Source organism: Columba livia, chromosome W (genome assembly GCF_036013475.1).
Source record: "Columba livia isolate bColLiv1 breed racing homer chromosome W, bColLiv1.pat.W.v2, whole genome shotgun sequence".
Taxonomy (NCBI): Eukaryota; Metazoa; Chordata; class Aves; order Columbiformes; family Columbidae; genus Columba; species Columba livia.
In genome coordinates, this window is record NC_088641.1 from 9,386,315 (window position 1) to 9,458,403 (window position 72,089).

At 42.2% G+C, this 72,089-nt stretch overlaps 1 protein-coding gene and 1 long non-coding RNA gene across 5 annotated transcripts; one reads left to right on the forward strand and one right to left on the reverse strand.

The window, feature by feature from the left end:
- Window positions 1-2,789: 2,789 nt before the first annotated feature.
- On the forward strand, window positions 2,790-28,035 carry LOC135577099 (uncharacterized). 2 transcript variants are annotated; one of them, XR_010468693.1, is made up of 5 exons: window positions 2,790-2,982; window positions 23,835-23,902; window positions 24,612-24,724; window positions 25,164-25,325; window positions 27,521-28,035. It is a non-coding gene; the product is annotated as an uncharacterized LOC135577099 (long non-coding RNA). The 2 variants fall into 2 exon arrangements; XR_010468692.1 differs by having other exon boundaries at window positions 24,612-24,686.
- On the reverse strand, window positions 20,305-53,753 carry LOC135577098 (zinc finger protein 367-like). 3 transcript variants are annotated; one of them, XR_010468691.1, is made up of 7 exons: window positions 51,785-53,753; window positions 36,975-37,125; window positions 33,868-33,987; window positions 33,316-33,454; window positions 32,591-32,721; window positions 25,106-25,281; window positions 20,305-22,764 (listed from the first exon to the last, which is right to left on the reverse strand). XR_010468691.1 is itself a non-coding variant. In XM_065044793.1 (5 exons), exons 1-5 carry the CDS (start codon window positions 52,124-52,126, stop codon window positions 32,490-32,492), a joined length of 984 nt encoding a protein of 327 aa, XP_064900865.1. In that variant the 5' UTR covers window positions 52,127-53,753; the 3' UTR covers window positions 30,856-32,489. The 3 variants fall into 3 exon arrangements, 2 of the variants coding, with proteins under 2 accessions (XP_064900865.1, XP_064900866.1); XM_065044793.1 differs by lacking the exons at window positions 20,305-22,764; window positions 25,106-25,281 and having other exon boundaries at window positions 30,856-32,721; XM_065044794.1 differs by lacking the exons at window positions 20,305-22,764; window positions 25,106-25,281; window positions 33,868-33,987 and having other exon boundaries at window positions 30,856-32,721.
- Window positions 53,754-72,089: the final 18,336 nt, after the last annotated feature.

Sequence of the window (72,089 nt, forward strand, 5' to 3'; positions counted from 1 at the left end):
ACAGGATTTAGTAATTTCCACGTTGTAGGTACTTGGGTCTAGGGTGGTACTGTTGTAATTGCCGAGACTCTTTTGGCGACAACACAAAATGAGAGAATTTTGTTTATCACATTTCCACTCTGTAGTAGGACAGAGTTTCGCTGAGATGTAAGGATGAATTTGGGTTGTCAAATTCAGATCTAAAAGGTTTCCAGTAACCGTAATTGAGGAGACTTTTTCATGGTTAGATCCTTCTACTTTTCTGCATCCTACATTAATTTTTTCTCCAGTTGTACCATTCAGGACTCTAATCCAATCCTTCCTATCCCACTTCCATTCATTTAGGCGATACACTTTATCATCATGCATTACCACAGTGGCTATACTTGGAAAGCGGTCTTTGGGATACGGTTCTAGAGAAGTAGCATTTCTAACAATAGCTTCAGACCAAGGCCATTTAGCATATTTTTGGTTATGAGTAGGTGAAAGGATGCAGAAAAGTATTAGTAACCCAATTATACTTTTGGTCATCTTCACAAACTAGGCCTTCAGATTCGATTCTTAGATGATTCAGGTTATTCTCTGTGTCCCTCGGAGTTCTCCTGCAAAAAGGAAAACAAACAGGGCTTGCCTCTTCGAGGCAAAAATAATTAAAATGACAGAATTATCCAGCGGGTATTTATCTGATGTTCCTTACCCAGGGCATCGGAAGCTACCCATGACTTTGTGTTCAAAGGAGTTTTTAATACCAGTGGTACTCTTCCCACAGTGGGGAATTCCACCAGGACTGCCTCTCCTGGGTAATGGGCTGGATCCTTGGAATCATTTGGTCCCTTTAGAGAGGGAATCAAGGAAGGGGCTTTTGGACAGAAGGCGGTGATTTTGGGGCATCCATTTACCCCCCACCGGTCATTTACTCCTGTGACAGCTTGCCACAGACAGTGTCCCAATTACCCTCATGAGGTCTCAAAAGCCATTTTAGGAGGCCGTTTGTTCTTTCTACAATTCCATTAGCCTGTGGGTAATATGGGGTGTGAAAAGTCCATTTGATCCCTTCGCTTTGTGCCCAATCTTGTACTATTTTAGCAGTGAAATAGGAACCGTTGTCAAACTGTATTTCTTGTGGCTTTGGAAAAGTTCCAAACCATTCACGCAATACTTTCACAGTATTTCCACCTGTAGCCTTTTTAAAAGCTTCTGCTTGGACTAATCCTGATGTAATTTCTACTCCCACCAGTACGAAATGCTTGCCCCCTGATTTCTTAAAGAGGCCAATGTAATCCACCTGCCAGGCATCCCACAGACCTTTACCTTCCCTTAAATGCAGGGGGCTATCTTCTAAAGGGTGCCTTTCTAGCTGTCTCTGACATTGTTCGCAGGCTGATAAGCAGGTTTTGCACATTTCCCTGGTGACAGGCCAGCCTCCGGCCAGAGCTTCACGGTACAAGTCTTTGGCTCTGGTGTGTTTGCGCTTTACGTGTAACCATTCTAACAAGCGTTCCCAGTCTTCTGAAATTTGATCCTTTTGTACAGGGGCCAGTCTTGCTAATTCATCAGCCCAGTTATTCCATTCACCTGCAGATCCCCCATCTACCTGATGAGAAGCCACCCAGCCCACAGCAAAGTTTCCTTTCCTAGCAATACTTAAGATTTCTTGCCACTTGTCTTTTTGCCACACTGGAATCCTATTAACTTCCCATCCGCTCTGTTCCCAGAAAGGAAGCCACTCGGTACAGCCCTTAAACACAGCATAAGAGTCAGTATATATGTGTACCGGGGTAGTAGTTTGTGTTTCATGTTGGAAAACACTCCATACTGCAATTAATTCGCCTACTTGTGCACTACCCTCTCCCTCTGTTATAATCTGTTCTTCAGAAGAGGTATGGAGCGTGACTGCCCTGTATTTCCACACTTTTCCTTCTCTTTTAGCAGAAGCATCAGTAAACCAAGCACTAACTGACTGATCATGCAAAAAGGGAGGTGCAATTTGAATCACTGAATATCATCAATGTACTGATAAATAGCTATGCCTTCATGTTTGGGTATTTTTTCTAGCTCTTGAGCTAAAGCGTGATGAGCTAGTGTGGGAGAATGTTTGTACCCTTGGGGAAGTCGGGTGAAAGTGTGTTGTTGTCCCTCCCAGGTGAAAGCAAAACGATCTCTGTCTTCTGGCTGCATGGTATCATGAAAAACATGTCTTTGACATCTATTGTTGCCATGATTGGATGAGCTTTTTCCTGTATCATGGTTATTAGCTCAGCCAGACTGGGGACTGCAGCAGTTAGAGGTTCAGTGTTGGCATTCAGCCGCCGAAAATCTATTGTAAGTCGCCACGTCCCGTTGGGCTTTCTAACTAGCCACACTGGAGACTTAAAAGGAGAGTGTGTGTTAATTATGACTCCTTGTTCTCTCATTTCTTGTATGACCGGTTTTACGCCTTCTTTGGCACCAAGGGGCAACGGGCATTGTTTTACATTTGTAACCTGACTACATGGGAGTGCCAGTGCAACTTGCAATAGCCTTAGATGTAACAATGGCGGCATTCCAGAAGTCCACAACAATCCTTGTGAATCTTCCCACTGTCTGCCTTTGAGGATATCCATACCTAGCAAACTATTGGGAATATCACCAATCACCATCTTAATAGTGACTGTGTTCTCATTTCCTGGCAACAACAATTTTACCCAAGCAACTTTCATGACTTCTGCTGACCCTAAAGCGTTAAGGACACAGAAACGTCCCTTTGAGGGAAAAACTCCACACCTATCAACTTCACTTAGAGCAGAAATTTGTGCACCGGTGTCGATTAAAAAAGTTACAGGTGCACGCTTAGGGCCCACTAAAGCTGTGATTAACAAATCTCCCCCTTTGGTATGTCTGAGCTGTCGGATATAAATCCATCCTCCATTCCCCCGCCCACTGCTAAGGAATGGAGGTTCTAGTTTTCCTGATTCTGGGAGAGACTTTTATCCTCGGCGGGGGAGGGAGCTGAAGGCACAACAGGTAGGATTTCTTTTACATTCTGTGAAGGCTCTTTTGGATTTCGCCACCTTGATACTGGTTTACTAAGTTTATCAAGGGGTAAGTCTTCCATTATGTCTCTGGGAACTCCCTTTTTAATTCCCAAAACCCACCATTGTTGTCGGGCTCTAGGCTGTTCTCCCTTTGCTGTTTTATTGCATGGATGTTCTTTTCTTGGGATACCGGTAACAGCAGCAGGATTGGCGGAGAGGGGCAGCTTTTTGATTTCAATATTACAGATTCCTCTCGACCTCTCTTCTAGGATTTTTACTGGGCCATATTTTCTATTGTAATCTATCAATTCTTGTGCTACTTCCCCCCACGTCCACACCTTCTGAGTATTTGGTTGTTGGGGGGAAGCCAGGGGAGGGGTGAAAGAGGCATCCATGCTAGTATTAGTTCCTTCCCTCTGGCTCCTGCCATTGGGTAACCTCAGGACCCTTGGTGAGCTTCTGGGCATGCTCCTTTTCATTGGCCATTGTTTGGGTGAGCAGGTGAGGGACACATGTAACTGAGGCTGCACGTGAGAACACATTTTCTGGACGGCAGCTATTGTCCCTGGGTCGAAGAGACCCTCATAACAATCACTTTCAGGAGGCTGGGGCTCGTTTGGCTGAAGCGGCAGACAAAGTCCACACAGCAGCCATTCTTAGTAGCAGCCCCCCCGAATCAGAGAAACAGTGCAACACAATGCTTCTCCTCGGGCCTCTCTCCAATTCATTGTCCATCTGTTCTTTTGGTCTCAGCTTCAGTTCTCTAAGTTCTTGATGGCGATGTTCAGGCAAATACTGCTCCATCTTCGGACCAACTCTCACAAATTTAGACAGAAAAACTGCATGCATATAAGCCAGGTTATCAATAATTGTATCAGTTGATACCAATGCATAAAATGATTGGGCATGTTATGGGCCTTGCGATTAGCATGCTGTTTTCAACTGAATCCAGGTTTTTGTGGAGTAAGGAAGGTTGGATTCAGGAGCATCTTCATCCCACGGCTGTTATGCTAACATGTCAGGTGGTTGTGTGCTTGCCTGTCAAAATAAGCTCAGGAAACTAAAGGGACAATAATTTGTTCTGAAAAAAATCTGTATTCTGACACCAACAAAGTAGTATATATATACTGAGTCCAAGACCTTTCAGTTATCTGGCTTTTCACACAAGTCCAGCTGTTGAGCTTTTCAGAGACCTGTATCCAGCTATAAACCTTGGAAACAAGGGTACTGAACTAGTAAATGTTGTAATTTTCTTTGCCTGGACCTCTGTTTTGTAGGCTGTACCTAATGAGTCACCTATTGGGATTTACACAGAAAACACTGAACAGAGAAAGCTGTATCCCACTAGCTTTCCAAACCCCAAGAACTGCTATCTTTAGTCTACAATATCATATACTACCAACAAGAGTGAAGCCCCTAAATTAGTTTGTGAATTCTTATCAGCCCATGTCTGAGCTCAGGACATCAGAAAGAAAAACCCTCACTTGGTGTCAGAGCACAAACTGTAGAGGAACTGACATTGTGACCTTGTGGCCAACAAACAAGATGTGGGGAAGGTACACATCCCAGGGTCTGCCTTCACATCAGCCCATAGACACCAAAGGGACCTAGGCCAGAAAAACATCAGAGCATTTTGTACCCTGACATCAGACAAGCAACACTGGAGTTTCTGGCTCAGTACTGCTAGGGCACACAGACATTAAAACAGGAGGTTCAGATTTATTTATCCATGAGCTGCACACAAGTGTGTGCTTTGACCTCAACCAGCAAGATGAAGGTGCCAAGCTATGAACTCATGTGGCTTGGGATCTGCCCCACAGAGCAGTAGCTGCTTAAATCAAAGAGACCACCTGAGGAGGAAGGCACATCTCAGCATGGATAAAGATAGTTCTTAGTCATGCTGTAAAAGACAAGCATAATTAGAAAATGTTCCACAAAAACTTGCCAGATCCAGCCAAGTTTTATCAAGAAAACACAGTAGTTTTAGTCTTTCTCATGGTGTAGATCAGTCATTCACGTGCAATAACTGACCTTTCAAATGGGATTGAAAGTTGCGTTACCCATATCACCACAGATGCACCAACAGAGGCAGTCAACAGATGCATCTGTGTGCACAGCAGTTTGTAAAGAAGGAGGCAAAGTAAGGTGGCCTCAGTTGAAACTGTGTCACTACAATAGTCTCAGACATGTTAGTAACACTCCGCTATGAAAGTAAGCAAAACTTCTGAAGAAGGTAAAGGATGGAAGCTGGTGACTTCTGGCACCAAGAGGAAGGCTCCTGCCTCACCTAATGTCTTATTACTGCAAAATAGGTTCAACGTCCTCAAAGTTGAAGAGGAGACAGATGTGCCTGCAAGGAAAGAACCTGATCCACTGTGCTGGGTTAGCTGAAATTGAAGTAATCATCTTCCATGCAGATAGAATATTTTCTTCTTAGTAGCTAGTGCAGTCTTCTGGTTTAGATTTCCAATTCTCTCTCCCATCCCATCAGAGGGGGAGTGAGCAAGCAGCTGTATGGTGCTTAGCTGCCTACTGGTGTTAACCCACAACATAGAGGAAACAACTGTGATAAAATTAAAAGCATAACTCAGATTAGATCTATGTTTTGAAGTTCTGTTGAAAAACTTTGATTGCTAGAATTTGATATCTGTAATAGGTGTATTTTTTAGCAAGAAAGCATTTTTTTCTTCTTTTTTTTTTTTTTAAAATGAAACAAACATAATTGCTGCAAACTGATCTGCAGCCCTTGTTCATGGGATGATTCACAACCCAAGCTTCACTAATTTCAGTGGAACATTAGTGATTTACCCCTAAAGAGACACAGGCTCTATTTAGAGCAAATTAATTCAATTGTTTTTTAATTACTATAATCCTGAGATTAATAGTCATTGTAATATTTTGATTTAATTATTGAAATAATATTAACAGTAATAAAACAAGCGAGAGAACAGGTAGAATACAAGAATGAATAAAATATATCATTATGTTGTGCTTCTCTGGGTACTCCACATATATTATTAGGCTTCTAAGAGGCATCATTTTAAATCTACCTAATGAATTATGTTATGCGAGAGATTGGAAAGATAAGTGTTTAGGGCTAAATTAAACTTTACCATTTTGAGTTTCTAGCATAATGAGACTGACTCTTGTTGGGGAATTTGCATTGTACCCCTTGAGGTGAACTAAACTCACATTTTGTGCTTAAATATAAAAAGATGTAATGAACAACATATTGGACAGAGTCCTATCACCATAAGCGGTTCTACAAGGAGTTTGCAAAGGTGCAACAGGAGCAGACTCCTTATATACACTTGCACCTGCTCCAATTATGTGAGCGTCAGCATGGGGTGCCTTGGCCCAGCACTCGATTCATTCCCCAGAGCCAGTTCTGCTGCCCAAAGGTGACCCCTGAGCACTTGCATTCCAAAATTGCTACAAGACAGTGCTGTGGCTGTTTCTTATCTCATCACCAAGGGAAACTTCACTCCTTTAGACAGAGTCCTGCCTCTGGCATTCCTGCTTCCAGCCAGTTTAACTCCTTCTGCAGTTGGGCCTTCTTGCCTTCCATGTCAGATCATTCCTTGGTCACAAATTGCCACTGCTGATCAGTTACAGTTTTAATTTCCCCTTCATTCCTCCCTTTTGTGAGTAGTTATTACTCACACACATTCATCATTGCAAGTCTTTCAAATTCCTCCTTATCCTTCTTATCTATTTCAATTTCCAAAAACATTTGTTCCACCTCACTTCTGGGTTGCTCCCTTTGCTCCTTTCTTCATTTGTTTATAGCCTATTTTCAGGCACCTTCAGATAAGGAAGCTCTAGACAGTACATCCTCTTACAAATAATCCACTCCTTTTTTTAAGTACATTGTGCAGACTCATAAGACCATTAACTGCAAATGTTTCTTAACTAGTGAGGCCTGCAAAGACTTGTGAGACTTTCTGAGCCTCACACCATCTTTCTCTTAAAGATCAAGAAGGGCTGCAGACGCCCTGCTCACAAATCCAGGGAGCCCAGGACTGATCACTACATGAGCTATGCTGTCCCATCATCTGTTCTTGCCTCTGGATTTTATAATCATCCCTTTTCTTCTTCCTTATCTTCTAATACATTCAGCATAATTGTTCGGGCCTCTGCTTGAGTTATGCCTCATTCTATCCTTTTACATAACAATTTACTATGACAGAAGATGAACTGAACCAATACATACACAACCACCCAAGTCAAAAATTCAAACAAAATATACTTGAATGCTGTCTTAATCATTTTTTCCTAACCATCCTTCCATGTCTGGGAGCCATCTCTACCAGTCAAAATGGGTTATTTTTCCTAAAGGTATTGCATGCAGTATCTAAAATTTACCTAAAATTCTGTGTACATCCATTTCTATTCTCTGATGTTGGTCTGCATATGTACAAGTGTTGTTAAATAATACACATGTATCTTCCTTGAGCAACAAGCACATAATCTCATGCCATTCTGTTTTGCAGGGCTACCTGAGATGGTTTTTTTGCCTCTAACTGTAAGGCTGAAATAGTGTTAACAGTAGCATTACCCATATCTTCTGTTACAGCAGATATATTTGCAATAGCCCTTTCTAGTTTTGATACTCCTAGCCAGGGGAGGGATGTTCATGCAAACTGGTGGAAGCCAGTTTGTCGAATAACAAGTGTATTTTGCACAGAGCATTTTGTATTACATTTGGTACACTGGGATAAGTTGTGCCCATAATTCCAGAAGAGATGTGGGAGTATTGAGATGCTAGGAAAAATCCATCCTAATGTACAGGATCCCGATGTACTGGTATCCTAATGCCAGTCCAATTAACAGGCAAGAATCTTATGGGCCTTAGAGCTACATACCCCTCATAATCTTTCATTCCCTAAGGTCTTATCATGTATGATAACATAAATGCAAAATCCCAGAGCAAACAAAGGAAACAGTGCTGCAAACTGATCTGATGGCAACTCCCCATTCCCCATTCCCCTTGCATTGCTCAGGGTGTGGGGCAGGAGGCAGAGGAGTTGGGAAGTTGAGCCTGGGAAAAGGGAGGGTTAGGGGGAAGGTGGTGTTTTAATTTTTGTCTTTGTCTCTCATCATCCAACTCTATTTGCATTGGCAACAAATTAAATTAATTTTCCCCAAGTCAAGTCTATTTTGCCCCTGCTGGTAATTGCTAAGTGATATCCCTGCCTTTATCTTGACCAGTGAGCTTTTTAATCTTATTTTCTCTTCCTGTTTTGCTGTGAAAGGGGAGTAAGAAGGTGGCTGGGCGGGTGTTTGGCATCTGGCCAAAGTCAATCCACCTTATCTATCCAGCAAACACTCCTGCATGTTGTGCAAGAGTGACCAATGACTTCTTGCATGTGAGGAAACCTCATTGACTTCAGCAGCATTATTCATGCAATCCTAGGTGCTAGGAGGTGGACCTTGGTTGACCCCAGGAGTTCAGGCTATGTCAATTAGATCTGTGCTAGATTCAGTTGGGTTGTGGGCATAAAGAGTTTTTCCCAAAGCCTGCTGAAATTGGTGGCAAATCCCAGTGTGATTTTTCCATTGTTTTCAGTGGGTTTTGGCTGAAGCACAGAGTCACTCGTATTATTTATAGTGCCAGGTTGCGAATGAGTACATAAAAACGAGTAGATGGCACAAACTAAAGGAGAAGAGGAAGGAGAGGAAGATATAGTTATGAAAAGCACAGTGGATGATCTGGAGGCCACTAAAATAAACAGGAAGCTCTGGATCAGGCTTTAAAATATGTGGTTATGTAAAAGCTTGGGAACTGTTCCACTGATTTGAATTTGCACATTCCGACTTTGTTGTAGTTAAGCAGTCATTTAAAAAGGAGAAAGGTTAGACTTACTGTGATTTTATGTGAGTAAATAAACAATGGAAACCAAAACTGAAGCATAAATTTTGTATGCAGTTAATTTTCTCAACCCAAGAATTTTCTTGCTTTTGTTCTTCTTGTTCTCTCTTCCATCCTGATGGGGAGGGAATAAGTGAGTGACCGTGTGGTGCTTAGCTGCTGTCTGGGTTCAACCCACCATATCCTGTTATTTCGGAAATTGTATTGTTATATTTCTGAGGAGATACATTTCTCCAAAAACTTTTCAATTATACAGAGAACTTGTGCTTTATAATATTACAGGTCTTTTTACATTTCACCCCACTCTTAAATATTTTTAAGCTCTTTTGTTGTTAAAATAACTCACCCAGCTTCTCTTTTTACTCCCCTCTCTACAAATTTCATCTGAATATGAATGCAGTCTTAGTCTGATTGCTTCTCTCTTCATATTCAAATTCTGCTAGAATTACTTCAAAAGAGTCTTTTATTCTTACAAAGATCAGTTTCTGTGTCACTCAGGAATTCATTATTTTGCTTCCTCAGGTTTTCAAATGATTTTAACAACTCCCTGAGAAGAAAGAAAAAAGAAAGAAAGAAAGAAAGAAAGAAAGAAAGAAAGAAAGAAAGAAAGAAAGAAAGAAAGAAAGAAAGAAAGAAAGAAAGAAAGAAAGAAAGAAAGAAAGAAAGAAAGAAAGAAAGAAAGAAAGAAAGAAAGAAAGAAAGAAAGAAAGAAAGAAAGAAAGAAAGAAAGAAAGAAAGAAAGAAAGAAAGAAAGAAAGAAAGAAAGAAAGAAAGAAAGAAAGAAAGAAAGAAAGAAAGAAAGAAAGAAAGAAAGAAAGAAAGAAAGAAAGAGAAAGAAAGAGTGAGTTTCTGGCAGAGTGCATGTTCTAACCAACTTCATGCTTCTGCTTGATTTATTCTCTTAGTAAAATTCAAAAGGCAGCACATCAGCAGATTATCCTGTCCGATAAGTAGGATGCCCAAGTGGTCAGAGATAAGGAGTTAGATGTATCCTTCTTAATGATGCATTTTATAATACACCAGATTAAACACTTCAGTTCAAGTTTTAAATTTTCATTAAGTTTTCTCTTCATTTTTAAAAAAGGTATATGACCTGGACTCTTTGCTTCTGGAATACCTAGTACTTTTTAAAAAAGTTGGAATGGTTTGAGTCTTCAAAGACAGTCATAAATCTATGCCACAAAGAGGGAGAGACATGAGAAATATTGGAAAGGTTTTTTTTGCTTTCTCCTTTGCAGAATCATTATAACTTTCTAAAAAACTATCCCTGAATCCTTCATGTATCAGCACAATAGTTTTATTGTGTATTTAATATAGTGTTTCATTCTTAAACGAGAAAAAGTAAAACCGTCTGGCATACTTGTTTGTTGGCTGATGGCTCTGGTTGCAGCAGCACAGTACTTTACAAAGGGATGCAAAGAAAGGCCAAATGGTTTGAGCCTCATTTTTATGTTACTATAGTTTTGGCTGCCCTTCTGATTGCCCGCAAGAAAGATGGCCATGGCATCACCACGGTTTTTAAAACCATCTCACTGTCTGCTTGAAAACTTTAAAAGCAACTAGTAATCACAGAATATTTAAAAGAGCACAGTCTTGATAACCTTATGGAAGCAATGTGATTGACTAAGGGAAGTTCTGTTTCTGTCACACTGTCAAACTTTGGCCCTGAGAACAGAGACTGATAAAGCATCATGAGCATTCTGCTGCTGGATAATTTTCAGAGTAAGGATTAAAGGATACTCTATATTAGTACTGATAACAGACATATTTCAATGTCTTCCAGTAATTCAATAAAAGAAAACCACTACATATCTCTAGAGTAGTTTGCCATCTCATCCTTTCTTGGGGAAGATGCTATATGGCACAGTATCTGGTGTATTTTAAAAATATATACTTATTTTGAAATCAAACTGAAACTTTGCTCTTGGAGTGGAAAACGCTGAAGGTTATGGTATTCTTCAGTATGTCTACATGTCTGTCTTAAAAATACACTGCTTCTTATAACTGTAACCTCAAATACTGCTACAGCTGTCATGCTTCTGCACTCCTCATCTATGGAGAATTTGGTCATTCAGTCTGCTCCAGCTGTTGCTCTGTTCTTTCCCTTCATTGCACTTACAGTGTCCTTATTCTTTGTAGTTGTACCATTCTCCCAGTCTGGGACCACTAGGGGGACCTTTGCCAGCAGAGTTGCTTTTATAGGTTGAAGGTTCAAAGGGTGGGTTTTGTCCCTTTCACAAGCACAACCACAGCCCAGAAAGAGGGCCAGGAAAAGGGCAGTTCTTCCCCTCACCTGTCATGGAGAAAGATGTCCTCTAAAACTGCACACAAGGTGCAGTCCACTTTTCAGATCTGGAGTCAGACTCTGCTATTTCCTCAGATTGCTTGTGTTACTGGAGAACAGGTTGGGTTACTTGAGATGGTTGAGACTCACAGTATATCCACAGACAAGGAGGGAACAGTGTCTTCTCATCCTCTGACGCAGGTCCTGTTTCAGTGCAAATTGGCCTACCTGCTGGATCCAAAGCCACAACTGGCCTCATGTCAGCATTGCTGTCCTTCAGGAGTTGACACAAGGAATAACTGGCCTTTTCCTAAATCCAAATGTACACCAAGTAATAAAACAAAATTTCTGGGTAGAAATCAGTGCATCTGATTCACATTAGAGGTGATGTTCTCTGTTTCCTGTATAAATCAAGCTCCAAATAGAGTCATCTTCCTGAACAGGACTGAAAGTAGACTTTCCTCCATTCATGTGCATCTGAATTCTTGCCACTTGCAGCAAGCCTGCAATATCTTGTGTAAATGCTTTGCAGTTCATCTCATCCTTGGCTAATGTCTTTCTAAACATGGCATGAAAATTAGAATCATAGAATAGAATCACAGAACCATTTTGGTTGGAAGAAACCCTTAAGATCATCAAGTCCAACCATAATCGAACTCTAGTACTACACCATGTGCCTAAGAACCCAATCTATACATCTTTTAAACACCTCCAGGGATGATAATTCAACCACTTCCCTGAGCAGCCTATTTATGAAACAAGCCAGGATGCTGATGGCTTTTTTGGCCAAGTGGGCACACTGCTGGCTCATGTTCAGCTGGTTGTCAAGCGACACCCCCAGGTCCTTTTCCACCAAGCAGCTTTCTAGCCACTCTTCCCCAAGCCTGTAGCATTGCCTGGGGTTATGTGACCCAAATTCAGGACCTGGCACTTAGCCTTGTTGAACCACATACAATTGGCCTCAGCCCAATGATCCAGGCAGTCCAGATCCCTCTGTATGGCCTTCCCACCCTCCAGCAGATCAACACTCCCACCTAACTAGGTGTTGTCTAGAAACATACTAAGGGTGCACTCAATCCCCTTGTCCAGATCATTGATAAAGATATGAAACAGAACTTGTCTGAATACTGAGCCCTGTGGAACACCACTCGTGACCTGTCATCAACTGGATTTGACTCCATTCACCACAACTCTTTGGGCCCAGCCATCCAGCCAATTCTCTACCCAGTGAAGAGTATGCCCATCCAAGACATGAGCTGCCAGATTCTCCAGGAGAATACTGTGGGAAACAGTGTCAAAGACTTTACTGAAGTCTACACAACAGCCACAGCCTTCCCCTCATCCACTAAGCAGGTCACCTTGCCATAGAAGGAGATTAGGTTGGTCAAACAGGACCTGCCTCTCATAAACCCATGCTGATTGGGCCTGATTGCTTGGTTGTCTTGTATGTGCCACGTGATGGCACTCAAGATGATCTGTTCCATGACCTTCCCCAGCACCGAGGTCAGACTGACAGGCCTGTAATTGCCCAGATCCTCTTTTTGGCCCTTCTTGGAGATGGACGGCACATTTGCCAACTTCCGGTCAATTGGAACCTCCCTGTTTAGCCAGGACTGCTGAGAAATAATGGAAAGTGGCTTAGTGATCACCTCTGCCATCTCCCTCAATACCCTTGGATGGATCCCATCTGGCCCCATAGACTTGTGTGTGTCTAAGTAATGTAGCAGGTCACTAACCATTTCCCCTTGGATTATTCGGGCTTCAATTATCAACAGATATTCCTCTTTCCTTGGCTACTAAAGTTTACCTCCTAAATTTTTACGGCTGCTTAATGTCTTCACATAATAAATCATGGAACATACATAAATTACATTATTTTGTAAAGTATTTTGGTGAACTTTGTGCCTCCAGGTTTTATTCTACTTATATATCAAGAGAACAGAAATATCTGCAATACCTGGATACTAAACATGTCCCAAAAATCAGGGTTCTTTACCCAGTGTGCATAAAAATGAGCCAAATTAGCATACAGAGATGAGATACTGTGTTTATTACAGAGTTGCACAAGTCTGGATGCTGGAATAAAGCCAGCATCCCAGCAAGAAAAGTAAAAGGCATTATATACAAAATCTTATCACTACGTTCACACCCTCAGGACAAGTCCTAAGAGTCAATTGGTTACACATTTGCATATTGCATTACAGAATCCTTTTAGCATATAATGAGCAACATTCAGCTAAGGGACAATCTTGAGATATGTGTTAAAGCAATACTCAACTAATTGTGCGGCCTTCAAAATGTCTAAAGCTGCAAGGTCAGTAGTGTCTGTAGTTTGTGATTAGGTGTTTTGCAAGCCACTCTTTGTTATATGAGCAGACCGACCTAAAACTGAAAGGATTTCTATATCTTTAGGTTAGCAATTGCAGACAGGATTCATTATTTTAAGCGAGGATAACAAACATATACAAGCCTCACAGAAACAGGCCCATAACAAATACTTTTACCCACTCAGTCTGGATACAAAAGGGTTCTTCCTTTATTATTTCATACTTGACACATGCCACAAAATCAACCTCTGCCACTTCACAAGGGTCTGTGGCTTCCTTCCCCTCACTCTTACAACCACTTCCTTTTCACCTTTTCACAAATATTCACCTTCCTCCAAAATACAGAGAAGAAATCATGCTCCTAGTCAGCATTCCTCATGTTTAGGTCCAAATTAAATCTTGCTTTGGCTTTCTCTTCCTGGCTTGGTTCCTTTTAGGATCCTGCCCAGTGCTCCATGCTACATTTGGATACCTGAGCTCCAGGTATTCCTGGCTCCCACGGATGTCAGGCATTTTCAGCATTGAGGTCAGCAGAGGCAGGAGCTTTACCCATGTTTTTCACCATATTTGGAAATTCCCTTTCACCTAAGTTGATATGGCCCATTTCCATCCCCTCTTTTTTACAATCCTTTATGAAAATGAAGCTTGTGGATCCCACCCTGCTGATACTCACCCCTTGTGGACAATGACACTACTGAAAAAAAACAGAGAATTAACAGGAGTTGAATTAAGCTGCATGATTCCATTGCACTGCTTTTCATTACTGCTTTTTTACAAGCTAGGTCACAGTCTTATCCTGCGAAGATTTATACGTTATTTGTGTTTATAATGAGTCAATAGCCTGAGTATGAATTCCCTTTGAATTTGGATTTAATATCAAGAATACGTTTCAAATAACCACCAGCAGATTTCTTATCTAAAAAAATGATTTAATTACACTTAAAAAATTATAAACATGTTTAAGTCTATTGTTAAAATAAGAAAGACTGATTAAATAATTAGCATTAAAAATATTCTAAAGGTCTTTCGGTAGCAGAAAAAAAGTCTTTTCATGATGTCTTTTCCCTACATTTCCCGTAGCAGAGACTCTGGCATGGTTTCCAGAAATTCTTCTAAAATAAATAATTTATTTGCAAGGTACAGCATAAAGCAACTCAAGCTGGGTGCCTCCTGAAGAGGGACTCTCAGTGAAAAAAAACTTAGACAATTATATCCCCATAATACAAGCCCCTACCCCTTGTGTGTCACTCTGGGCCAATTGCAAAATTAGAGCCTAGGGTCTCCCCGTTCTTCATCGGATCTCTTCATTTTTGTCAGGTGGGCTGTCAATCAAATTTCTGACCTCAGTTGGTATTTTGCACCTGCTACTGGAGAAAATAAGTTCTTGGTAATAGCCAAAACATTCTTCTCTTAGATGCCATTCTGTTCCTTTACTTATCTCCAGGGATGCAGCTCCCCTTATCTTCTAGCTTGAAGACTCTGAGGCCTTTTTTACTTAAAGAAGCAGAAAGTTCAAAGGTTCACAGCTTACAGAAGTTATGCTAAGCAAACTTACAGAAGTTATGATAAGCAAACTTACTTATGCTAAGTGAATTCTATGTGAGCAGTTTCTAACCAAGTTCTATAAGGAGCAGTATACCAAATAATTAAATAAGCTAAGGCAGTCTCTTCCCTAACAATGATTTTCTGTTATATCTGATCCAGGTAGGCATGCCTCCTTCAACTAACTGATTGAGGCTGCTCAGGGGCAGGATGCATTCAGCCTTTGGCAGAGAGTGAACCACTTGGCACTGTTGTCAACCCCACAGGAAGTTATCACACCCTGACTGGTGAAAATATGACTCCACAATAAATGCATTATTATGTGCATATAATTCTTGTAGTTATCCTTTATGTTATATGCATAAATATACACAATGTTTACAATCTCTGCTGCCACAGCTGTCACTGGTAAGCCTCCTATGCCCCAGGCAGCCATCCTCATCTGTAGGAAGCTGGCCTTGTTCACCAGTACAATGATGAAGGAGCGCATCCCATAGAAGAAAACAGAGAGCACCTTGGGCAGCAGCAAGGGCATGGCTTGCCCAGAGCTCATGGTAAGCAGTGTCATGGGGGCAGGCAGAGTCCAACCCCAGGGAACAGAAATGCAACCAGAAAGGCCTTGGCCTAGCAGGAAGAGCTGCCTGCACAAGCAGCAGATGCCAGCTGATGCTGGAGGATGCTTCCTGGTGGCACGGGCATGGTGATGGCTGGGCTCGGAGAAATTGCCCAGGGAGGTATTTGGCTCTGCTTCACAATGAGTTTAGCAGCAGCAAAGAAACCTTTGGGCTTTAAAAGCTGATTTAAAATGGTTTCCTACAGATGTTATTTGAATTAAGTTGCTGGATAATTATGTGAAGTCTAGGAGTTATTTGCTACATTTTTCTTCACACCTCCAAACTTTTAAAAGGTAATTTTCACAACACTGTTTTCCTTCTGCTACATTTTGCCACCCATTGATCTTTTTTTATGTACCCACAATCAATCATCTCAGCAAAGAATTTTTTCTCAAAATCTGGTACTATGGTTCAGTTTATTTTTAAACTAGCGTGTGGTGATCCTGACCAGAAGACCATTGTACACTGAAGGATTAGTGAACCACATAAAAGTTAACCTACTTAGGCTCAGGCCTATGCCATGTTGTACTGCATGTAAAGCTCGGCCTGTGTTGGGCTGTGCATATACATTGGCCACAGAATAAACTTAGCTTGTTGATCGTAACAGAGGAGCCTGCAGGTAGCTCCCACTCAGTACTGGTAATTACATCACCTGTGTGACCTTGCCTTTATCTGAAAGTGCAGCAAGAAGCTCTTATGCAAACATCCTTCCTGTTTGATGGTAGAAATAGTGAACAGAGTTGTTATCTTGTAAGAAAATCCTAGAATAGCTTGAATGACCAAAATGGAGTAACCCTTCCATGGATGTGATCTACATGGCATGCTGCGCTCTCATCAACGTTCAATGCTGAACAACTCAGGGTTCCCAGAACCTGAAGGGATGTAAGGTTATCTATTCATTATCTATATGTTCTCTCCTTTATAGTTTTAGCTCTAATAAATAGTCTTTTAAAATGATTCTTTACAGAGTGTGAGTGCCTTTTGTACCGGGATCATAACAAACCAGCACCTCCTGGCACAAATCACCAATCTCACCAGAAAAAAGTTCTCAATTATGAGTACATGGGAATTCCAGGATCTATAAGCACTCACATCGTAGAAATGGAAAAAAAAAATGCTGCAGATCTGTACTGGGTGTAAGGCAAGGTTTTGGTAACAGGGGGGCTGCAGGGGTGGTCTCTTGAGAGAAGAGAGACCAGGGACTGCCCTGCACTGAACACAACCAGTTCCACATGGCTTGGCAATGGAACCTATCATAATAGGTATTTGCAAAGGATTAAAATACTGCATGGAATAAGTAATAATAGTGAGAATCAAGGTGGGAGAATCCTGTATTTTTATATAGAGGGAAGAGAAAACTTTGGCAGGGGCACCCAGAACCAAGGACAGCTACACTCTACAGATTTGAGTATCCCAGACCTTTTTTCAAGAATTCATTAAAACAAAAGCAAATATGGCAAGATATATGTGAGGGAGAAAAATCATGGACTCCACACAATCCAATGTGAATTCAAGCCAAGCCAATTTATTACAGAAACAAGCCTCCTTATATATGCAGTTATTTCCTGATCAAGTGTCCACGCTCCAAGTATGCGTTAACTGACTGGATATTGTCTATGTTCAAGAGCTGTCCACATGCCCGAGTCTCTCTGCTAATAGGTCTGTTGATTTACGTTGTGCTGCTGCCTTGTAGCTGCTGAACTGTTTTACTTCCACAGCAGATCCTGTTTTCAGCTTTCCAAGGTGGCCTTGAAATTCCTTTGGGCCTGGCTAGTTCAATAACAAATCTCCATCTAATAGAAACCCATCCACAATTCCCCCTTTTTGTTCCTGAACCAGCCAGGCCTTGTTTACAGCACGCTGAATCATCTTTGAAATACACTGCAACATACAACACATGATTAACAACATAATTACAATTACATATAGTGCAGTTAAGCCTTACTTCATAAGATCAAACAACTACCCACCTATTCCCAAGCTTTTAAGCCATTTGTCAAACCCTAATTCTACTATGACAATCTTCTTGATGTGCTGTTTTAGTTTGTCTAAAACACTATGAATAGATTCAGAACGATCAGACAAGCTCATAACCATGACCTAGTGTTAAAAGTAAAAGATCTATAACTGTGCGATTTTGTAGAGTAGCATGCCTAATACCATCAACATCTACTATTAATTGAGTTATTATCTCAGAAGTTAGATTAGCCTGTTTAAAAGAACAATAGCTTAACTTTGATATGTCTCCTAAAGCTTTACCAGCTGCTAGACTAGGGAGAAAGAGTGCAGTAGATACTATGGTAGGAACGCCCCATAATTTTACCTCATTTTTGCATTGACTATCTAAGTGTAATATCGCCCTTTTGGCTCTTCTGCTGTTTGTTCAAATTGCCATTCTCCACAGAAGGTACACCACCTGCTTGCTAATAGGCTTCTAGACCACCAGGTCTGTGATCATCTATAACACTGAATTAGGATCCACGGTTTACATCTGAAAGAGTCCTCACAACTTATCTCTCTCCTGTCCGTCTGCATCCATTGAATCTTTGTTGTCTTTATTTAGCCATGGCTTGACCCATTTCGCAGGAATCCACTTCGATCCTTGGCCTGTAATGACACAAGCATAACCTTTTCCCTAAGTTATTAAGTGGAAAGGACCTTCCCATTCACCTGTAACACCATTGCGCACTTTGACCTGACACTGATTTTCCCTATCTGTCAGATGGCCTTTTAAACTTGTTCCATGGCGAATCATAGGTGGAATATCGAACCCTTGGAGGAGGCGTAAAAAGTTCAAAACATACAATGCTTTGCTCAGTCTGTCATATGGAGTAGTGCAGTCACTTCCCCCTTTTGTTTTTTTTTTTTTTAAAAAAAAAACAAAAAACAGTTTGGAATCAGATACGTGCGTTGGGCCTTGACTACATACTCAGAATCACAAATCAAATGTAGAGGTTCCTCCTTAAAAAGCTCTAAGTAATGTAAAGTTGTGCCAAGTTCTGCTAATTGGGTTGAACCTTCAATCATTTTTACAGAATGATGCCAATTGTTATCTTCATGCCAGACCACTACAGCTTTATGAGACTTCCCAGAACCATCAACAAAACCTGTGCAAGTATGTAGGATCAGACCAAATACAAGTACGGTCTGTGACCTGATGTTAAAGACTTACAGGTTCTGCAGCAATTTACATTTACGCATGTCAAAAGCTGTGCTGTTAAGAAAACCAGCTAGTGCAATTTACAAGGACATAGATTAGAAATAAAAAAAAACAGAATTAAATTTCACAAATGGTACATATATGACAAAAGGATCATGGCCTATTAAGACTTAAATTAATTCCCTGCATTTCTTGATCAGAGTAACAATCAGTATATCAGTCTGTTAGCATTCTCATCATACTGTCCCACAATAGCCACAGGTTGTTTCTATGTTGTAGCTATAAATAAACAAATCTGCAAGTCCAGTCAAATGCAGTCAGCCTGTAAGGTTGTCATAAATTCATTCCTCAAAGTTTCTAACTCCATTTTGGCTGTCATATTTATTGGATATTGTTTTCCCTTACCAGATCGAAGTCCTGTTTCAGGTCTATCAGTGTAGTGTTTGTTTTATCGAAACATTATCTGCCAATACTAATGGAAATACAGCATTCAAAATTTCCTTGGAGATTTCTCACTTGCAGCAAGCAGATCTGCACCATCCAAGCAGCTTCTTGTAGGACATACAACTACACAGAATTCTCAGAAAACATTATTTGAGCTTACAATTTACTTAACAAATCTTGACCCAAGAGAGGGGCTTTCTAGCAAATACAAGAATTCATATGGTAAAACTTTGTTCCAAATTTGGCATTCCACTGGTCTCAAAAAACAGTCTTTCTTTCATTCTCTCCCATGACCTCAAAAACTAACATGGTGAATTTACTAAGAAGTCTCTTACTACTAGTTACCACAGAGTAAGCCTATTAAAAAAAATTTTAGTTTAATTTCCCAGCTTCATTAGAACTATGGATCTGCTAGGGATGCTTTCAAATTTCAGCCTCAGATTGCTCCATTCAGTATTACAACATCGCTGCAGTGGGGGGGAGAGAAAACCAGACAGCCAGGTTTTTCCATTTTGTTTTTTTTCTTTCTCTTCTTGCTGCAGTTTAGATATAGCCAAGGCCACGCAGCTGGCATAGTTGCTGGTACGAAGTAGGAGGCTCTGGCAAACTCCTCCGTTACAATGAGCTGAGTTTATCTTGCAGCTTGACACAGGCCTGAAATTTATGTTCAATCACAGGCCTGGGATATTTTGCTTTTTTGTTTTCCCATTTCATTCCAACCATAATACACTAATACGCAATTCAAATTAGCTCAACAGTCGTTACATTCCTCAGCCCCATTTACCTTTTACAATTTACAGATGTCAAAAACCAGTATATTAAACATCAATCCATTATTCCATTTTTCTAGATCCAAATCAGTTCATATTCTAGCAACTTTTAAATACAGCCTCATACAATACCAAGTTCACATCCATCATAGTATTTAGTTTTATTTCCCATACCTCCAACCAGCACATAAATTCAATGCAAATCAGAGTTTAACAACTTCGGTTATTTTCTGGTCTCAAAATTACTAAATAACTGTAGGAAACAATTATTTTGCAAATACAATAGGCCCAGGCAGGATCTCTCGGCAAAGCATATTTTAATAACGATTTTGCAAGACCGGGTGTTCTACCTAAAGGTAGGCACACCGAATAGGGCAAAAAAACCCCGCTTATATCTCCCCAAAATCCCAGATGCAATTTCCCTCCCCTGTTCCCCATTGGTTGGGTACTTCAGGATTTACAGACTATCCTGACGCACACAATACCCTTCCCCTTATCAATCTATTTAAGATATGGATTCCTGGTCCTTTGGCTACACTTCCCCCTAAATGAACTTATCAATACAGGTATCGGTATGTATACAGGTGTCAGTACATATTCTGGGAAGAGACTGTGTGTTACATTAAGAATTCATAGTCCGATGTCTCTCGGTCCTTCCCCTCTGCTGGGGTCAGGCGCCAGGTCCTCAGTTATGTAAAAACAACAGTTCTTTGTTAAATGTTCCTTACAGTTTCCTCCTCTCCTTATTTTATACTTTTCTTGGTTTTGCATTTTCTTATTATACAGTTCTATAGGTGTCTTCAAGCCTAGACAACAGGATTTCACATTTTTCTTCTGGAGTTATACATTTGCTGTTTCTTCTTTCTTCTTGTTCTTTTAGCAGCATCATTTTATCTGAGTATGGCAGTGGCCCTAAAGACATTTGCTTTGATAGAGCTCTCTCAATAAGGTGTTGAACAAGTCCTCGGACACACCATATGATGCAGCATGCTATAGAAATTAGTGCTTCTGATACTATGATTAAAGAAGTAAAACCAGATACTATAATTTTTTTCCATTTTCCAAACCAAGATTCTAACAATCCCATGAGTGGTCTTTCTATACCTGAATTCTCAGCCAATTCTTCTGCTAAAGTTGTGAGTCCTTGCAAAGCTGTGGTTACACATACATCACCTTTTTCTGCCAACATCATATCTAGGACCATGTTATTTTCCCATGCCATTCTACTAGTAGCGTCTAATTGTTTGGCGATTCCTTTAACTGCTTGTCTAGTATAACTTATAAATAAATGTTATTTATCCAGTCTACATTCTTGTTTATAGTTACCTACCAAAACAAAAAGGACTCAAAACCCGCAGCTACTTGATTTCTTGCCTTGTGTTCTTTGGGGACCCCTCTGGGGACCCCAATCAAATTGAAATAAACTCTGTCATCAAAGAAAAACCCTAAACTCCTTTTTCTGTTGCCCTGATGAATCACAGTGTTCAAATGCCAGGGTAAAAGGAATCACCAATTGTACAATGTCACAGGTACCTTCCCAGTGGGGGATAAAATGAAGTGACATCTTCCAAAGTGTCATGTACCACCAAAGATACTCTCAAGAAGCATTTGAGGACATATGAGGACCAACTTCCCGTGTCTCTACACACCTACTCATGTTCCTAGGAACCTGATATCATTCCTGCCCCATCGTGAGAGACAGGCAGTATGATTTCCAATTATTCCTGAAAATGCCAGGGGAATTTTGATATTTTTCCCTTCAAAGCTGGAAATAGCAGGGAAAGAGTATGACATGACTTATTTCCCCATGCTGTAGAGTCTTGGTATAAGGCTAAGATGCACTCCATCCCCTGTCAATCTTCGCTCCATCCCAGAGGGAAGGGTACCACTTGGGCCACAGGCCTTCCTGGTGCACAGGCATAGCAATTGCTCGTTTAGGCTTTGCACCATATATTTGATCCATTCTACCCAGGCATTTGTATCTCCATATATTTTGAACTTTCCCAGGGCATCTTTCCACTAATGTCTATTCGTGATCCATAAACCCCACTTACTGAATCATCTGCTCCCTGTATTGTAATTAGCAAAGGGTTGCACTGCAGGGACTCACATCCCCGGAGAGATCATCCTTTAGATAGGGTAATTTTTCTTTTCAACTCTATAACCGTTCATTGCTCACTGTCCATCCCCTAAACTCTGTGGTCCAGATAACACTGTACCAGGAGGGGCAATGAGAGACAACAACAAAAACTGTGCACTTATTTAAATCATCCTTAGACTCAGTCCCCTTGGACACGTGTTTGTTTTCATAACTCAATTCTCTTTAGCTCTGTACATCCCCACAGTTAAGGATCTGGCAATCATCTACTCAAATTGTTAGGGAACCTTTAGTTTCAGTGATGTTTATTTTAAGTAACCCATTTGTAAATTCTACATAATACAGGATTAATAGTCCCCAAAAGTTTCATTTCATTTTCATCTCTGTATCTTTAGTTGAAGGGGGTCATCGGTTGTCGGTACTTGCCACTCTTCATTGTCCTTTGGAGGTTCGATTTGCTCTTTAATCCATGTGTAATGAGTCCACCCTTTCTCAGCTGGTCGTACCGCTGTCTCGGTGATCAGCAGAACTTGAAATGCTCCTTCCCAATCTGTCTGAAGCTTAGTTTCTTTCCAGGATTTGACCAGGACCCAGTTTCCAGGCTGAAACTTGTGAGCTGCAAACTCTAAAGGCAGAGTTTGTGCTAGAAGCCCTTGGTGCCTGAGAGAAGATAGAAAAAACAACCTGAGTATACAGTTTTTGAGAAACAAATCCTTAGTTTCAAACTGTGGAGGTCCATCCATTATTTCACTTTTGCTACCACTTCCGCTGTGGCAGTGCTCAGGGGGAAAGCTTCTCCCCACCTGGTAAGGTGATCAACCAGCACTAGTATGTATTTAATTCAACCAGCTACAGGTAAATCAACTTGAATATTTTGAAAGAGTTGTAAACTTGGACTCCGCCCTCCTGCAGGCTGCTTTTTAAGTCCCTTTTTATTTATTCTTGTACAAAACACCCATCTTTCACAAATTTGCTTGGCTATAGTATAAATTCCAGTACTATGTCACACATTGCTTGTGTTCCCCAATAACTCTCCTGATGTAAAATTGCTAATACCTCCCTCATGATTTGCTTATTTAAACATTTCTCTACCACCTGGGAGTACCCATTTCCTACTCTGTTCCTTGGCTCCTAATTCTTGGAGGACTTATTTTTATTTTTCATCAAAAACTGGAATTTCCTGCAGGGCCAGGACCTCAAGTGTGAGATAACTTACAGTTATTACTTCAGGTTTTAAGGCCGCTTCTCAGGCCATTTCATCTGATAACCAATTTCCCCTGACACAAAAGGAGTTTCCCCTCTGATGTCCATTAACATGTACTACAGCCACTTCCATTGGTGACATCAGATTACTACGTAACACTTGTCCAACTAGTTCTTCATGAACCAATTCTTTCCCTTTGCTATTAATTAGACCCCATTCTTCACAGATTTTCCCAAAGGTGTGCACTACTCCAAATGCATATCTAGAACCATTACAGATGGTACCTTCTTTTCCTTCCAACATTTGCAGTGCCTGACTGACAGCTTATAGTTGGCACGTTTGAACTGACCAGTTATTAGGTAACTTTCCTGTTTCTTATTTCACCACTCACACCTTCAATGATGGCACACCCATTGTGTCTTTTCCCCTGAATTACCCTTGAAGACCCATCTATGAAGAGGTGCAGCCCATTGTCATCTCTCCATAGGAAAGCAGCAGGGTTTAATTTCCTGCTTTCTTCCACCAGAAGAGCGGTTGCTGCTGCAGCTTGCACACACTCTGGCCAACCTCGAGACACTGGGTCTAAGAGCTTAGGTAAGTGTGCCACTGGTTGTCGCTTACCCCCAGCCCACTTGATGGTGGAGCAGTGTGAGAGGCAGAACAGGCCTCCACTCTGTGCAAGCATTGCTCAAAAATAACAAAAACATCTCTTTATTATCAACACTGTTTTTAGCACAAATCAAAAAACATAGTCCCATACTAGGTACCACAAAGAAAATTAACTCCACCCTCGCCAAAACCAACACAAACTTCCAGGTAATATAATAGCTTTCAAACTTTCTCCTTGTCACCCCCCAGGCAGTAACTGTGTTTCCACACCCAGAGTCTGTAAAGGATTTCTCTCTAATAAATAAGCTAGGGAATCTTCCACTAATATATTCCTTCCCCATACACTTTTAATTCTTATTATCACAAATAGGAATTTATTCATAATTGTGCCAATTATAACCCGAGTCTCCAGGCGCACCCCCTTTCCCATCATGATCAGCATGACCACATTGCCGACTGCTGGATTCATTCGCTATTAACTGATCTAATCTTTCACACAGTTCTTTTGTCCAGTTCTTATCTGGTGACCCCTTCTGCTCTCTCATGGAAGTTGGAGGGTTAAAAGGCGGTAAAGGTGGATACAAATTGGTAAAATGACTGATAGTACACTTGTTTACGATTTTAGCATTCTCAGCTTTCACAGGTTCTTTGGGCAAGTTGTCTAATTCCAATCATTTGGACTTGTTCTCACCAGGGTTGGATAATGGTATAGGAGGACACCTGCTCTGCATTTTTCCTCCCCCTGCCCCGGACTGCTGAACCATCGGGGGTGGGTATCAAAGGGAGGGTATCAAAGACACGAACTGGGTAAGATTCATAGCGATTTTCAGGTTTCTTATCAGGCTGCAACGCTGCAAAAATTCCGGCAGCAGCAGACCGTTCAGCCTTAAAATCTTTTAAGGTAGTAATTTTAAACTTCCATGTAGTTGCTAATAATTTAGCTTCTTTATCTCCATTGCTGACCTTATCCCATAATTTCTGCCCTATATCGTCCCAAAGTTCACATTTAAAAGCCTTCTCGGTTTCTGCCGGATAGCTGTTAGTTCTACACGAAACTAACAGTCTATGTATGTTACTTTCTTCATATTTCACCCCTCTCTTAGAGAGGATATGCGAGAGAAGACGCAGTATTGCTGCTTCTTCTTTAGATATATTCTGCCTCATCTCATCTTGCCCCCAGCTGCTCACCTCTTTGGGTGTCCATTGCAATGATGTCCAATCTATTCCTCTTCCTTCGCTTCCGTAGCAATCAATAGGGAGGCACGCAGCCTGCAGACTACATCCAGGTCACAGTCCAGCCGCGCCGTCTCCAGCCAGTGTTGGAAAGTAAGATGTGGGAAAGCAAGATGTGTGGTTCCAGCCACCTGGATGATAAAGGAAGATCAATACTAACATGACCATCCGGACGGTAAAAGACATAATACTAACATAATAATATATAAAGGGCCTTGGACAGATTACTTTGAAGTACATTTCTTGTAACTGTAAAAAGTTATAGGCCAGACTCATAAGAATGGTATCTCTGGCCGGATAACCGCCCCCAAGTGCATGGGATGTGTGAATGTGCTTGGGCCTGGTCTGTGAATGAGTGGAAAAACAAGTGAGACAAACATCACATGAGTTTAGTGTGTTCTTAATAACAATTAGTGGAAAAGCACCTTTTGTAAACATCTGAGTCCAGGCCTGTACCTGTAAATCCTATAAACTGTCAATGGTGAATAAAGAAGGCAGCCTAGGCCTAGGTCGCGTCTCTGCTTGGCCAGGCTCTACGCTCCTTCCTGAACAAGATCTCTGTCTCTGCATGAATTTCTGTCTGTGTCCTGGTATGCGTCGTTCCTAATCACCGCAAGCCGGGGCTCGTTCCTCGCAACAGTCGTACCCTCCCATAAATTGTCCTCGTGGATCACGTAGGGGTCACCACTTGCGAGGGCGAAAAATCATGGACTCCACACAATCCAATGTGAATTCAAGCGAAGCCAATTTATTACAGAAACAAGCCTGCTTATATATGCAGTTATTTCCTGATCACGCGTCCACGCTCCTAGCATGCATTAACTGATTGGATATTGTCTATGTTCACGAGCTGTCCACGTACCCGAGTCTCACTGCTAATAGGTCTGTTGATTTACATCGTATTGCTGCCTCGTAGCTGCTGAACTGTTTTACTTCCACAGCAGATCCTGTTTTCAGCTTTCCAAGGTGGCCTTGAAATTCCTTCGGGCCTGGCTAGTTCAATAACAAATCTCCATCTAATAGAAACCCATCCGCAGATATGGTATTACCTGTACAATAATTCCCTTTGGTTTATACCTGGTTTATATACTGGTAGAAAGTGCATATAAAAGCCTAGAATAAAATAACAATAACACAGGAAACTAAGTACTTACACAAATACTCACAAGTATGTGCATACAGAGTCATTAACAAAAATGAGCAAGCATCAGGCAACCTAAGTTGTAGTCATTACCACTTAAAAGAATTAATCCTGTCTGCAGTTGTTAACCTAAAGATCACAGAATCACAGAAGCACAGAGTGTTAGGGATTGGAAGGGACCTCAAGAGATCATCTAGTCCAATCCCCCTGCCGGAGCAGGAACGCCTAGATGAGGCTACACAGGAATGTGTCCAGGTGGGTTTTGAATGTCTCCAGACTAGGAGACTCCACAACCCCCCTGGGCAGCCTGTTCCAGTGCTCTGTCACCCTCACTGAGAAGAAGTTTCTTCTCAAATTTAAGTGCAACCTCTTGTGTTCCAGTTTGAACCCATTATCCCTTGTCCTACCATTGGTTGTCACCGAGAAGAGCCTGGCTCCATGCTCGTGACACTCACCCTTTATATATTTATAAACATTAATGAGGTCACCCCTTAGTCTCCTCTTCTCCAAACTAAAGAGACCCAGCTTTCAGTTTTAGGTCAGTCTGCTCCTCTAACAAAGATAAGAATGACTTGCAAAGCACCTAATCAGAAACTACAGAGACTACTGACCTTCTAGCTTTAGACATTCTGAAGCCCACACAATTAGTTGAGTCTTGTTTTAACACATATCTCACAACTGTTGGATAAAGTGTCCTTTAGATGAACATTGTTCATTACATGCTAAAATGATTATGTAACCAATATGCAAATGTATAACCAACTGACTCTTTAGGACTTGCCCTGAGTAGTGATAGGATTTTGTATATAATGGCTGCTACTATTTTTTCTTGCATGCTGGCTTTATTCCAGCATCCAGTTTTGTGGAACTCTAATTAACAATATCTCATATCTGTGTGCTGAATTTGGCTCATTTGCGTGCACACTGGGTAAAGAATCCTGGTTTTGGGACAACAAAGTGAAGCTGCCAAATTAATGTATACTGTGATAAAGTTATAAAAGATGTACCCATCATTAACCAATTGACATGAGGTAAATACTTTCTGACCACCTGCAAAAAGAGGGGATATTTTTCAAGTTTTAGATCTTTCTGCACGACAAGAGGGAGACAGAAGGTTAAGTAATGCATTGTTTAGAAGCAGAGTGCTTAGTTTATATTTAACTAATAATTAATAGATGCATTGTTAAGAAACTTGTCCTGGTTTTGTTAAAAACAAGTTTCTCTTTCAGTGAATTTTGCCTGTCAGCTAAAGCCTTCATATTAACTGCATTTTCCTGGAGAACCAGACACATGTTTTGGTAAACCTAGCAATGGAATGCAAACTTATTGATAAGCATGGATGGACATCTCGTGAGAGGGGCAACGAGAAACAGGTGACCAAGAAACTGACCAACTGTGTATAACATTCCATTCACGTGAATACTTCATATAAAAGTGGGAGATCACGAGGATCTCGGCCCTTTTCCCTTTTGCTCCCTTTTGCCTTTGCTTTTTCCCTTCTGCTTATGGCCGACATTAGGAGAGGACCTTGCTAGTCGTCCCTGCAAACTGAGGCCTAGTGAGAGACTGAATCCAGCTCCGGTGTGCTGCAGAGTCTAATCCAGGACTTTGGTTGCTGGCTCTGCAGTTGCTGAGACTTTCAAGATTGGTTTTGTATATTTTGTATTATTTTCTCTATTCTTATTAGTAGCAATAGTAAAACATTGTTAATTTTTCCAACTCTCTTCTCTCTGTCCTTCTTTCCCTCCCAGTCGCCTGTCCTGAGTGGGAAGGGGGGAGAGGGAGGGGCAAAAGGGGGAAGTGTGGGGGGGAGAGGGGGTTAACAATACATCTGCCAGGGTTTTATTGTCACCCCGCAATCTTAAGCCTCGACAAAACTAAACAATTAAAACTAACATCATCAATTATTTCTTAGTATAGATGTATTGTAAGTAAAAATTTTCAAAAATGGTAATGCATATGTAATAATTATGTGAATATAAGCAATGCAAGAGCATCCAGTCTTTGGAGTATGATCCCCACTGTTCCTCAGCACTGATAAAATAAAGAATGCTGCTTAAAAGTATAATTCACTCTGTTGTTAAGTTTATTTCTCTGTTTCAAAAGGCACAGTGCAGTAGTGAAAAACCTAGAAAAAATATTTTTGATGCATTTCTGCTGTCCCTTATTAGCAGTGACAGGACTGACTATCTGCACCAGAAAAGATGCAGTCCGATACTGGCCAGTAATATAGGGACAACTTTTAGCCAAGATAAGAAGTGACAGTTGCCCCTGCTTCCTGCAGAAATCCATCTCCCTCCTTGCAGGCTGCCACAGGTACCATTTGCCCTGGAAGCCAGTTCTCTCTTCCTGTCATGTAGTCTGTTGTGATTGGCTGATTGGCAAGGCTTTCATCCTTATCAGTTGCAAAGTCTTAGTTTGTCTGCAGCTTCTTGATAGCGCATCAATTAGTATGACTGACCATGTTTGTTTCTGATTGCTGTCTGTGTTAACACTAATTGGCCTAGTTTTATGACTCTGTGTTTGTCTCTCTCCCTTATCCTCCCAATTGAAAAAAAAAACCAAAACATTCTCACACTCCACATATCCTTACCAATTAGTGCAACTGACAAGATTTGTTCTTATCAGGACCTCCCTTAACATGTATCTGTCAGGTTCGTCTCTATATGTTTTCGTTTATGGCTCCTTTGACCAGATACCCTTAAAGGAGCAGACACTCCTTCCACATATCCTTACAATGTGAATTGTGTTATGAAAATTCCCTTCCCTGTCTATTATATCAATCAGTCTTTATATTATGCAAGTGTATTAATTTTGTTAATGTATATATTAGTTCACATTATACACTATAATGTAATGAGGTAGTGGAATTTTACTGGAGACTCTGGTACTGTCCATGCTTAAGTAAAACAAACTAAAGGACAGCCTGGCCCTGGAAATAAGGACTTTACTTCTTAGAAGCTTAGAGCTGTCCACAAAGGATAAAGGATACCCCTGGACAACCAAGGTAATGTCAGCATCCTAGCCCCTCTAACATGTCCTTGAAACCCTCCTGGCATTGTCTGGCATCATAGATAAGTAAATATGGAAAGACTGACTCCAGAGACATCTGGATGAGTAGAGAGATGAGTTTTTTCCCCTTGTCCTGCTGAAGAGGGGGAGTGAGAGAACAGGGCTGAATGGATGTCTATTAGCCAGCCAAGGTCAACCCACCACACCATTTCTAGATTAAAGCTGCTTCAAGAAGTTCTAGGCACTACTCCCTTACTTGTTTTGGGCTGCCACATCACATCAGATCTAGTCTTTGTTTCAAAGGAATTCTCAAAGTTTTGGTCAGAGAACTACTAAAATTTGGTCTCTCAACATGCTTGAGAAGGTTAATTTATAATATGTCAAATTTCAACAAACAGGTAACATAAACACCTATATGTTCTGTGACATGTCAGAACCATAGGATTATAGAAATGAGGAAGAGAAGGATTAAGAATTACCAAACACCGCTGAAGGGGAAATTAAAATTGTAACTGATCAGCAGTGGTAATTTGTGACCAAGGAATGATCTGGCATAGAAAGCAAGAATGCCCAACTGCAGAAGGGGTTAAACTGGCTGGAAGCAGGAATGCCAGAGACAGGAGGAGTCCCTGTAAGGGAGTGAAGTTTCCCTTGGTGATGAGGTAAGAAACAGCCACAGCACTGTCTTGTAGCAATTTTGGAATGCAAGTGCTCAGGGGTCACCTTTGGGCAGCAAAACTGGCTCTGGGGGATGAATCCAGTGCTGGGCCAAGGCACCCCATGCCTACACTCATGGAACCGGTACTGGTGCAAGTGTATATAAGGAATAGGCTAGCAATGCAACTTTGCAGACTCCTTGTAGAACTGCATATGGCCGTAGGACTGTCCGGTGTATTTTTCAATATTTTTTTTAATTTATGCACAAATGTGTATTTAATTTGCCTCAAGGCAAAAATTCCCCAACATGGCACACATGTAAACTAAAGTTGAAAGTTAAATCAACTTTTTATTCAAAGCACCTATTGAAATGACAGTGCTTTTACTCTTCTGCTGTTGTCATGCCAAACTACAGCTTAATCTTATGAAGTATAGAACACTTCAATATTTCTTGTATGCAATCACTTTTTAATAAAACAAAAAGCAGTCTTCCACCTCAGGATTTTTACTTGGTTTTTCACCAATAAGTTGTTACTTACACAAAAGTACTTGAGCTGTCTGAATTTTTTCTACAGCTACATAGAATTCAGTGTATTGTCATAATGAAAGAAGTATTGTGCCAGTTGTCAAAAGCATTACAGTTGATTGGGAAAACCAGTTCTGCTGAATTAAGTTATGACTTGGATCTGCAACTGTGCCTTGTGAAACACCACTCACAAGCAATTCAGAGTTATGACTCACAAGTACAACGGATTCATGCTCAAGGCTTATTTTGGGATCAGACTATTTGTATGCAGCCAACTGAACAGTCAAAAGCATGTAACTGAGAATTTCTAAACCCATACCCATGAATTACCAGGTAGTTTTACATTGGCTAAGAAGCCTGAAATGACTATGAAGTGTTTCATTTTTTTAATCCCAAAAGACCAACACCAAAATAATGAATACATTATTTTAAACAAACTGGGTTAATACAATTTTCTACCACAACAGGTATCAGTTATCAGAGAAAATAACAATTGCAGTTTCTGCTGTAGAATTAGACTACTTTTCTGAAACAGTTGTATGCATTTAGTCAGTCTATATCAAGTAATTGAACAATTTTTTTCTTCTCAAGAAAGAGGGAAAGTCTGAATTCTTATCTGAATTTCCTGACCTGCGATGAGAGGAAGGAGTTAAGAGCAAGCAGCTCAGTAAATATGACTTGTTAACATCCCTTAAAGTAGTAGCTCAACTAAAGAGTTTATCCAATTTGGATTCAAAATTTCCATAGCATATTAGGAATCTCTGGTTGCCTTCCAAGCAAAATACAGAAAAAGATCACCATGAGACAATGGTATTTGAAAGTACACAGTACTCATGAGGTGACAAGATGCCTAGTATGTTTCATTTATTTGGGAAATATATGAAATCACACAGTTAACATACATACTCAAAACTACCTTTGGAAGCCTGTTTTCTGGTTATATATTAAATACTTTTTTGCCATGCTTAATTGATAGCTGTGTTACAGTTAGTGAACAAAAAAATTGGCATGTTATCCTGAAGTAAAGTAATAAGGTGGCTTTATGTACAGCAAGTATGGAGGCTTCTATTTGCTAATAATCATATAAGAGTAATACTTTAAAACTTAGTGTTTGCTAATAGGAGATCTAAAATAGTTTATTACAAATCAATCCACCCTGTCAATATCCCCTTTATTAACAAAAGCAAGTGACAAATCATTAAGGGGTCCAAAAATATCTAAAAAAATATTACCAATTCTTTACCTTTGTCTAGACTTTCCAAGGCTAATAATTTTTAGATAAACCCAACAATGTGCAAAAGTTCCTAACATCATACATTAGGAATAACAAGTGCTACTCAAACCAAGAGATTCTGCTGAGATCAAATAAAAAAACATAAAATAGCAAAGTCAAGTCTCATATCTTGAGCAGTCACAGTGAAGATCCTGAACTATCTTACAATTTCCTGCATGAAGCAGTTTCTTCCCTTCTACGAGTTGACATATCTAAGCTTTGCTTTCTGCCTTAGTGATAATAGGTAAAAATATACTGACATTAGAAAACTTGGTTCCGTTGCTGCTTACAGTATCTTCAGACCTACCACTTAATATAGTTTTGCTTAAACAATGAGATAAATACTTTCCCTTTTCTCAGCCTTCTTTAGCCACATGTACCATTCTGCTAGCCATAAACACTGTGCTCAGCAAGTGCTTCCTGTGAAAACCGTTTCAAATAAATGAGTTAACCTTGCAAAAATCTAGCTTCCCACAACATGAAGTTTGCCCACCCTGCATTATGCAGTTCTATATTTACAAGATATTTAAACTTTACATTTGTCTTTTACCTTACAAAAAGTGCAACTCTCTTACCCCATGTTATGAGGCGACAACATTCTTCATAAATTCTACAGAACAGCAGCCTATAATAAGTAAATAAGGTGCTTAGATTATGCCCAGGATCTAACTGGTTAAGGACTACCAAGTGCCACCATTTTGTAAAGGCAGACTCCATTCCTATGCTGCTGTCACAGTGGTGCCACAGCTAGGTTTGCAAGCTCAATAAGAGCCAATGCACCATGCATGCGTTCATGCTGTTCCTGGAGGCGTCGGTGAGCAGCTGACTGACCGCTATTTTTCTCTTCGTCATCCTCTTCATCAGATTGAAGATATCCCATTGGGTCCTTCTGTTCCTGATCCATTTTCTGGATTGTTTTACTTTTCAAAGTGGGAGCACGCTGTTCTCTAGACTCCCAGTATCTACAAGATCAGAGGCGGAGAATGCTTTTAAATTATGTACAGTTTATGTAAGAACTACCATTCAAAGCTAGCAAAGACCTTCCAAGTATTGTCTTGCACATGACTAATAATTGCATTCGTGGTTTTTTTTTTCAGCCCTTTTACAGCACTATTTAAACTGTCAGAAGTTTCCTTTATTCAGCATTTCAAGGGCAGAAGTGCTCAAGGAATATCTGATCTTCACACAGATCTTTCTGCTATGGTTTTCCCACCAGTCAGCTCTACCCCTGTGCATATACAATTGTCGTTCCTTACATAAATGCAAATTCAGCAGTATGACTGCAGCACTAACTAACATGGTATTAGCAGGTGTTGTTCAAGCAAAGAGAAGCATTTAAGCAGAGAAGGAAAAACAGATGAGAAAGCCTCATGAGGAACTTTGTCTTAAACAGGAGTCAGCACTTAAAAAGCAAGACTGGGTTGAATCATACTAAAGGAACAGCTGGGGTTTGTTTACTGATTTTCTCTTTTTTATTAACCCTTAAGAATAAAACACTTTATCAGGCTACTCTGTGTTATAAGTTTAGAAATAGATCACACCAAAAGTAAACTTACTTTGCTAGCCACTCAGCTGCAGCTTTATTGTCAGATGTCTGTTTTTTAATCAGTCTAACTGTGAGTTCTTCCCTCTTCAGCCGGGCATTTGGGTGTTTGGGGCAATGACGGTTTGCATGTGTGAATCTGCTTAAACAGCCTTAAAAACATAAAATAACAATGGAGAATACATTAAGAAAAGCAGTCAATTGACATGTTAGCATAACATCCATGGGATGAAGATGCTCCTGAATCCAACCTTCCTTACTCCACAAAAACCTGGATTCAGTTGAAAACAGCATGCTAATCGCAAGGCCCATAACATGCCCAATCATTTTATGCATTGGTATCAACTGATACAATTACTGATAACCTGGCTTATATGCATGCAATTTTTCTGTCTAAATTTGTGTGATTATGCACAGATTCTGTGTGGCTTCTCCGTTCCCTAGAAGCTCCTCTAAAATTAAGATCCAAAGCTTTTATAGATCACTGCCACATGAGCATCCATACATTCCCAGTACTAGACTGATACTAATTCTGAAAGCCACAAGTTATTCTCTGAGAGCTCACCATTCTCTGAACAGACAAAAGGCTTTTCTCCTGTGTGAAGACGCTGGTGAGTTTTGAGTTGCCCACTCTGAACAAAGGCTTTCCCACAGTCTGGGTAGTCACACAAATAAGGTCTTTCACCTTTAAAAACAAAACAAAACAAAACCAACCAACCAAAAAACACAAAAAAGCACTCACCCCTTTCCCAAACCAAACCCACAACCACAGACACAGATTTATGAAAGCTGAATATAGAAGAGTCATGCCATCTAGTGGTGGTCCTTGGCTTAAGACTTGCACTCATACTTGCATCTACCCAGAAAGCTTTAGTGTACTGGACAGCAGAAATGCACTTTTATGCCAAATGGATGTTTAAAGTATGTATTAAATGCTACTGGATAATACATTTTTCCCCCAGAAAAATAAAAAAAATATTTTTGCCTTATCATATTACTAATCTTGCACATTATTTAAATAATCTATACTCAGGTCAGCTTCTGGTGTGTTGAAGTACAAGATAATTCTAGAAGGCATAAAAAGGATGGGTTGACAGCTGTTCAGAAAAATCATGGGCTTTGCTTTATCCCCCCTTCCAAGAGAAGACTGAATGTTCCTCCCTGTCACTGTCCAGATTTTTTTTTTTGGACTGCAGTAGGAATTTGAGTGAGGCAGACAGAGCACTACAGCAACTGCAAATAAGATGCCTCCTTGTCAAGGAGTCACCCTTAGTTCTGTTCATTTTGGTATGTGAGACAGCAGCAAGCAATGTTACACACTGATCTCCTTTGAAAACTTCTGCTTCATCATGTAAGCAGATGTGTGAACTTAGAAGTGACCAGGTTTCCAGAAAGTCTACAGTTTTGTAGTTCTGCAGTTAGAAAGGGCAGTTCCAGAGAAGATAAGAATTTGACAATATTTTCCGTTTGAGCAGTGCATCCTACCTTTCAGAGAATATCATAAAAGACTGAGGGCTTAGAGTGTTTTGTTTGTTTAAGAACTTTTTTTTGGTCATAAAATTTTTCTAAAGCACTGAGATAAGTCCTAGAACTGATACTTGTAATTAGATAGAATGAAACATACAGAGTATACTGTATAGATAGCATCTTATACTATAGGTAAAACAAAGTAAAGGCAAACAATTCCAGTTGCAAACAGATACATTTTATCATTAATATAAACTGAACCAGGGTAAAATAACTGAGATTATTGATATAGGGATGTATAAAGTTGCAGAAGTATCTTATTAGAGAGTTTTACTAGACTATTTGAAAAAAAGTTGTAATGAATAAATGGAGGTAGGAAGAGACTAGACTCCAGACGAGAATTTAGGCAAATCATCATGAATGACTTCCCCATGCAAATTTCAACAAGAGGAATGGAGATAGTGGGTATTTCCTCTCTGTCTCTCAAGAGAGTATGTTTGGGTGGCAAGTTTGCAAAGGTGTGCCATGCCACCACTCCTCAGAAAGGACAACTTAAAGAAGGTAACACTAAGTCAGAAGAGTAACACCAAGGTGTGTTCTGCTCAATTAAGTATTCCATGTTTAATACACAAGTTCAACACCTAATTCAAGCAACTGAAATGAAAACATCTTTTGACCAAAAGGCATGAAGAATCTGGTGTTTAATATTAGTATCCACAGACTTGTCTTATTTGAGTCAGAAAAAGAGACAAAAGGAGACAAGGCTTTATGAGCCTACTAGAGTTCATACTTTATTGCAAAATACAGTCTTGTTGGAACATGAAGAAATAAAAAGTGTATTTACTTGGTATAAAAACTGCATCTCCCTTTCAGTTCAAGCTCAGTTGGACATCAAGTAAATTGTCACTACATTCTAACTTAAGAGTTGTCTTCTAGAGCTGCTTTATATATATAGTTCAGGAAATTAAAGTGACCACTTCCACCTAAGAAAATGAGTTATAAATGAGGAAACAGTAAGGGAGACAAGTGGACAATGATTTTAAGCATTTGAAGTCTTTTCTCAACATTTAAGATACACTTCTAATGTATGACACTGTCCAAGTTATCAGCTACTTTTTAAGATACTTTTTCCTCTTACATCTACGCTTCAGGACCTGGGGGTGTTGGTAGACAGCCAGCTGAATATGAGCTGGCAGTGTGCCCAAGTGGCCAAGAAGGCCAACAGCATCCTGGCTTGTTTCACAAATAGTGTGGCCAGCAGGACTAGGGAGGTGATCATCTCGACAGTGGTGAGGCCGCACCTCGAATACTGTGTTCAGTTTTGGGCCCCTCGCTACAAGAAAGACATTGAGGTTCTGGAACATGTCCAAAGAAGAGCAACAAAGATGGTAAAGGGTCTAGAGAACAAGTCTTATGAGGAGCGGCTGAGGGAACTGGGGCTGTTTAGCCTGGAGAAAAGGAGGCTGAGGGGAGACCTTATCACTCTCTACAACTCTCTACAACTACCTGAAAGGAGATTGTGGCACGGAGGTCTCTTTTCCCAAGTAACAAGTGATAGGATGAGAGGAAACAGCCTCAAGTTGCACCAGGAGAGGTTTAGATTGGATGTTAGGAAAAATTTATTCACCAAAAGGGTTGTCAGGCATTGGAACAGGCTGCCCAGGAAAGTGGTTGAGTCACCATCCCTGGAGGAATTTAAAAGACGTGTAGATGTGGTGCTTAGGGACATGGTTTGGACGTGGACTTGGTAGTGTTAAGTTTATGGTTGGCCTCGATCTTAAGGGTCTTTTCCAACCTAAATGATACTGTGATTCTATGATTCAATTACCGTGTAAAAACTACACAAAAGAAGAAGCAAACAGAAATCACAGAAGAGGTAGCCAGAATAAAAAATACTACCAAGTACAGAACACCAAGCTCAGGAAAATTTTTTCCTCTTATTAAGGAAGTCTGACAACAGCAGATAAAATATTTACACTATGCTTTTACTATTAGAGCCCAAATTACTGCTACGGTTACCCTGTGACAGAAATAGTTACAGAAAGAATTTCCTTTGATTGCACTAAGAAGCCCTGGGAGAAAAGTACGATGAATTTAACAATTACAATAAGATATTAATGGGTTGAGGGGGTTTTATTTGCCTTCCCAACTGCTTAATAAGTGTTTGTCAGCCACTCACATCTTCCTTTTAATCTCCTCACTTACCAGTATGAATTCGTTTGTGTGCCTGTAGTGATTTCTCTCGTGGAAACACCCTGTTGCAGATATTGCAACGTATTCTGCTAGAGGAATGCTCTCCTTCATTTATTAGGTCACGAACTGTGTCTGCTCTTGGTCGGCCACGTCTTATCCCATCCTGTATTAAAATAATTAAGAAACTGAAGTGCCATATAGTGGGGGACTATGGTGAGTCCGTGGATTCCCTGACAAAGGGTATGGGAACAGAGATTAGCCTTGAAGATATTAAGGTGTACCTGTGAGAAAGAAGGGAGTAAAAGAGTAACATTGACGATAGCAAAATTAGCCAATGATATGTTACTATTGCAGCCTGTAACCAATAGCAAAAAGACACTTGAGCTGGTAAAGACTATATAAAAAAGTGTTTGTGGCAATAAATGGAGACTTCTGTTTGTACTTAAGAACTTGGTCTATGTCATTTGTCTGTAACAACCACGACACCATACTTTTCCATGTAAGTGATTTAGCAAAGAACATCCCCCCTCCCCCAAAACAAACAAACCCACAACACAATCCACAAGCAACCACACACACAGTATTCTTACATAAACTCAAGAAAATGGAAGGATCTGCTAAAATAATACATAGGAAACCACAAGTATTTAAAAAAAAAAAAAAAAAAAAAAACACAAGAAAAAAAGACACTAGAACTCATTTAGAATTACCCCAAAAAGTTATTTTACAGAGCTATAATGTAGATATATCCAAAGATGGGTAAAACAGCAGAACTGTGCGAACCAAGTCCAAGCCTATCCAACAATATAGCTTATATTATCATAGCAGTTTAGGGGAGGGTGGTTTTGTGTGGAGGGTGCGTGCACAGGATATGTGAGGTGTGTGTAGCATGGCGTGTGTGGTATGTGTGAGGTGTATGGTGTGTGTGTGTGTGATTCATGGTGTGTGCATGGGGGTGTAGTGTGTGGGGTGGATGTCATGGGTAGTGTGGTGGGCAAGAGCAGTGTGGGAGTGTAGTGTGTGTGGTGCATGGTTCTGTGGGTGGGTGCAGGTGTCACGTGGTGTGTGTGTGGGAGTGTGAGGTAGGAGATACGTGCATGCATGGTGCGTGGGGAGGTACACATGTGCATTTGTGGTGTGTGTACATGGGGTGTGTGGGGTGCATTTGTGGGGTACATCAGGATTAGGTAGGGGGTGGGGATGTGCACATATGGGGGCTTTGGGAAGCATCTGTGGTTTGCATCTGTGTGGTTGTTTGTTTTTTTTCTTGTTGTTTTTCTGTTGTTGTTGATGGTGGTGATGTTTTTCTTGTTTTGTGGGTTTGTTTTGTTTTGTTTTTGTTCGGTTGGTTTTTGTGTGTGTGTGTGTTTTGCTTTTTGGTTGGTTGTTAGGTTGGTTTTTTTCCTCCACTCCAGGGTCTTGAGTCATCTGTATTTTTTTTCATTCTGCAATTTTGGGTCATCAGGGTTTTTTTTCATTCCATGACTTTGGGTTGTTGAGGATTTTTTTGGTTACAAACTTTTGGGTTTCCAGGTTTGTTTGTTTCTTTTTTTATTTTGGTTCCCACTTTTTGGGTCATCTGAGTTGTGTGTTGTCAGGGGTCTTGAGTTGGTTGGGGTTTTATTCTTTCTGAGGTCTTGCATTGTTTGTGGTGATTGATTCCAGTGTTTTGTGTTGCTTGGGTTTTTTTTGTTTATTTTTTAGTTCTGGGGATTTGGGTTGTTTGGGGTGTCCAACTGTGGGGGTTTGGGTTGTTTGGGTATTTTTCAGTTCTGGTGGTTTAATTTTGGAGTTCTAGTGTCTGTTTTGTTTTTTCTGGAGGGGGGTCTTATTTGAGTCTGGGTTTTTTGGGGGGGAGATCTTGAGTTCTTGTATTTTGAGGCTTTTGGATTCTTGGGCTTTGGGATTTTGCAGTTCTGGGGTCTTGAGGTCATTTGCTTCCAGGCTTCTGGGCTGTCCACGTTACTTTTTGGTTCCAGCCTTTTGGTTTGTAGGGGTTGGGGTTTTCTTTGGTTCCTGGCTTTTCTTTTGGTCCCAGCCTTTTGGAGCATCTGCTGGTTTTTGTTCTGGGCTTTTGCATCATCTGTGGTGGGTTTTTTTTTTTTTGTTTGTTTAGTTACGGGTTTTTGGGGCATCTGTGTTTTTTTTTCATTCTGGAGCTTTTGGGGAATCCGTGGGTATATATATATTTTTTCATTCTGGGGCTTTGGTTTTGTGGTTGGTTCACCTTGGCTGATGAAAAGCTCATGGGTCAAGATAAGGACAGGGAGATTGCTCTTTCCTCCTCATAGTGTTCCCCTGCTCCAGCATGGGGTTCCTCCCATGGGATACAGTCCTTCACAAACTGCTCCTGTCAGCAGCTGTCCCCACAACCAATTCAAGTCACGGGAAGCCAATGCTAGCAGCAGTGGCAGCAGCAGTTGCCACGTGCTGATAGGAGTGCAAGGCTTCTGAGATTTCTAGGAGTGTCTGAGGGTGTTTCTGGGCCCCTGACTGTGTGTGTTGGAGGGACTGGCCAGCTGGCAATAAGTCTCACGAGAGGGGCAGACAAGAGTTGGGCGTTGCCGGTGGTCCCTGCAGCCAGTTCAAGCCAGGCGAAGCTGCATATAGCTGGCCCCTAGGGAGCACCAACAACCAGGGTGTGCAAACAGGGATCGGTGTCTGTTGGGAGCTGCATCAGCAGTTCTCGCAGGAAGGGCTGCGCACTCTGCCAGTTATTGGGCTACTGCCTGCTCTGCTCACCCGCAGGCTTAGGCTGCAGCCCCGATAGTCACCCTGGCTAGCTGGTAGTTATGCAAGCCTGCCCATCAGCTTAAGATCTCCAGGGAATTAGAAGGGTTTATTAGGCAGTGCTTTGAGGTTGTTGGAAGCATAGTGGTAGAGACGAGGCAAGGGCTGCACTCCACAGCTGACAGGAATCAGCTACCTAGCCTGGGATGAGTGGAGGAAGTTGCTGTCCAGGTGGAAGGCTGAAAAAGTGCACCCCACCTCCTGGGTAGAGAAGCATGCAAGTTCCACCTGTGCAAGGTGTGCTCTGGTGGAGTCACTTCAGGCAGCAGATGGAAGAGCTGCAGGAGGAAGTCAGCAGGGGTCCAAGTGATCTTCTCCTCTGTTTTGCCAGTCAGGGATAGAGGTGCAGGCAGAAGCTGACCCATCGTGCAGATCAGTACCTGGCTTTGAGGCTGGTGTCATTGCCCCAGGGCTTTGCTTTCTATGATCGTGGGACTTGATTCAACAAATACAGCCTATTGGGGAGAGACAGGATCCACCTATCTAGAAGAGACAGGGGAATATTTGCTAGCAGATTGGCTGACTTAATGAATTATGCTTTAAACTAACTTAGGGGGTGGGGTCCACAACTGTGACACCTGTACATCCATAAGCAACAGGGTGGATGAGCACACCTACCAGAGTAGTGCAGAACGCTTCCCAACCTCTCCAAAGGCAAGAACCCTAAGTCCAGTCACCTCAAGTGCGAGTAGTCAGGGCAACAAACAGGAGGAACTGGAGCTCTGTGCCCAGTCTGAGAGTTGCGATATCAAAGGAATCACAGAAACTTGGTGGGAAAACTCTGTATTGGGTTTGCATGGCAAGGTTTTGGTAGCGGGGCACTACAGGGGTGGCTTCTGTGAGAAGCTGCTAGAAGCTTCCTCCATGTCCGATAGAGCAAATGGCAGCCAGCTCCAAGACAGACCTGCTGCTGACTAAAGCTGAGCCAATCAGTGACAGTGGTAGACCCTCTGTGATAACATATTGAAGAAGGGGGAAAAATTGCTGCACAACAGCAACTGGAAGAGAGGAAAGAGAATATTTGAGAGAAACTCTGCAGACACCAAAGTCAGTGAGGAAGGAGGGGGAGGAGGTGCTGCAGGAGCCAGAGGAGCATATTTCCCTGCAGCCTGTGGTGAAGACCATGGTGAAGCAGGTTGTCCCCCTGAAGCCCATGGAGGTTAACGGTGGAGCAGATATCTACCTGCAGCCAGTGGAGGACTGTGGGAAAGCAAAGACATGGGAAAGCAAGATGTGCAGTTCCAGCCACCTGGATGACAAAGGAATACTAACATGACCATCTGGATGGTCAAAGAAGAAATAGTACTAACATAATTAGATCATAGCAACTAGTCAAAATACAAAGGGCCTTGGACAGGTTGTGCTGAAGTACGTTTCTCATAATTGTAAAGAGTGATAGCCCAGACTCGTGAGTATGGTATCTCGGGCCGGATAACTGTCCCCAAGTACATGTGATGTGTGAATGTCGTTGGGCCTGGTCTGTGAATGAGTGGGAACGTAACTGAAACAGACATAACATGAGTGTGGTGTGTTTTTAATAACAATTATTGATAAAACAACTTAGTCCAGGCCCGTATCTGTAAATCCTATAAATGGTCAATGGCTAATAAAGAGGGCCTCAGCCTGTCTCAGCTCTCTACTCTGCCCGGCTCTGCTCTCACTACTAACAAGATCTCTGCCTGTGTGTGCATCTTTGTCTGCGTCCCGGTGTGCGTCGTTCCTCATTGCCGCAGAGGACCCCATGACAGACCAGGTGGATGTGCTGGAAGGAGGCTGTGACCCCATGGGAAGTCCTCACTGGAGCAGGATCCTGGCAGGACCTGTGACTCTATGGGGAAAGGAGCCCACAGTGGAGCAGGTTTCCTGGCAGGACTAGTTACCTCATGGGAGACCCATGCTGGAGCAGTCCATTCCTGAAGGACTGCACCCCATGGAAAGGACAAGTGGAAAGGACCCACACTGGAGAAGTTTGTGGAGGACTGGTTCCCATGGGAGGGACCCCACGCTGGAGAAGAGCAAGAATATGAGGAGGAAAGAGTGGCAGAGACAACATGTGATGAACTGACCCTAAGCCCCATTCCCTGTCCCCCTGCGCTGCTCAGGGGGAGGATGTAGAGAAAATAGGAGTGAAGCTGAGCTCAGGAAGAAGGGATGGGTGGAGGGAAGGTGTTTTAAGATTTGGTTTTATTTCTCATTAACCTACTCTGATTCAATTGGCAATAAATTAAATTAATTTTCCCTGAGTCGAGTCTGTTTTGCCCTGATGGTAATTGCTGAGTGATCTCCCTGTCCTTATCTTGATCCATGAGCCTTTCATCATATTTTTCTCCTCCTGTCCAGCTGAGGAGGGGGATTGATAGAGTGTCTTGGTAGACACCTTGCATGCAATTGCGGTCAACCCCCTAGAGTCCTTTTTGGTGCCCAACATGGGGCACAAACTCACGACCCTGAGATTAAGAGTCTCCTGCTCTACTGACTGATATAGCCAGGCTAGAGAAAGCTCACAAGCTTTCCTAGGCCTTGTGGGATTCTGGAGAATGCATATTCCAGGTTATAGTCAGCTTGTGAGCCCTCTCTATTGAGTGACCTGAAAGAGCTACTATTTTGAGTGGGGCCATGAGCAACAACAAGTCTTTGAGCAGATCAAACAGAAGATAGCTCATGTGGTAGCTCTTGGGCCTGTCTGGACAGGACCAGCTGTGCAAAATGTACTCTATACTGCAGCCAGGGAACATGGTCTCACCTGGAGCCTCTGGCAGAAAACACCAGGAGAAACCTGAGGTTGACCATTAGGGTTTTGGATCCAGGGGTATCAGGGATCAGAAGCCCATACACCCCTACTAGCAGCATAGGAGGGGGTTCAAGATGCTTCAGAAGTTGTTGGTACAGAAATATACCTCCTCTTAGCACCATGATTGCCTGTGCTACACTGGATGTTCAAAGGAAACGTCCCCTCTATGCATCACGCAACCCGTGCTACACGGAGTGGGTAGCACTGATCACACAACAAGCTCAACTGGGGAACCACAAGTGCCCAGGAATCATGGACTGGCCAGATAGCAGAGGTTTTGGAGCATTGCCTGAGGAGGTGGCTTGTGCCCAAGAGGCACTGTCGTACAATGAATTATCAGAAGATGAAAGGCATTGTGCTTTGTTTACTGACGGATCCTGTCATGTTGTGGGAAACTATCAGAAGTGTAAAGGTGCTGTGTGGAGTCCCATACGACAAGTCATTGAAGCCACTGAAGAAGATAAGTCAAATCAGTCTGCAGAAGTTGAAAGCCATCCAACTAGCCCTAGAGATTGTTGAACGAGAAAAGTGGCCAGTACTCTATACTGACTCCTGGATGGTTGCTAATGCCCTATGGGTGTGGCTACAGCAATGGAAGAAGGTCAATTGGCAGTGCAGGGCTAAACCCATCTGGGCTGCTACTGTGGCAGGACATCGCTGCTCAGGTAGAAAACACTCTAAAGGTACAACATGTAGATGCTCACATGCCCAAAAGCCACGCCACTGAAGACTATTGAAACAGGTAGACAAGGCTGTCAAAATTGAAGTATCTATGGCAGATGCATTCTCCCCAACTGCTGACCCACAGAAACTTCTAGGCTGATTGACAACTATGGTCATGCATACACCCATTGGTCAACAGACAAGGCCTTTGACCAATGAGACACCTTGGTTTAGAGAAGTTTCTGGACAACTACCATAAGTGACCACAGCTCAGATTCAACTAGGGTATGAATGGAGACTGCTGGAGACCCCCTTTGAGTTGGTCTTCCTTGGAACAGTGGGCATGCAGTTGAAGACTCTTGTCCTTAGACTGGCCATCTAAGGAACATTCCCTGGGGACTGAGATACCTTACCGACCTGATAAGCAATACGGGAACCCATGAGAGTCCTCACTTTGACACAAAGTGAGAAGATGTGCATTTTGAATAATTATTCTAGTTTTGGGATCTAATCCCCTTGAGATTTGAGTCAGTTGTATAGTAATTAAACTCCTAACTGGTATCCGAACCTGTGTTGTATAATGTTATCAGAGATCTGAATAATTTTGGATAAACTCCATTTTTAGTTGGTTTCTGTTCAACAGTTCTGGTTAGAATAAAGTCTGTTTGGAGCTTGTTGCCTGCCTGAATTGACTTTTAGGATGCCTCTGTGACAGTAGCTCAGGTGGACCTGGACTGGGAGCGTAAGGGTGAGCTATTTGTAGCTCAATGGGCCCATGAAACATCAGAACATCTAGGGAGAGATGCAACATACAGATGGGCTCGTGATTGAGGGGTGGACCTGACCAAGGAGGCCATTACACAGGTAATGTGAAGGTGAAATGTGCTGCAATGAAGAGAGCCACACGAGTAAAGTCTCCCTGGAACAGAGGGCGGTGGCTGGGTTTTCGATATGGTGAGGCCTGGTGTGCTGGTTTGACTGAAAATGAGTTAATTTTCTTCATACAGTTAGAAACCTTTCTTTTTCATAGCTAGCATGGCCATTATTTGGTCTTTGTTTGAGAACAAGAAGATAACACCCCAGGACAGTTAATGTTTTTAATTGCCCTGGTCTGAGAGCCAAGGACATTCTGAGCGTTCTGCCCACAGGTGTGAGGCATCGAGGAAGGGGGGCATAGATGGGGCAGACCAGACCTTGACTGACATCCAGACTGATCAATAAGAGTATTCCATCCCATTAGAGTCATGCTTCATATTTAAGGAAAGTCGGGATCTCGGTCTCTCTCTCGTGTTCTCTTGGCCTTCTTCGCTCTTTTTGTTGGAGCCGGGGGGGTTCTGTTCGGGACCTTTGTTAGTTCAGCCTTTTGTCACCCTGACGTTTTGCAGAGATCTCTGGGCCTTTCTGCCTTTTTCCTTTTTTGCTCTCTCCGGGATCAGCTGTTGGGACCAGATGCTGTTTCCTGGGACTGGCTGCTTGATGTGGACGGAGTTCATGAAGAATTGCATTGAGTATCTTTTATTTTATATTCTGTTTCTATTTTACATGCATATTTACTAGTAGTGTGTTAGTATTTTCTTATTTTATTAAACTGTGTTTATCTCAATCCAAGTTTCTCCCTTCCCTTTTGATTCTCTCCCCTATTGGGGGAGAGGGGGTGAGCAAGTAGCTATTGTGGTTGTATTACTAGCTTGGGTTAAACCACAACACCTGGCAAATTGACTATATTGGATCACTGCCACGAACACCCCAAGGCAAGCGCTACATACTCACCATGGTGGAAGCAACTACCAGTTGGCTAGAAACATATCCTGTAAACCATGCCACTGCCCGAAACACCATCTTAGGCCTTGAAAGGCAAATTTTGTGGTGACATGGTATCCCAGAAAGAATCAAGTCAGACAATGGGACTCATTTCCAAAATAACCTCATAAACTCTTGGGCTAAGAAACATGGCACTGAGTGAGTGTATCACACATACCCTATCACCCACAAACCTCCAGAAAGATGTTGAGAGCACTGGGCAATGGGGCATGGAAGCCCTGGGATATAATTTAGCAGAAGCCACTTGGCTGGTTAACACCAGAGGATCTGCTGTCCATCCTGGTTCTGCCCAAACAAAGCCCCTACATACTGTAGGAGGACATAAGGTCCCTGTAGTATACATAGGGAAATGGCTGGGGAAGGCAGTATGGATTGCTCCTCCCTTGCAAAAAGGCAAAACCATTCATGGAATTGTTTTCGCTCAAAGACCTGGTTATACTTGGTGTGTAATGCAGAAGGATGGGGAGACTCGGTGTGTGCCTCAAGGATATTTAACCTTGGGGGAAAAATAATCTGTGATGAGTTGTATGTTAAAGGAAGTAATGTAGCAGGAACAATCTGAACCAACAAAGAGTGAGTTTTGCAAGGAACTGGTCAAGTGCAATGATGACCTAAACCAAGCCGGTGTTGGTGCCCAACAATTGAACATGCTGCTTCTCCTGTCCTGAGTGCTCATCTTGACAAATGGGGCCCAAGTCATAGCCTGTTCTTATGAACATTTGGAGGAGTGGAGGAAGCCCATGAAATGGGAGAATACTATCTATCTGTTAAAGGATAGGGGTTAATGAGAATGTATAAATCTGAATGTTTGGTATAAAGATGGTTTAAGTATACGTTGTGTTGGTAAGAGGGGATTTCAGTAATGAGAATTCAATACAATAGGATGGTTAGAAGATATATATGTATTAAAGGTGCTGTTAACACACCAGTGTTTTGGCTACTGCTGAACAGTGCTCACACAGCATCAAGGCTGTCTTTTCAACATTCCCTTCCCCTACCTCCAAAACCCAGTAGTCTAGGCATGGGCAAGATCTTGGGAGGGGATATAGCCAGGACTGCTGACCCAAACAGACCAAAGGGATATTCCATACGACATCTGCTCAGCTATAAAAGCTAAGAAAAGGAGGAGGGAGGGGGGGGGGTGGGCATTCATTATTATGACATTTGTCTTCTGGAGCAGCTGCTACGCATACTGAAGACCTACTTCCCAGGAAGTGGCTGGACATCACCTGCAGATGGGAAGAATAAATCTTTTGTTTGTAATTGTGGTGAAGGGATGAGGGGTGGATTATGTATAATTTGTCCACTTTAGTTTGGTGTTCTGATGGTGTTATTTTTATTTTGGTGTGGGGAATTATTTTTGTTGCTGTGAGTGAAGTTTGTGCAATGAATGTGGATTTTAATGATAATTCTTAAATACGTGATCCACAGAGGCAAGGGGTGGAATGGTGGAATGCGTGGCAAGGTTTTGATAGCAGGGGGGCTACAGGGGTGGCTTCTGTGAGAAGCTGCTAGAAGCTTCCCCTATGTCTGATAGAACCAATGCTAGCCAGCTTCAAGATGGAGTCTTGCCACTGGCCAAGACTGAGCCAATCAGCAATGGTTGTAAGCGCCTCTGTGATAACGTATTTAAAAAGGGGGAAAAACAACTACGCAATGCCAACAGCAACGGAAAGAGGAGTGACAATATGTGAGAGAAACAACTCTACAGACACCAAGGTCAGTGAAGAAGGAGGGGGAGGAGGTGGTCCAGGCTCTAGAGTAGATTCCCCTGCAGCCTGTGGTGAAGACCATGCTGAGGCAGGCTGTCCCCCTGCAGCCCATGGAGATTAACAGGGGAGCAGATATCTACCTGCAGCCCATGGAGGACCCCATGTCAGAACAGGTGGATGCACCCAAAGGAGGCTGTGAGCCTGTGGGGGGCCCATGCTGGAGCAGTCCTTTCCTGAAGGACTGCACCCCATGGAAAGGACCCTCGCTGGAGCAGTTCTTGAAGGACTGCAGTCTGTGGGAAGGACTCACGTTGGAGAAGTTCGTAGAGGACTGTCTCCCATGGGAGGGACCCCACGCTGGAGAAGGGGAAGAGCATGAGGAGTCCACTCCTGAGGAAGAAGGAGTGGCAGAGACAATGTGTGATGAACTGACCGCAACCCCCATTCCCTGTCCCCCTGTGCTGCTCAGGGGGAGAAGGTAGAGAAAACTGGGAGTGAAGTTGAGCCCAGGAAGAAGGGAAGGGTGGGGAGGAAGGTGTTTCAAGATTTGGTTTTAATTTCTCATTACTCTGATTTGATTTGCAATAAATTAAATTAATTTTCCCCAAGTTGAGTCTATTTTGCCCATGACAGTAACTGGTGAGTGATATCTCCCTGTCCTTATCTCAACCCATGAGCATTTTGTTATATTTTCTCTCCCTTGTCCAGATGAGGAGAGGGAGTGATAGAGAGGCTTTGGTGGGCACCTGGCATCCAGCCAGGGTCAACACAATATACCCCGTCACAGAACAGGGAAGCATAACAGCACACAGAGCACTGTCTATAAAATCAAGCAGTTATAAGACCTAAGTGGGGAACTTGGACCTCAACTGCTGCTGGACAGTGAGACCTGTGAATCCATGGGATGCCTCCACCATCATCCATTTCCTCTGAGGACTGAATGAGTGACTTGCATTCTTTTATATGATTTTCAAGTCTAGATTATTATTATTATTTTGATACCGTCATAATTCTGCCAAGGATCCCTAAAAGAACCTGTCTGCCCCCTTAGTGTCGGGTGATAGTGTTGGTGGTTTTTGTTTTGGTGCATTTGGATATTTTTTCTTTGGTTCAGTGTTTGGGGGGCTGTTTGGCGTGGCTTTGTTTTGGCATGGACTGGGGGATTTTTGGTTTGATGGTTGAGAAGGGTGGGTTTGGCATGTTTTGGGGGGTTAATATTGGGTTTAGGGCTTTTGAAGGGTTGAGGTTTCGGAGTTTTTTGTTCTGGTGGTTAGAGGTGGGGTTTGGTGTGGTTTTGTTTTGGTGTGTCTTGAGTTTTTTTGGTTCAGTAATTCAGAGGCTAGGTTTTACACATTTTTGTTTTGGCTATTTTTTTTTTTTGGAGCAGTTTTTGGGGGTTTGGTACAAATTTGGGAGGTTTTCAGGGTTTTTCATGAGGTTTATGGTTTTTTTAATGTTTTGATGGCTGAGAGGATTTGTTTTGGCACTTTTTACTTTTGACATGGTTTGGGATTTTTTGGAGGTTACATGGTTGAAGGAGATAGCTTTGGCACATTTTTCTTTTGGTGTGCTTTGGGTTTTTTTGGTTCAGTGGCTCAGGGGATTTTTTTGGCACATTTTGAGGGATTTTCGGTTTGCTTGTTGAATGGAGCAGGGTTTGGCATGTTGTAGTTTTGGTGTGTTTTGGGATGTTTCTTGGTTGGGGAGGCTGGCCTTAGTGTCTTCTCCATTTGGTGCATTTTGGGGGACTAGGTTTGGCATGTTTTTGACACATTTTAGGTGTGGGGGGTTTTTTAACGTTTGGTGCACTGGGTGGCTGGGTTTAGCATGTTTTTTAATTTGGCCTGCTTTGGGAGATTTTTCTGGGGTTCGGAGGGCTGGGTTGGTGCACTATTTCATGCAGTGCATTTTGGGGAAGGAGGTTGCCTTCCCAGGGTTCAGGGGGCTGGGTTTGGCATATCTTTTTGTGTGGCATGTTTTAGAATGGGGTTGCTTTCTTGAGGTTCAGGAGGCTGGTTTTGGCACTTTTTTATGTGGCTTGTTGGGGAGGGGAGGAGGTGTTCTTCCCAAAGTTTGGGGGGCTAGATTTGGCATGCTTTCTCACATGGTGCATTTTGGGGAGTGTGGTGGTCTTCTCAGGGTTTGGCAGGGGCTGGGTTTGGTGCGTCTTTTTGTGTGGCATGTTTGGGAGGGAAGTTGCCTACTCAGGATTCAGGGGGCTGGGGTTGGCATCTTTATTCATGACAAGTTTTTCTTTTGGGGGTGGGGGTGTTGCCTTCTCAGTGTTCAAGGGGCTAGGTTTGGAGCATCATTTTGTGTGACATGTTTTGGGGAGAGGGATTCCTTTACAGGATTCTAAGGACTGGGTTTGGTGTGTTGTTTAGTGTAGCACATTTTGTGGGGGGCTTGCCTTCTTGGGGTTTGGGAGGCTAGGTGTGGCTAGTCTTTTCATTTGCTGCATTTTAGTTGTGTGGGTTTTTTTGTTGTTGTTTTTTTGTGGTTTTTGGTTTGTTGTTTTTTTTTTTTTTGGGGGGGGGGTTGTTTGTTTTTTTTGTTTTTTTTCCATTTCAGTGATTCGGGAGGCTGGTTTTGGCATGCTTTCTACTGTGGCACATTTTGGGGGGGGAGGTTGCATTCTCAGAGTTTGGGGGGCTGGGGTTGGCACACTTTTCCATGTGATGCATTTTCAGTGGTGGGGTTGCCACCTCAGGGTTTGATGGGCTAGGAATGGTGCTTTTTCATGTGGCTTGATTTGGCAGGGGCGGGTCCTTCTGGGATTTTGGGGGGCTACCTTTGGTGCACTTTCTTGTGTGGTGCATTTTGGATAGGGGTTGCTTTCTAGGGGGTTTGGGGAACTTGGTTTGGCACACTATTTATGTTTTGGGGTGGAAGGTTGCCTTCATGGGGTTTGGGGGGGGCTGGGCTTGATGCAACTTTTCACATGGCATGTTTTGGGGGGGTTGCCTTCCTGTGGTTCGGAGAGCAGGGTTTGATGCACTTTTTCATGTGGGGCATTTTGGGGCAGGAGGTTGCCTTCTCGAGATCTGGGGGGCTACATTTGGAGCATCTTCTCCTGTGGCGTGTTTTTGGGAGTGGTTGCCTTCTTGGGGTTTGAGGGGCTTTTTCCTGTGGCACGTTTTGGAGCAGAAGGTAGCCTTCTTGTCATTCAGGGGACTGGATTGGGCATGCTTTCTCGTGTGGCACGTTTTTGGATGGAAGTTTGCCTTCTTGGGGTTCAGGGGGCTGTGTTTGTTGTATTTTTTCAGGTAGTGTGTTGTGAAGCCCTTGGTTGTGTTCACAGGGTTCAGGAGGCTGGTCCTGGGCATGCTTTTTCATGTGGCGCTTTTTTGGGCAGGAGGTTGCCTTCTTGGGGTTTAGGGGCTGTATTTAGAGTGCTTTTTCCTGTTGCATGTTTTTTTCAGTAGGGGGTGTTGCCTTTTAAGGGTTTGGTGGGCTGGGGTTGGTGCAGTTTTTCATGTGACACATTCTGGGGCTGGGTGTGCCTTCCTGAGATTTTTAGGGGGCTGTATTTGCTGCACTTTTTTTTGTGTAGTTGGTTATGGTACAGGTGGTTGTCTTCTTGGGGCTTGGGGGGGGGGCTGGGTTTGGCATTTTTTTTCCTGTGAGGAGTTTTGTGGGAGTTGCCTTCTCAGGATTCAGGGGGCTGGGGTTGGCACATCTTTTTGCATAGCACGTTCTAGGGGTGAGGATGCCTTTTTGGGATTGGGAGGATTGGGTTTGGCATTTTTTCTGTGTAGCACATTTTGGGGGGAGCTGGAGCATTTTTTTCATGGTGCTTTTTGGGGAGGGAGATTGCTGCCTTGGGGTTTGAAAGGCTGGGTTTGGAGCATCTTCTCGTGCTATGTATTTTGAGGAGAGGGTTTGATATTCAGGGTTTGGAGGGCTTCGTTTGGTACATTTTCTTTTAGTGTGGCACATTTTGATGGCGGTACTTTCTTGGGGTTTGGGGGCTTGGGTTGGTGTGCTTTTTCATGTTGCACAATTAGGGGGTGGAATGACAACACAAGGATGGGGAGGATGAGGGGAGGAAGAGATGGGAGTGGCATGCTTTTTCACATGGCACAGTTTGGGGAGAGTGTTTTGTCTTCTTGGGGTTGAAGGGGCTGGGGGGTGTGTACTTTTTCCATGTGGTGCATTTTAGGGTAGTTGCCTCCTCATGGTTCAGGGTTTGGCACACTTTTTTGTGTAGTGTGTTTTGAGGGGGTTGCCTTCTCCCAGTTCATGAGGCCAGGTTGGAGCATTTTTCTTTCAGGTCATTTTGTGGATTTTCTGGTTCTGTGGTTGAGGGAAGCTTTTGTGTTTAGAGGGGTGGGTTTATTGGGTTGAGGGGTATATTGGGTGGGTCTAAATTTTGGAGATGGGTTATTGGTTTGGCCTTTTTACAGGGAGTTGGGATGTTTTGTTGGGATTTTGGCAGGGTTGAGGGATTTGGGGCAGGAGGGGTTGGGGCAGTTGTAATTTGTGGGTTTTCTGCATTTAGGTATGATTTACCAGTTTTGGGAGTCCTGAAGTTTTTGGGAGGCAGGGGTTGGTTTGTGGTGGGTTCTATGGACTGGAGCGTTTCAGGGTTTGGGGTTTTTTGAGGGGTTGTGGGTTCGAGTTTTTTGTTTTTGAGACAGGAAGTTTTTAGTGTATGGTCGGTTTTGATGTTTTGAGGGGTTTGGAGGGCTGTCAGTGCGTTGATGCCCGGTCGCTGGCGGGTTGTCATCCCTCTGCAGCTGGCTCCGCCCCCATCCCACCCCTCGGGGACCGTCAAGGGCGGCTCGCCTCTTTCCCCTCCCCCCCTCCGCCCCCCCATGTGGTTGGCCGCGCCGTAGTGTCATCAGAAGTGACTTCAATTAGCCAGGAGGAGCAAGACGCTGAGAATAGGGAAGGAATGCTCGGCGCGTCACCCTTTAACTTTGCGTCTCTGCCCTTCCGTAGTGAGGCTTCTTACCACCCCACCGACTCCGGGCTGCACGCACAGGGGCAGCGGAGTTCACCCCATCGCACCCGGCTGTTTGGCCTGTCCCGGCCACACTCACCTTGAGGTGGCTGCCGCTGCTACTGGTGCCTGGGCTACCCGCCTCTTCTTCCCCGCTGCAGGCTCTGGCTGGCCCCCCGTGAGGCTGTTGGACGAATGAAGGGGTGGCGGAGCCACCCGGGCTAAAAGTCACATTGTGGGCGTTCTCTCCCCAGCGCCAGGGGTAAACCATGAAGTCGCTGAAGCCGGGGCTGATGGGGACGACCGGGGGGAGTGCTGGCTTCTCATCTCTCCCTCGGGAGAGCGGTTTGATCGAGGTGGTTTTGATAACGGAAACCAGGACGCGCTTCGGGGAGTCCTGGCAAAAAGTCACCAAGGGACCCGACGGTGGTCTCTCCACCATCGCCACCACTTCGCAGACACCAGCGCAGAAGAGGGAGCGGGGAAGCTCCACAACGGCTCAGCTCCCCTTTCCCAGTCTACGTCCCAGGGCAGGGAAGGCATAGAAATCCTGCAATCACCACCATTTGTCACTCCCCAGCTGTTTATCGCCAGGGATGGCGACTCCTCTCGGGGCCTCACCCCCCTTTCCCAGCTACCACCGTCGCAAAATCTGTGACGGCTACAGTCTCCCCACACCTTTCTGAAGCGGCGCTGGTCCCCACTTGTAGTCCCAGTCCTGGTGACTCTTGAGGAAGAGCTACTCTTGCACAACCCAGGCCGAACCCGAGATTTTCCCGCGTTACATTTCGCGCCTGGGCGTAACCGATCACCGAAACAGGCGCTGACGTCACGGAGCAACAGTTCCCGCTCACCAACCACTTTGCCCTGTGGGCGGGAACAGACCGGAACTCGGCTTCACTTCTGTCGCTCTATGGGCCAGGCACCAAGCCGACCGGTAGAATTTGAAACTGACTGGGCTAGTGGACTGCTGGGGGTGTTTTGCCTCACTAAAACTCATTTCCTCTGAGGAGGCACAGCTTGGCTGTTGATTGGCCTGCCACGGTGGGCGGGCGAGTGAGGAGGGGCTTGTTCATCTGTTGTAGCTTGGCGCGCGTTTTTGTTTCGCCGTTTGGGCGCTCGGTGAACCAACTCTGGCGCACTTGGCTCTGGACGCGGCGCGTCACGTGTGGGGTTTAAAGGGTCAGCCACCGCTCGGGTATTCGGTGCTTGTCATGCAGAAGAGATGATAGAAAGCGCACAGAAGGCACGGAGATTTCATTGCCTGTGTGGATTTGTGCCCTATCGCAGAGGGCTTCTGCTGCAACTCCGTCTCTAGAGGCGGGGATTAGTTGAGGACTGCACATAGCAACGGGAGGAGCGGGGGAAAATCGCCACCGGGACGTGCTACTGCCATGACCGAGATGTGTTTAGGGCGGGAGACCCGGAACGGGCGCTATGGAGGCTGCGGCAGCGCGATCATTGTGGTACGCGGTGGCCGTTGTGGGGCGCTGCAGCGGCAAACGCGAGGTCGCGCCTTTAAGGACGCAGAGCAGGGAGCTTGGAGCCGCTCTTGGGCTCCTGTGGGCTGCTGCCTCCCTGCGGTATCGGGATATCGCTGGGGGGGTCCAGAACGTATGGAGAAATACCTGTTTAGGTATTAGACTCTAATAGTGATAAGCCACGCTGAATCGCCAGCTCTGCTCCTGCACGCACATGTTTAAATAATCTGCAGCTCTGTCCAATTGCTTGATCATACACTAACAATTAGTCTAATGCTGTTTTGTGATGATTGGTATGAAAGCCAAGGCACTAACTGTAATATGACTTGCTTAGAAGAATGAACACTACCTGAGTCTATGAGCTTTTACCTTGGCATTGATGTGACCTGAAGACCCAACCTAAGCCAGCTCTTACCTGCTGAGAACACCCCATACTGACAATAAAACAATAAGAAATTTGTCTTAAAAAACCAAACAATCAAAAAACCCAAACAAGACAAACAAACAGGCATATAACCATAGCCATCTACACCACCTGCATGGGGGAAGAGCATACGGATTAAAAGAGCAAGAGTAATTGATTAACCCACCCTGTAACATGAGTGATTTGATTAGGCTGCACAACTGAACTGTAACATATAAACCCTGCTTTCCTCTGTATCAGGGTCCTCCATGCATTAGGCTGGGGCAATGCTATATGAGAGAATAAATTCTCTTGGTAATTCTATGCTAAGCATCCTTATTGCCCTCCTTGCCCAGCAAAGAACGTTTACATTGGTCATACACAGTCCATACAGGACTGTCTTATAAGCTTCCAGCTAGACAACCTGACCTATACTACCAACATGTTACCACTGAGTATGGCACCACTATTCACAAAAGTTTATGAAATCAATAGGAGTTATGTGCCAAATAATTATACAGATCTAGCTCCAGATTGCCATTGCTTTATGAGCTCTAACCAGTCTGTGTGAGTCAGAAAGTTTGAGGTTTATCTAATACATTTTATTCAAAGTTTCTAAAAGTTATTAATTTTAGTATTTAGTAATTAGTTATTAAAGAAACCCAAACAGTAGACTGGAATTTGTATCAGCATTTATTTGGTCCACGTGAGAAAAAAAACACGCAGCTGAATGATTAAAAACTTGGTAATAAAGAGGAATAATTTGAAAATACAGTGGCATACACTGATTTGGCTTTATCTGGTGAAATCGTGAAATATATGTTGTATGTTTGATTTTTAAATTTCAGAGTAACCCCAGTGCCTCATTTACTAAATCCTTAAGAAATACTTGAAACTAGGAAGGCTTTGGCTTTATCGGATACAGCAGTACTTAATTTATTTTATGTTGTGTTTCTGCATTTCTTAAAGCAGTACACCTCACTAATATAATGTATTTCTTTTGGCATTTGCTTCAGTCCTTTAAAATGAAGATCACTAGTACTAGTAAAGTAATATTCTACTTTTTATGTAAATAGCTCACCTGAGCCCAGCTACTGAATGCTCCAGAAGGAAGCAAACAGAATGAGATAATCATGTCCATAATGCAGATGAATTGACATCCCTTCCTGTGAAGGCAATGGAAGAATAGCAATTAATATGTAGGGCCCTGATACAGAGGAACAATAAGAAATTCTCTCCCTGTACTTGGCACTGGTGAGGCCACACCTCAAATACTGTGTTCAGTTTTGGACCCCACACTACAAGAAAGACATTCAGATGCTGGAGTGTGTCTAAACAAAAGCAATAAAGCTGGTGAAGGGTCTAGAGAACAAGTCTTATGAGGAGTGGCTGAAGGAACTGGGGTTGTTTAGCCTGGAGAAAAGGCAGCTGAGGGGAGACCTTATATCTCTCTACAACTACCTGAAAGGAGGTTGTTGTGACGTTGGTGTTGGTCTCTTCCCAAGTAGCAAGTGATAGGATGAGAGGAAATGGCCTCAAGTTGCACCAGGGGAGGTTTAGATTGGTTATTAGGAAAAATTTCTTCACTGAAAGGGTTGTCAAGAATGGGAACAGGCTACCCAGTGGTGGAGTGTGATGGATGCAGTCATCCCTCCCCCCCAACTAAACCAGCAGCAGTTTGGTACAGACTCCAAAGAAAGTTAAAGGCCTGAGCTGTAGCCAGGCCAAGAACTCCTTTTAGGAAACCTACAAAGAAGCAGAATGGCACACTTAACACCAATAAGTTGTGGGTGCAAGGGGTCTTCTGCATACCTGTCCCACTGTATGCAATTTGACTATGAGTCAACCACTTTATTCCATAAATATGACAGCCTGGGTGAGCTTACTTTGAGCTCTCTCTGCTAAAGAAGCGTGGCTGTATGGCAATGATCTTTTACTACTCACAGATTGCTGGATGAGCTCAATTTAAGTTTTATATTAATCATTTAGCTGAAGTAAATGTATTTTAAATAGAATTAATCACTTAGAATTACAAGGCCATGTGATTTTTAATATACTGTCTGACTCACATTACTTAGTAAGCTAAATTTTCTGAAATCTTAAGCTGTGTGTTGTAAAGTTCTACTCATATTCACCAAACTTGCATCTACTTAATGAAAACAAAGGAGTTACAGAACATCATGGACACCTGCAAGATAAGGCCAGTTTTGCACTTTGCTGAACAAATAGAATTAATTCAGACAAAACTACACCTTCAAGGCTGGCACGAAGCAGCTACAGACTATAAAAAATATCTAAAGCTAAGCAAAACAAAGGCTTGTCTGAGGTCAATGAAAGGATCCAATGTGAAGCAACAAGATCCCAGACTCAGATATTACTATTTGACTGAAACATGATGTGAGGGATGGGTAAATAATCTGTAAGGGTATAAATACCCAGGGACATCTATGGTTGGCTGGGATCTCTGAGAAGGCACCCATCTCGAGCCAACCCTGCTGCTGTATTACTCCATTAAATTATTAATTTCTGTGGACTTTGGTGCCTGAGACCTTGCTTCGAGGATCCAGACTTCAGAGCAACCTGACACCAGGGCCCTAGAGGGGAGGTAAGCAGGTTGAGATGCAAAATGATGAAACTTTGAAATCCTAGCCAAGCGCTATGAAGAATCGGGTGTGCACATATAATCCTTTGGCCTTAAACACATATTATCTCTTACCTGTTTTCCCTTACCCTCTATGTTTCTTAGATATGAATTGTTGATCACGTCTGGGGCTAAATTTGGATCTAGCTGCACCAAGGCTCCTCTCTGAGAAGGAGTTTAGAAAGCAAGGGGGTCCATTCTGACCCTTGTGACTCAATGGGAGGGCCTCCCTCTACCCATTTACCCTTACCTGTTTTCCCTTACCCTTTATGTCTCTTAGACATTAACCAAGTCTCTTAGACATTAACCAATCAAGTGTAAACACTGCTCTGCAGCAAGCAGGACCCTAAATCACTCATCTGCGACATGGAGTCACCATCCCTGGAGGTATTTAAAAGATGTGTGGATGTGGTGCTTAGGGACATGGTTTAGTGCTGACTTGGCAGTGTTAGGTTTACGGTTACACTTCATCATAGAATCATTTTGGTTGGAAAAGACCTTTAAGATCATTGAGCCAGTCCAAGCCATGAGCAGCCAGTTTCTCCAGGAGAATCTGTGGGAAACAGTGTCAAAGGCTTTACTAAAGTCTAGATACATCTACAGCCTTTCCCTCAATCACTAAGCGGGTCACCTTGTCATAGAAGGAGATCATGTTAGTCAAGCAGAATCTGCCTTTCATTAACCCATGCTGACTGGACCTGATTGCCTGGTTGTCCTATATGTGCTATGTGATGACACTAAAGATGATCTGGCCCATAACCTTCCCTGACACCGAGGTCAGACTCACAGGTCTGTAGATGGGCGTTACATTCACTAACCTCCAGTCAGCTGGGATCTCTCCGGTTAGCCAGGAATGCCAATAAATGATGGAAAGTGCCTTGGTGAGCACCTCCACCAGCTCCCTCAGAATCCTTGGGTGGATTACATCTGGCCCCATTGAGAACAAGGGCTAACAATTGTGAGACTTCTCCCAGCTGCCTGCAGAATATTTCATCTGCCTCTTCATCTTGGTTGGGTGGTCTGTAACAGACTCCTGCCATGATATCTGCCTTGTTGGCCTTCCCCCTGATTCTTACCCATAAACACTCAACCCTATCATCACCATAATTAATCTCTAGACAGTCAAAACACTCCACAACACACAGGGCTACCCCACCACTTCTCCTTCCTTGCCTATCCCTTCTGAAGAGTTTATAGCCATCCATTGCAGTACTCCAGTTGTGTACCTTTCCTCATCATTCGACTTCCCCAGGAAACTTCCTAGCCTGGTAGGGCCCTCAGACTACTAACCATTACTGTTCTTTCATGTGGTTAGCAATGAGGTTGTGACCCATAATACAAGGGCAAATAAAAGAGACTTCAGGGCCTTGGGATGGTTGGTGAGGGAATCGAGAGCACAGGTTATTTTCTTCTCTCTTCTTCCAGTTATGGGCAGTGACATTAGAAGAAACAGACGGGTGTACGCTATTAATACAAGGCTCTGTGGTTGGTGTCACTGCCACAATTTGCCTTGTTGATAATGGGATGCCTACATGGCACCGGGTTTGCTGGCATGGGATGGAGTTCACCTTACACATTATGGGAAGAGGGTCTTTGCACACAAGCTAGCAGGGATCATTGACAGGGCTTTAAACTAGATATGATAGGGGAAAGGGATGTAATCAGGCTCGCCTGTGACATGCTGTGGGATGAGACACTAAGCATAGAGGGACAAGGTGAAGCTTGCTCTAAACTGGGGGGTGGGGTCCAAAGTGGTGATGCTCACACAATCATGTCCAACTGGAGAACATGCCAGACCAACCAGGGCAGCGACAAGTATTCCTTAGCTGCCTCCCAAGATGAGAACCAGAGGGCCAACCACCTCAAGGGTACACATGGCTGTGGTGGATCCTTCTGCGCCCCTCATGAGAAACCTGCATGCTTGAGTACTTCCCTGAAGGGTCTGTACACCACCGCACATAGCATGGGGAATAAACAGGAAGAATTAGAGATCTCTGTGTGTTCAGAGGGCCATGATCTCATTGCTATTAAAGAGACGTGGTGAGACAGCTCACATGACTGGGATGTTGTCTTGGAAGGCTATGTAGTTTTTTGGAAAGACAGGCCAGCAAGGTGAGGTGGAGGAGTTGCACTTCATGTGAGAGAACAACTCAAATGTCTTGAACTCTGCTTAGGGGGGGATGATGAGCGAGTTGAATCCTTATGGGTAAAAATTAAGGGACAAGCCAACAAGAGGGACACTGTTGTGAGTGTTTACTACAGGCCACTTGATCAGGAGGAGGAAGTTGATGAGGCTTTCTACAGACAGCTGGAAGTAGCCTCATGATCACATGCCCTGGTTCTCCTGGGAGACTTTAATCACCCTGACATCTGCTGGGTGGGCAACACAGCTCAGCACGCATGGTCCAGGAGGTTCCTACAGATCACTGGTGACAATTTTTTGACACAGATGGTGGGGGAGCCAACGAGGAGAGGTGTGCTGCTGGACCTTGTTCTAACAAACCGAGAAGAAATGGTTGGAGATGTCACGGTTGGGGTCAGTCTCTGCTACAGAACCATGAGATGCTGGAGTTAAGGATCTTGTGTGGAGGGAGCAGGACAATAAGTAGGACTGAAACCATGGACTTGAGCAGGGCAAACTTTGGCCTCTTCAAGGTCCTGCTTGGAAGAATCCCATGGGTTAGGGCTCTAGAGGCTAGGGTGGTCCAAGAGAACTGTCTAATATTCAGGCATCACTTCCTCCAAGCTCAAGACGGATGCATCCCTATGAGCAAGAAATCAAGTAAAGGGAGTAAGAGGCCAGCATGGATGAGTAAAGAGCTCCAGTCAAAACTCAGGTGAAAGAAGGATGCTTATGTAATGTGAAAAAAGGGACAGACCGCTGTGGGAATGGCAGGACATGCAGTTCCAGCCACCTGGATGATAAAGGAAATCAATACTAACATGACCATCTGGACGAATAATGCTAACATGATTAAATCACAGCAATTAATCAAAACATAAAGGGCCTTGGACAGGTTATACAGAAGTATGTTTTTTATAAGTGTAAGGAGTGATAGCTCAGGCCAGTGAGAATGATATCTCAGTTCAGAAAAGCGCCCCCCTATGTATGATGTGTTAATGTTGGGCCTGGGCCTGTGTGTTTGGAATACCATTTTTTGAAAAAAACATCCTGTTTAACCTCTTGGTCCAGGCCCATATCTATAAAGCTATAAATTGTAAAGCTATAAATTGAGAAAGGCTAATTAAAGAAAGCTCAGCTCGGCTCAGCTCTGCCTGGCTGTGCTCTCGCTGCATGTGTGTCTGCATCTGCATATGCATCATTCTCATTCGCCGCAGACCACCTGGGAGGAATATAAAGAGGCTATTAGAGTATGCAGGGATGCGGTGAGGAAGGCCAAGCTTGGAAGCAAATCTGGCCAGGGATGTCAAGGACAACAAGAAGGACTTCCTCAAGTATATCAGCAGCAAAAGGAAGGTTAGGGAAAATGTAGGTCCACTGCTGAATGAGGAGGGTACCCTGGTGACGGTACCAGTACTGATAACTGTTGGAAAGTAAAATGTGGGAAAGCAAGATGTGCGGTTCCAGCCACCTGGATGATAAAGGAAGATCAATACTAACATGACCATCTGGATGGTCAAAGACATAATACTAACATAATAATATATAAAGGGCCTTGGACAGATTACTATGAAGTACGTTTCTCATAATTGTAAAAAGTTATAGCCCAGACTCATGAGAATGGTATCTCGGGCCGGATAACCGCCCCCAAGTGCATGAGATGTGTGAATGTCCTTGGGCCTGGTCTGTGAATGAGTGGAAAACAAGAGACAAACATCACATGAGTTCAGTGTGTTTTTAATAACAATTAGTGGAAAAGCACCTTTTGTAAACATCTTAGTCCAGGCCTGTACCTGTAAATCCTATAAATTGTCAATGGTGAATAAAGAAGGCAGCCTAGGCCTAGGTCAGCTCTCTGCTTGGCCAGGCTCTGCGCTCCTTCCTGAACAAGATCTCTGCCTCTGCGTGAATTTCTGTCTGCGTCCCGGTATGCGGTGTTCCTAATCGCTGCAATAACACACATATTCTATCTTTTGCTGAACAGTGTTTGCATAGCATCAAGGTCTTCTCTGTTTCTTACTCTGTGCTCCCCCCCCCGCCCCCCCAAGAATAGATTGCGGTGTGGATGGGGTATGTGTGCAATAGGCTAAGAGGGGACACATCTGGGCAGGTGACCTGAATTAACCAAAGACATATTTCATACCATTTAATATCATGCTCAGCCATAAAAGGGAAAAGAAGAGGCTTCAGGAGGGTAGCCATCTTTTGCTTGGGAACTGGTTGAGCGCTGATCTACCCACCGGAAGTGGTGGGTAGATTCTATCACTTGTTTTCTTCCCCCTTCTTCCACTTATTGATCAAATACTTGACACCCAAGCTTTCTCATCTTTAATCTTACTTTCCTCTTCCCATGTCTCATTGAGGGTTGGGGGTGGAGGGAAAGTGAGTGAATGTGCGTTGCTTATCTGCCCACCAGGGTTAGCCCACAACAGCTTGAAAGAACAAAATCCACAGTCCTTATACCCATATGTCATGAAGATGATTCTTACATAACGCTCAAGCCATTCTTGCTTTTTTCTCAACTTTCACAGGCACACATGCATGTATAGACACATTTGTCCCAAAAACAGAGTTCTGTCACCCAGTGCGCAAAAAAAAAAACCCAAATTGTAGCACACAAAGACGAGATATTGTTTATTATAGAGTTACAGAAGTCTGGATACTGGAATAAAGCCAGCACACCAGAAAGAAAAGTAACAGCCGTTATATACAAAATCTTATCACTACATTCACACTCCAAAGAGCCAATTGGTTACACATTTGCATATTGGTTACATATTCATTTTAGTGTATAATGAGCAACGTTCAGCTAAAGGACACTTTATCCAACAGTCTTGAAATATGTGTTAAAGCAAAACTCAACTAATTGTGTGGGCTTCCAAATGTCTAAAGGTGCAAGGTCAGTCTCTCTGATTAGGCGTTCTGCAAGTCACCCTTATTTTTGTCAGACTGACCTAAAACTGAAAGGATTTACGTAGCTTTAGTTTAGCAATTGCAGACTGGATTAATTATTTTAAGTGATAATGACAACACACTCATACACATTTATATATATATTTTATGTAGTGTTGAAAATAATGTAACATTGACTCATTGTCATGGTGTCAACAGTTGAATGTGAAACATGGTTATCTTTGTAGAACAAGTACCTTTCAATCACTGAGTAACAATCAGGGAATTAGAGCTCTTCTCTTTTAGTAATACATGCTGGGCAATTGCTAAACAAGTTTGTATGGGGGGGGAAAACTTTTGAGTGGAAGCATTAATAATTGCTACACTTCGGTTCTATTACTTAGAACTTAATTTATAATGCATTAAATCTTCAGCTAGTAAGAGAAGACAATAAGCTGCTGTCTGCTTTTGGCAAAGGTAGCTCTGTCTAGATGTGTACAGTAGTTAGAATTTGAATTAAATATATTAAGACTTTCGTATTAGGTAATGAATCAGCTGGATAACTTTGCTGAAAGGTAAAAATAGCAGAGGAAAAAAGGTATAGGTTTATTTTTGGTTTCTACCAGCCAGAAGTAAAAATGTGATATTCTAATCCAGGAATTCTGTGCTTTTTAGCAGGGAGTTGTTTGATATTTCTTGATACTTATTAATTGAAAGCTGTTTTGGGAAGTGTTTAGTATTTCAGATTAATGTAGCATTATTGCAAGGACCTTGTTCTTTTTGTGGATCTAGCAAAGACTCTAGGGTTTGAAAGCCCCAGCTATCATGGAAAAGTAAAATCTAGTAATCTTTTCAGTGATGTTTCCACTGAAGTGGAAGAAGAGCCCAGGCTGGAAAATGTCTGATCAGTGAGGGAGGAGGTAATGAACTCTGAAAATAAGGAAAGAAAAACATTAGACAGTAGTCCACTTTTTTTAATTTTTTTTTTTTTAGCTTAGTGTGAAGACAGACAAAAAGCATGAACTTGAAGAAAAAAATGACAACTGATTACTTTTTGTTAAAATCTCAGCAACTGTTTCTTCACATCTAGCAAATGTAGGCTGATAAAGAACTATTACTAATATTTGGTATTATTTGAGAAGCATATGTGAGGAGTGTATTCTGGCACTGGTTTATGTTTCCAGTCATATGAGGCTGAAAAGCCTTAATTGTCTGCTTACTCTGTAGCATAAAGGTGAGGCATGTGTCCAATGCCACTTTGTCTCCTGAGGGTGTAATCATAACTGATGAGGGGATACAAGTTACTTATGGATAAAAAAAAGTGGTTGGGGAGAGAGCATGGCTGCTTGCCAGTTGTAGGAATTATGCAGCTGCTACCTAGACCATGGTGGGAATTATGTGGATGTCACCTCAACAGGGCTCATCCCTAGGTTCTGCTTTAATAAAAGAATCAAAGTTCCTTCTTCTACTATGTTTAATATGGAATAGTAGTTACAGCTCAAGCTGGGTGCCTCTGAAGAAGGGCCCTGCCTGTCAATTATTACCAGATTTTATAGTTTCTATAGGTCACTTGATTTCCTAATGGCACTTCTGCTCATCCAGCCCTCTTCATGAAGTCTGGGATCTTCTCTTCTGATTCGCTCTTGCTGTCTCCAGGCTCCCTTTTGTCTGTGTCTTGAGACATTTCCTTTTCTTTTGTTACAGAACATCCTGTAGTTACAGTTTTACTTACACTTCCTTACCTACCGGTTACATTTCCATAGATAAAAACAAAGGTTTAAGTACAACTCATGCAGCCTAAGGTTTCATTTACTTTAGTCACTAGTGCTAATCTCTGGCACAAATTACTCTCTTGATACACAGCAACTGACATCGAATCTTTGCATGTGAAAATAGACCTTGGCAGGAATTTGGAGCTTCCTCTGCTGTATGATGTGTAGCCCTGCAGAAAGTGGTGCCAGCTGTAGGTGTAAGCAGGGAGCTGAGGGATGTACAGGTGCTGTTTGGAAAGGAAGCTTGTCTCCCCTGCTTGTCTGGAGCAGGTCTGCATGCCACCAGCAATGTATTTGGAAAGCTGCTGCATGTGGACAGCAGAACCTTTTCTGTTTTCCTGCAGAGGAATTGGAGCAGAAGACTCTATGAAAGGCTCTGGACATGTATCACAGTACCACAGTATGTTTGGGATTGGAAGGGACCTCAAAAGATCTAGTCCAATCCCCCTGCTGGAGGTGAGGTCGCACAGGAACATGTCCAGGTGGGTTTTGAATGTCTTCAGAGAAGGAGACTCCACAACCTCCCTGGGCAGCCTGTTCCAGTGCTCTGTCACCCTTACTGAGAAGAAGTTTTTTCTCAAATTTAAGCGGAACCTCTTGTGTTCCAGCTTGATCCTATTACCCTTGTCCTATCATTGTTTGCCACCGAGAAGAGCCTGGCTCCATCCTCATGGCACTCACCCTTTATATATTTATAAACATTAATAAAGTCCCCCCTTAGTCTCCTCTTCTCCAAACTAAAGAGACCCATCTCCCTCAGCCTTTCTTCATAAGGGAGGTGCTCCACTCCCTTAATCATCTTCGTTGCCCTATTCTCTCTGTGAAGACAGAAGGACAAAGGCCTCCTACCTATCAACAGTAGCAAGTAAAAATTCAGTCCTAGAAACATGAAATTTAGAGAAGAGCATTGAAAGATTCATCTGGTTACATCAGAACTCAAACTTGGGCAGAAACTCAGGTGGATTTAGTGGGGAAACTGAAGGAGGAATGATGAGGAGGCTGAGCCCTTCCACTGAGAAGGAAACCAAGGGAATGCCTGGCTGTCCTTCAAGAGGGATGGTATCAAAGTACTGATGGAGGAAAGAGCAAGTCCACCAGGGTAAGAATTGGTCTGCTTCAGCATTTGCCTTGTAGTGATCTTCCCACTATTGGCAACAATCACTATGGGTTTTCTTACGTTAATAATAACTGCTGCCAAGGTGGTTTAACCTGAGCTAGCAATATAACCATGATAGCCGCTCACTCACTCCCCACCCCCTCTCACCCCCAAATAGGGGAGAGAATCAAAAGGGAAGGGAGAAACTTGTGGATAAAAACAGTTTAATAAAATAACACTAATATACTACTAATAATAATCTATATAAAATGGAAATAGAATATAAAATAAAATATACTCAATGCAATTACTTATGAAATCTGTCTGCACCGAGCAGCCAGTCCCAGGAAGAGAGCACTCATCCTGAAAAGCTGATCCCGAAGAGAGAAGAGAGAAAAAGGCAGAAAGGCCCAGAGACCCTCTGCAAAATGGCAGGATGGCAAAAGGCCTAAATAAAGAAACTCCTGAACAAAACTCTCCCAAACAGGCCTCCATCCTGGCTAAGACACAACTCCATTCCAACTCCGATACTAGCTGGAAGATTCTGACTCTCCTTAAATATGAAGCATGATGCTAATGGGATGGAATATTCTTATTGATCAGTCTGGATGTTAGTCAAGGTCTGCCCCCCTTCCTAGCTGCCTCACACCTGTGAGCAGAGAGCTCAGAGAAATCCTTGGCTCCCAGACACCAGCAATTAAAAACATTAACTCTGTCCTGGGGTGTTATCTTCTTTTTCTCAAACTAAATCCAGACAGTGACTGTGCTAGCTACAAAAAAGAAAGGTTTCTAACTGCATGAAGGAAAATTAACTCCTTTTCTGTCAAACCAGTGCATATACTTAAGGCTATGTGGTAACAGATCAAATCCAAGGGATATACAGCTATAAATTTCAAGTTAGTAAACATGGATACATCACTGAGAAATAAGCTTTCAGGTTTGAGCGGCAGAGGAACAAGCTGAGACGACTCAGATTTCAAAATGTGAAAACTGGTAGGAACAAAATGCTGCCAGTTTCAAGACAGTCTTGTAGTGAAAGAAAACTTAAGTTCTGATTCCTCTAAAAAATATGCTGTTCTTTAATAGATACAAGCTGTAATTTTTAAAGTGTTAAAAACATTTATTTTGTAATAGTTCATTTCAGCTATATCTCCCACTGAGTTCATTACCAATTTCAGTGGTTCTGTAATCTTATTTTCCATTTTCTGTGCACTGTACTCACTAATGTCTCAAAGGAAGCTAAAAAAATAGTGACATGCAATGTTATTAAATGTACAAGTAAAACTTGGACAGACTTATTACCTTTTATTTATGGTAATATCAAGTGTTTCACCTAAAACACTTGAAGATAGGAAAAGAAACTAATAACATTTCACTATGATAGCATTGCTTTAAATGGTAAACTTTTTCCTCCTCTTTACAATCATACCAGATTTAAAGCAATTACAGCTGGTTAAGAGCCACTGGTTGTGAACAACTAAAAGTCTGTTACTATTGAAAACAAGTAAGTGGCTTTTAGTTAGGCAAAAAAAAAGCCCACAACCCTTGAAACTGAAGCATGCTTACTATGTACTCAATACTGCAGCTTCATGAAAAGCTTTATGCAGAATAAGGAACAGTGACTTAACATTAGAGTACCAATATTATATTAGTTTCAGTCTCATCTGGAGACTTGAGCCCACTCTGAATGAGCAACACAGATTCAGGTATTTAAAAGCTCCACCATCTTTTCACACTTTTGGTGATCAGCAGCTAAGTGATTGCCATCACATTTTATATACACGCAACCTCTCTTTATAACAGAGAGGGCAGGTATTTACACCTGCATCTGACTGTACACAGTTTTTTATTGGATTTGTTTGAGGAAGTGCTTAGCAAATTATGAAGTTATCGGGCATGTTGGCAGTTCATTTTATTCTACAACTATGGAGGAGGAGATTCTTTTTAATCTTTTCTTAGTCTTCTTATTTAAACTGCATCAAATCCCTCCTAGTGATATCCCTTTCATTCCTGAATATCCTCTTCACTACTGGTTGCCTATTTGAAAGTTAATGCAGTACTGTTTAGTCCTTGGGATGGATTGGCTGCTAAAATGATAAAACATACATTTGAGAAAAAAATTAAAGATGTATTCAAAGTAGTATTTCAAGAAAACATTTGGGACAAAGTAAAATAAACAAACGATACTTCAAAGAAAAACAGCAGTATAAATTGTAAAGAAAGCACAAACTGGTGTGATTACAGACAATATTAAAAAAAATTGTTTCATACAGAAAAGCAAGAAGACTCAAAGTATAATACCATAATTTCATTAAGTGTATTTGCTGTAAAGCATTCCTTTTCCTTCTCTCCTTTACCTCTCTGATACAGACTGTAGGAAAATAGTAAAGTTGTTTTTTAAGCTAGATTTAGATTACATATAGACAAAGCTCTGAAATGCTGCAGGCAATTTTCAGTTAAACAAAGAAGTAGAAGTCTGCTTTAAAATTCCCAGCAAGGCAAAAGCATATTAGATTATTAAAGCATATCCCTCTTTCTTGGCTTTTGTGATATACTGATCTGGTTAAAAGGAAGCTACACAATACCATTTTTATACTATATTTTTTTTTGTAATAACATGATCTCCAATCCTTTCAGTACACCTTTGCAAAACCAGAATAAAGTATTTAGCCATAAATGGCTGTTTTGGCTGAAGATAAGAATAATTTAATTCTGAGTATATGTACTTTTTTTTTTTTTTTTTTTAGTGTCCTGGTTTAAAACAAGACCAGTTCTCTTTCAGTTAATTTTCCTTTCAGCTAAGTTCTTCTAAGTAACTGCACTTTTCTGAAGTTGGCTGCATGTTTTTCAGATACTGTTTGCTCTGGAGCCGATAACAGTAGCAATGGTATGCAGAAGAGGCTCAGGTTTAGCCTTATTGCTATGGCAATTTTGCATGTCCCGTAAGTGAGAGGGGCATATTTGCAAGGAGGGGTGGACAGAACAGGTGACCAAAATTGACCAACTAAGTATTCCATCCCATACACATCACACACTGTATAAAAGTGGTAGATAACTAATCTCGCTCTCTTTGACCATGGCTGGCATCTGAAGAGGACTATGCTATTTGTGCTTGTGATCTTAGGCCTAGTTCCAGGCCCTGCATCCCTGAATCCAGTTCCAGTTTAGCGCTGAGTCCAGCCCAGGACTTCCAGTACCTGCCCTGCAGCCGTTGGAGAAACACCAGCTCCAGTGTCTACCGCGAGCCACTGCTGGGCTACTCTGGGAAATTCAAGATTGGTTTTGTATATTTTGTATTATTTTCTCTATTTATTAGTAGCATTAGTAAAGCATTTTTAACTTTACAATTTGTAAGTTGCTCTTCCTTTTCCTCCTGTTACCTTTCCTTAGTGAGGAGGGAGGGGGGTTAACAGAGAGCCTCTGCCATGTTTTAGTGTCACCTTGCAGTAAATGGTGACATTTAGTAAAGCATGCATTTCAGGAAAAGATTTAAATATATATATATATTCTTATATGAATCAAAATGTATTTCTATATCTGTTGAAAATTCTCTGACTAGTCTATTCTTGCAGGCTGCTATTAAATATACTATTATATTTCCATCATCCAGTAGAGAAGACTTCTCATAACTTCTGCTACCTTCAAAAGATGAGGACAGGGGGAAGAAAAGCCCTGTGGGGAAGAAACTGCAAAAGGACTTGGAAATTTTGACACTGTTTATAAATCAAGTCACAAATATTTTTTAATGTTACTTGCCACTTTTTATTCTTCCTAACAAAAATAAGTCTCTTCAGCACCAATAGATCTATTAAAAAGTTTTTCACTATAAGCACAAGACAAATTCTTGATATTTGTAACCACCGGAAACTGCTTGGAAATTGTTTTATGCCACTTAAAGTAGGTCTTAAATTTAACTGGCATTTGCCAGTTTAGTATAATTTTTCTATAGTGTATGGATGTCTGCACACATGAAAGGAAGACAAAACCAAGAAGGGAACAGTGGTGTTTATATTCTCCTAAACTAGTACTGCAAAGCTAGACTCTCAGGCTCATCTTTGATAATACCTGGGAGATCTGTCCTACAGGGGCATGAACAAACACACACATGCATCTGCAGAAGCAACATAGTAGTGGTATGGCCATATGCTTCCTAGCCAAAAAGTACTTTCATCCTTGCACAAATCCATCCAAATTTAAAATTTCCTTAAGCTTTACAGAACAGGTTTAGTTCAGATTCTCAACCATTCTTCTTATTACAGTATCTCATACCAGTATACACATACACTTGACCTTTGCAATATCCACAGCCAGATTGTTCTTTCTCCTGCATTTCAGTTGTCCATCTAATTCCTCTTAGTTTGGACTTGAAGTACTAACTAATACTTAATGATGTAAACAACTTTTCCTCCTCTCATTCCAGTCAGTGGTCTGGTAAAGAAAGATTTTTTATTACTTGAATACCTCATCTTCAGTAATTCTTACACTAGAAATCACTATAAAATTATAAGAGCTGAAAGATTCAGTAACATGAACAAATAACATGAGATTTAAAGTTCCAGATATTCTCAGTACATACCATAATAAAATTGTCATGGAGACACCCCAAAACAACTCCAAGCAAATGTAAGCTTAAACCAACTAATTCAGAACTGAAACTGAAACCAAAGAACAGAAACATGAAAGGCCTTCCTGTTTAACCTCATCTAGGTGTTCCTGCTCCTGCGGGGGGATTGGACTAGATGATCTTTCGAGGTCCCTTCCAATCCCTAACATTCTGTGATTCTGTGAAACCAATACAAGCTGGGAAGGGGGGATAATCCAAAATCAGTCAGCACTCTGGCAACATTTAATAAACTGCAGGTTTGATATACCAGTTGGGGATATTATTACCATATGATCACACAAGAATAATGATCCACCGTGTGCACACACTCACTCAAAAGACAAGCCTTTCTCACTCAAGGGAATACTTGCCCAGGGGCAGAGCAAGAGCTCATTCAAGCATACATCCAGGAGAAATAATCACTGATGAAAGAGAAGGTAAAGGGTCTCAATCCTGGGAAGTCTCTTTGACAGCATCCCTGATCTAAGGGGAAGGCTTCGATCACAGTCCTGCTGCTCCAAGAAGACCACTCAAAGGGGTTCTTCGGTGGGGGCCCCATTTTATAGCCTGGTTGGATCTGACTGTGGTCATTATGAGCATGGTCCAGAAGCTTTTCTGGGCCTGGGGCACCTCATTGCTGAGGACCCTGTCTGTTGACCAAGATCTTGCCCCTCCTACTCCACCAACCAAGGGGGTGTACATGACTGGAGTCATTGTGCCCCCAGAGGGGACGGACATGACGGTCAGCATTGACCAAGGTGTGTATGGGAGGACAACCACAGTGGGGCACAAAAGGTACTAAAGAGCCATCAACTGTCATATTGAAAGCTCTGGACCTTATCAGGGTGCATTCAACTGCCACAAATATATATATAGGTATATAGATATCTTTACTAGTTTCTCATTGCTAGGAAGAGGAATTGAATTGTGGCAAAAGTCCATATGAGCAATGGGTACACCAACTCAAAGTATTTGTCTAATGAACAGTAACTGTATCTTTAAAGAGGGTAATTCTCAACTTTTTAAACTGTTTTTTCTTGCAGCAGACCTGGTAGCTCTTTTAGTAATGTCTGTACTGTCAGAAATACTAGGTTCAGAGGTTTTATTTTACTGAACACTGGACTGCAGAATTTCTTTGAAAAGAGTAAGAAGAAAGAAATATCATATAACCTGAAATTTTCTAGAAAAAAAATGCTGAAAACAGGATGTCATGGTTGCAGCAGAACTAACAAATATCAGACAGCTTTTCAAAAATCATTCTGAAAAGCAAACTGTTCTGCCTGAAGTATGTAGCCTTCTCTTGTCCTTGTAATAAGTATACTAATGTAAGTTGTTTCATTAAGGGCTTTTTTCTTTTCTTTCTTTTAAACTTTCAAAGATTCAAATAAATAATATTTTGAGATTTACTTTTAAGTTTTGGAACACAAAAACATTAAAAAGCATATTTTAAGTTATTGCAGCAAAAGAAAACAAAGGAGTAAATCTGAAGGATGCAACATAAGCAAATGTTATTTTCCAGACTGACATAAAAAGGATTAAAAAAAAAATCCATTCATGAGGATCAGAGTCTAAATCTCCAACAATCAAAAATGAAATATTCCTGTGAAATACAGTAGGCTGGGAAAAACATTGAAAATGCTGGCATTTTGCTCTTACAGAGAAGAGCCACACTATACTTAAAGTCCATATTCATAATCTAGTTGTGCTCAACAGCTTCTCTCAAAGAGCTCAGAGCAATGTACTATTTCCTAAACAGGCAGAGAAATCCTGGTGTTGCTTAGTGTCAACATGTGACTGATGCACTCAATCCCCCCCTCCCACCAAACCAGCAACAGGTTGGTACAGGCTCCAAAGGAGGTAAAGGCCTGAGCTGCAGCCAGGCCAAGAACTCCTTTTAGGAAACCCACAAGGAAGCAGAACAGCACACTGAACATCGATAAATTGTGGGTGCGAGAAGTCTCATGCATACCTTTCCCACTGTATGCAATTTGACTATGAGACAACCACTTAATTCTATAAATATGACAGCCTGGGTGAGCCTACTTTGAGGTCTCTCTGCCAGCCAAGTGTAGCTGTAGGACAATGATCTTTTACTGATCACAGATCACTGGATCAGTCCAATTCAAGTTTTATATTAATAATTTAGTTTAAGTAAATGTGTTTTAAAGAGAATGAATCACTTAGAATGATAAGGTCATATGATTTCTTTTTTTTAATATACAGTCTGCTTCACCTTACTTAGGAAGCTAAATTTTTGAAATCTTAAGCTGTGTGTTGTAAAGTTCATCTCATATTCACCAAACTTGTATCTACTTAAGAAAAATACAGCAACTACAGACCATCATACAATGCCTCGGTTCTTGAATTTTGATATAATTGAATAAGTAATTTCAATTGTTTTTGCTGCTATATGATTGTAAATGTAATGATTTATTGGCTAGACCTTAGGATTAGTATTGTGTGGAGATACTTGCTTAGTTGAAACTTTGGTTGAAATTTAACTCTCCCCTGAAGGATAAAAAGGAAGACAAATGAGGAACTGAAAGTTTTGGTGGCCAAAGGATGGAAGATTGCCAAGTTTGAAACAAAGGGTATAGGAACTAGGGGAAAGGTAAAGGCATCAGGGGAGATTGCAACCTCCAACTCAAAAAACGCCCCCTACTCAGAAAAGCCCATTACTCACCGAGCCTGCGTAGAAAAATAAAAGTGGACTGTACCTTTAAACCGAAGCAAGGGAAGTTTAGACCAATAAAGTTTGAGTAGGTGTAACTACGTATAAGATGATAGGAGTGGTTAAAAATTGAAATGTATAAATATGTAACTGAGTCTGCTTCTGGTGTGCTAGCTTTGTGAAGGATCGTCTAGCATCCTGTTCTGTGCAGAACTGTAAATAAAGCAAATACCTTGACCCTGTGTATGAATTTGTATCTGCACGCCAGTTAACGATCACACCTTTTGGGACAACACATTGACACCTGCAAGATAAGGCCTGTTTTGCACTTTCAGACAAAATAACATCTTCAAGGCCGTCACGAAGTGGCTATGAACTACCAACAATGTCTGCAGCTAAACAAAACAAGGGTCTGTCTGAAGACAGTGAAAGAATCCCAAGAGAAGCAAGAAGATCCCAGACTCAAATATTACTATTGGACTGAATCATCGTGTGAGGGGCAAGTAAATAGTCTGTAAGAGTATAATTACACAGGGACATCTATGCTTGGCACCTCTGCAAAGGCACCCAGCTCAATCCGACCCTGCTGCTGTACTACTCCATTAAATTATTTATTTCTACGAACTTTGATACCTGAGAGCTTACTTTGAGAGACCTAGGATCCAGACTAAATGTGAGGGCTTCCCTCTACCGTTTTGCCTCTCCTGTTCCCATATAAATCACT

Coding starts and splice junctions, on each gene's coding strand:
- LOC135577098 (XM_065044793.1), bottom strand. CDS start 52,126: ATGGTGGAGAGACCACCGTCGGGTCCCTTGGTGACTTTTTGCCAGGAC. Junction 37,126..51,784: donor GCAGCGGCAGCCACCTCAAG/GTGAGTGTGGCC, acceptor ATTTTAATACAG/GATGGGATAAGACGTGGCCG. Junction 33,988..36,974: donor ACACAAACGAATTCATACTG/GTAAGTGAGGAG, acceptor TTGTTTTTAAAG/GTGAAAGACCTTATTTGTGT.